Genomic DNA, 72,089 nt, shown 5'->3' on the forward strand with positions numbered 1-72,089 from the left:
AATATAAAGGTTTTTGAGCAAAATTTGGAGGTTTTTTTTTGGGCAAAATACGAAGGTCTTGGGGCAAAATATGAAGGGTTTGGGGTAAAAAAAAATCCACCAGGGGCAAAATCGAAAAACCGAAAAAATTTGCACTAAAAACTGAAAATACACTGTGCACGGGCGCCCCACCCTGCCCTTCTTTGGTCTGCCCTGTAAACACCTCATACGGATTGCATGAATCGCAAATTGATCAACGGCCTCTCATGGTCATCGAGGGTTTTTACCTACATCCGTGTAGGATTTTTCTCCCAACGCCCAGATCGACCCGCCTCGATCGGTCGACAACTAGCCTTTGACCACCTTTCCGATGTCATTTCAGTCAGAACCAGGTTATCACAGTTAATAATGGAGTGTTAAAACTGTTAAACCTAAAAATTATCCAACAAAATATTGCACTCAAGTGTATATTTTCCCTTAATGTAAAAATATGCTTGCAAAAAAATCTCAAAGTATTTATTATTGCCGATCTCCGTAAGTTTTTTGTTAATACTTTTATCAATTATCTTGATCGACTTAAATCTTAATAGTGACTTGCACATGTGTGAGATCTGAAGATATATTAAATTAAATATTAGATAAAAATGTATAACTTGGATGATGTGGTAAGATAACACGTGATCTCTTCTTTCCTTGCAATTACTTCTTACAATTATTGTTCTTAAAATCTATTGGCCATTGTTATTGTTTCCTTATAATTGAATAGTTAAAGATTTAAAAGAACTAACCGGTACCGTATCGTCAAGTTAATTTCACAAACTTGATTTCGATATTAAATTTTTTGTGCGAATACTATCTCAAAGCTTTTGGACATATCTCAACCACATGATAACTTTGAGAATGGGTCCATGGGACAGATGACATAAATTACATAATGTGCAGAGTTCCTATTCGGTTAAGGTTTGTATAGTATATGGTTTAAGAAAACAATACGCGCAGCCATGTGCGAAATGTTAGAAATAGGAGGTTATGTATATTATTTGTGGAAGAGAGGATTGATGATTTAGAAGTTTGATTGATCTTGAAAACTCTTCTTTTATTACTTATTGAATTGCTTTGTTGCTTGATTACAAATGAGAGGTGAATCCATCTATTTATACTACACCATGGACTAGTCTAGAATACTTCATCATCTAATATCTAGATATTTCCTAAGTATTCTCATGATAATTCTAGACTTAGATATTTTACAAGATTATTCTACACACATTCTACACACTTTCACTACTACATATTACAAGAAATTTCTACATAATGGGCTATAATCTTGATCCAAAATATTTGTATACTTGCAAGCCCAAATCCAAAACAAATAGCCCACAATCAAGTTTAGTTTCCAACAGCCCCCCTTAAACTTGATTTCGTCACTCCGAGCATATTCCGTAATCTCTGAAAAGTCTCGTGTTTTAGAGGCTTTGTGAAAATATCAGCAACTTGGTCGAATGACTTCGTGTACTTTATCTGCACCTCTTTATTTGTAACACACTCCCTGATGAAATGGTATTTCGTATCGATGTGCTTGCTTCGATCATGGAAGACTGGATTCTTTGCTAGAGCTATCGCAGACTTGTTATCCACATATATCTCCGTAGCTTCCTTTTGAAAAAACTTAAGCTCATTTAGTAACTTCCTGAGCCATATTGCATGACAGGTGCACGATGTTGCTGCTACAAACTCGGCTTCACACGTTGACAGAGTCACAATGGGTTGCTTCTTCGAGCTCCATGTGAACGCCGTATCTCCCATATAGAACACGAAACCACTCGTACTCTTACGATCATCTATGTCTCCAGCCCAATCACTATCACTGTATCCAACTAGCTTGAAGTGCTCAGAAGGCGAATAAAACAGGCCATAGTCAATCGTACCTTTGATGTAGCGAAGTATCCTCTTGGCCGCCTTCAAGTGATTTATTGTAGGTGCTTCCATGTATCGACTTACTAGTCCAACTCCGTAGAGAATATCTGGCCTCGTGCAGGTTAGGTACCTCAGACTTCCAACCAAACTCTTGTATTGTGTTGGGTCCACCAAGTATCCTTCATCATCTTTTGACAATTTGAGATTGCAATCCACCGGTGTATTCATTGACTTGCAGTCAGTCATCTTAAACTTCTTGAGCACCTCATTCGCATAACCTTCTTGGGATATGAATATTCCTTCTTTCTTTTGTTTTACCTCGATCCCAAGATAGTAAGCCATAAGTCCAATGTCGGTCATCTCGAACTCCCGAACCATTGCTTTCTTGAACTCCTCAAACATTTTGGGATTACTACCGGTGAATATCAAGTCATCCACGTATAGGCACACAATCATAACATCTCCATTATTGCTAACTTTGGTGTAGAGGGCATGCTCATGGGGGCATTTCGTAAAGTCATTCTGCTGGAAATACTTGTCTATCCTGCTATTCCATGCCCGAGGCGCTTGCTTCAACCCGTATAAGGCCTTTTTCAATTTTAGCACCTTATTCTCTTGGCCTTTCACGATGTATCCCAAAGGTTGTTCTATATAGACTTCTTCTTCTAAGTGGCCATTAAGGAACGCGGATTTGACATCCATTTGATAAATCTTCCAATTATGTTGAGCCGCAAGTGAGATTATCAATCTTATAGTTTCTAGACGAGCGACGGGAGCAAATACCTCGTCATAGTCTATGCCAGCTCGTTGACTATATCCCTTCGCCACCAACCTTGCCTTATATCTTTCAACTTCACCTTTGGAATTCTTCTTAGCCTTGTACACCCATTTTACACCAATAGCCTTATGTCCCTTTGGTAGTGTGGCAAGATCCCACGTATTATTCTTCTCGATTGCTTGAATCTCTTCGTCCATAGCACATTTCCACTTTTGGCTTTTTGTTGCGTCTTCATAGCTTATTGGCTCACAATCGGAAAGAAGGCAGAACAATGATAGATCCTCCATAGGCTGTGTTACCTCGTACAACTCCTCAATGCTCCTTGTGTGATGTTGTAGCCTACTTGATTCTCCTCCTGATGTTGGTGTCACTTCATTAGGTGTAGTGGTTGGAGTATGTGGAGAGTGCAGAGATGGTGTACTAGAAGGTTCTTGAACTTCTAGATATTCTTCGTTCTTTGCAGTACTCTCGAATGGATAAGGGAGAAAGTCGTAGTTCTCCTCTTCGGGAACATTCCAATCCCATGTTGCTTCTTCATCGAACACCACATCTCGACTTGAGATTACTTTACCATTCTTGGGATTATATAGCTTGTAACCCTTCGAACTTGAGTCATAACCCACGAATATGAGTTTCTCGCTTTTATCATCGAGCTTCGTCCTCTTTTGATCTGGCACATGAGCATATGCCACACTTCCGAACACTCGAAGGTGTGAGATGTCGGGCTTCCTTCCACTCCAAGCTTCAATGGTCGTTTTGTTCTTGACACTTCTAGTGGGCGAGCGATTTGATAGATAGATCGCACAGTCCACTGCCTCAGCCCAAAACTCCTTAGGCATCCTTTTGCTCTTTAACATACTCCGGGCCATATCAAGAATGGTCCTATTTTTTCTTTCCGCAACACCATTTTGTTGAGGTGAATACGGAAGAGTTAGAGGACGTCGTAACCCGTTGTTGTCGCAAAATTTCTTGAATTCCTTGGATGTGAACTCTCCTCCACGATCGGATCTCAACGCCTTTATGGTGAGACCACTTTGATTCTCCACAAATGCTTTAAACTTCTTGAACATTCCAAAAGCTTCCGACTTCTCTTTTAGAAAATAGACCCATGTCTTTCGACTAAAATCATCAATGAATAGAATAAAATATCTATTTTTACCAAAAGACGGTGGGCTGATGGGTCCACACACATCCGTGTGAATAAGTTCTAGAGGTTTCTTCGCTCTACTAGAAGCTTCTGTTGGAAAACTGTTTCGGAAGTGCTTTCCTAGAAGGCATCCCTCACATATTTGATCCGGATGATTAATTGGAGGCAAACCCTTCACCATTCCTTTACTTGATAATAATTTTAACCCTCCAAAATTTAAGTGCCCGTATCTCATGTGCCAAAGCCAAGAATTATCTTTGAAACATGCTTTTAAACATCTTGGAATGTCATGTTGAATATTTAGCATGAACATCCTATTCGTTGACATTGGCACCTTAGCAATCAAACCTCCTTTTTGGTCTCTTAAAGAAAGAGTACGATTTATCATGTGAATATCATAGCCATTCTCTAAGAGTTGTCCAATACTCAGTATATTCGTCTTCATATTAGGTACATAATACACGTTAGAGATAAATTGATGCCTTCCATTTTTCAAGCGGATGAGAATCTTACCTTTGTCTTTAACCGGGACTTTAGAGGAATCTCCGAAGGTGATATTTCCACTAATTACCTCGTCTAACTCCACAAACATGTTTTTGTCACCGCACATATGGTTGCTTGCACCCGTGTCGGGATACCACAAATTTGATTCTCCGTTATCTTCACCTTTGCATGCTAGTAACAAAGTGTTTTTCACGGCTTCGGTATCTTCTTGCACTAAATTTGCTCTTTCTTGCACGTAATTGTTTGACTTCTCGCATTCTGAAGCATAATGGCCAAATTTATGACAATTATAGCATTTGGTTTGAGAATTGTCATACCTTGGCCTTCTACTTGTGTAGCCTCTCCCGCGACCTCTTGTCGGGTGAAAATTTTGACTTCTTTCTTCATTTCTGTAAGAACTATAACCTCCATGTTTGATATATCCTTGTCCTCGTCCTCGGCCACGTACTTGACCACGACCTCGTTGACTCGTTTGATGAGTCTTTTCACTGCTCTCTTCCTTGAAAGACAGTTTTGCTTGTAAAGCTTGCTCCAATGGCTCCTTATTATTCTTATTGAACCTCTCTTCATGGGCTTGTAGTGAACCCATGAGTTCATCGATAGTCATTGATTCTAGATCTTTAGATTCTTCGATGGCTACGACTATATAGTCGAATTTTGAATCTAATGATCTAAGAATCTTCTCAATGACTCTTACATCACTTAGAGTTTCACCATTCCTCTTTAATTGATTGACAATAGCCAAGACTCTTGTAAAATAATCGGAAATTGATTCTGAGTCTTTCTTATTTAAGGATTCGAACTCACCTCGTAGTGTTTGTAGTCGAACCTTTTTCACCTTTTCAACTCCCTTGTGAGAATTCTCCAAGATCTCCCATGCTTTCTTGGCGGTGGTTGCACTTGCAATTTTCTCAAAAGCTCCATCATCTACACTTTGTTGGATGATGGAAAGAGCCTTTTGATCGTTCGTCTTCATTAATTTTTTCTCCTTGCCAAGAGGACCTTTTTCTGCAGATTCCTCATAGCCTTCCTCCACAATCTCCCATAAGTCTTGTCCACCTAGGAAGGTCTTCATTTGGATGCTCCATCGATCATAATTATCCTTTGTGAGGCGAGGAAATGTGATGACATTGTTGGCCATCATCTTGTCGAACCAAGCTCTTGATACCAATTTGTTAGAAATAGGAGGTTATGTATATTATTTGTGGAAGAGAGGATTGATGATTTAGAAGTTTGATTGATCTTGAAAACTCTTCTTTTATTACTTATTGAATTGCTTTGTTGCTTGATTACAAATGAGAGGTGAATCCATCTATTTATACTACACCATGGACTAGTCTAGAATACTTCATCATCTAATATCTAGATATTTCCTAAGTATTCTCATGATAATTCTAGACTTAGATATTTTACAAGATTATTCTACACACATTCTACACACTTTCACTACTACATATTACAAGAAATTTCTACATAATGGGCTATAATCTTGATCCAAAATATTTGTATACTTGCAAGCCCAAATCCAAAACAAATAGCCCACAATCAAGTTTAGTTTCCAACACGAAATTGGTTTTTCGCACAGCTTTACGTGTCACGCAGCTTCAGTAGGAATTGGAATTCCGCACAGCTCTCTGTGCAACTGCCCGAAATAATTTCGCACAACTTCACGCGAAATTGGTTTTCCGCACAGCTCTCCCATATTTGTTTCGCACACCTATTCTTTCTGTAATGCAATGGAGAGTTCGATACAATACTTAACAAAAGATATCATACCGAACTTGAGGACTTAATCGGGTCTGATTCATTTGGGTTACGATTGGGCTTGGCCCATAACCTCTAAACCTTAAATTTTCCCAAATCCTAGTCTTTCCCTATAAATATAGGGTTCTCACCCTACACAAAAGACACCTCATCTCTTGCTAAACTCCTCATACGGATTGATCAACGACCTCTCATGGTCATCTAGGGTTTTTACGTAGATCCGAGAAGGGTTTTTCTCCCAACGCCCCAACCGACCCCATCTCAATCGATTAACGACTAGACTTTGACCACCCTTCCGATGTCTCTTTAGTCGCAACCGGGTTATCACGGTTAATACCGGAGTGTTAAAGCCGCTAAACCTAAATAAACCTCAATTAATATTGCACTCAAGTGCCAATGAAGCATTGCTTCAACGGCATCCCCTTCACCTTGAATGTTGGGGCTGAGGGTTAGGTCATGGGTTCGAGCCTTGCTCTGCCCATCCTATTAATTAATCTGCCTGAAATATGGATATCCAGATTGACCTCGGGGGGTTTTCTCCCGGATCCATTCAGGATTCAAACCCGGTCCGCCTACCCCTCGGGATGGTTAAAGGATCGGGTTCCTGTAATGCGATTCGGGTTTCCTCCCGAACGCGTGTGTGTGTGTGTGCAAATGATGAGTGTCGTTGAAATAAATGATACACTGATGCAAGCTTGCCGTTCAAAAAAAAAATATTGCACTAAAGTGTATTTTTGCCCTTAGTGTAAAAATATGCTTGAACAATGCTAGACAGCTTCGGCCAACAAATTTGATCAGTTCTCGCAAACGGGCACACTATCTCGCGACCCGTGAGCATTCTTGTTGTTTTCTTCGATCAATTCTTCACACCTCTCATTTGTGCTTACACCCTTCACACTCTTTGAAGTTTTCCACCCTTCTGTTGGCTGTTGCTTGAGCAGAAGAGATCTAATCAGTATATTCACCTGATACGTCTTTATAAGCTAATATTCTAGAAACAAGAAAAATTCCAGTCACATTTTCTGATTGCAATAAAAATCCAGTCACATCTAATCAGTTTTATTACTATATTAAATTTACAGATGATCATTAACAATTGTTATGTACATAATTAGCATACACCTGCATTCCACCATGCATAATTGTGTACTTGATTAATGAAGTATTGGTACCAAAAAGATAACATACACCCGCATTCCACCCTATTTGATTGGGTAAAATGCAAATTGGTACCAAAAAACAAAAGACAGAAAAAAAAAAGTTTACAAAAATTAGGCATAATTGTGTACATAAATACCAAAAAACAAAAGACAAAAAAAAAAAAAAAAAAAAAAAAAAAAAAAAAAAAAAAAAAAAAAAAGATTAAAAGAAAGGCATACATTCCAAAATACACAAAAATATAGTTCATGATCTAATAGAAATTGCTATGTAATATTGTTACAATACCAAAAAGTCTACAACATTTGACCAATCTTCTGTGAATTAACTCATAGATATAATCATGAATTGGTCATAGATTTAGATTAAAAACTAGACAACAAGTGTAATTTAAGTAATAGTTTTGACATATTATCTAACACATGATAACATACAGAAATATAGATACTGCAAATCCGATGATTTAACCACCAAAAACATCACATTCTAGAGCTTCTTTAAAAAGAGGGACATTTTCTTTTTCCAAAAAGACGTACGCGTCAACTCCCTTACCTGTCACATCGTCCATCAAAACTGTGGTATTTTTGACTGGGATGGTTCCAGGGGACGCCCATATGGGCTTTCCAAAACCAAAGTCAGTTTCATAAAAAGGGAACTTACACCAACTACTAATCCCAACAATATAAGTTGATTCATTGAAGTTGCCCTTATGTAACAAGGAATTTAAAACTAATGTTTGCCCTTCTTTACTATCATGAGATACCTTTGAAAAATTATTCAATGTTTTCTTGACCGAAGAAGTTAAGAGATCTGCCAATTCTTCGGTTGTTTCATGATTCCTAGATCTTGTGTATGTCAAAACCCAAAGATTCCCACAAGAGTCTTTGGGTATTAAGGTTGCCATTCTTTCCCTTAGGCTTATGGGTTGTACGAGTACAGATTCTCTTCGATAATAGTTCGTTATCTCATCAACACGACGAAAAGCATTCCAAATGATGGCTGATACCAATTGTACCTTTGACCATTTGCAATTGCTATATTTACCACTCGCGATGGCCTTTGTTTTAATGTTTGATATTTCACTCTCGCTGAACGAAAATTTCTTTCTTGTATAATTGATTAACATATCATTGGTGACAGCTCTAAAGGGCATGGCACTTAAACCACGGGGAGGAAACAAAGAAGATGAATTGAAAACAAGCCCTGTGAATTCAGCTGCATGACTTTCTTCACGGTTCATAAAAGCCCATTCGTTTAAAAATGTGCATAGAGTGGATGCATCAACGATCCTATGTGAAGCCCTTACACCAACTGCTACACCTCCACATTCGAAGGTTGTCACTTGAATTGTTAGTAACGGGTTAGTAAAATGATCGATTTGCTGTTGAGTTTCAAATGAAATGAATTCATCAACCAAAACAACACTAAATTCAGAATCTAAAAATTCTTGAAGTTTAATGTTAACTTTGGCGTGTATAAACTCAACACCTTCATCATTGCATTCAATAATTTTTTTGTCTTCAACATATCTGCCGGCAAGAGGGTAGAGTCGTATTAAGGTTTTCTCAAGGGATTTTTCTAACTCGACAAAGATATTTGAGTTGATTTTGTTAATTTGGGGGAAGAAAAGAACAATAGTTACATTTGAAGCTGGAACAAACTCATCTATGAAGCCGATCCTATAGTGACGATAGGATTGAGGGGTTGAAATAGAGGGTTTTAAGAATTTGGTTGATTGCTTTTCAACATTCATTGTCATTAATGCTTTTAAGCTTGTTCAATAGTTAAACTAGAATAATAAGATAGCAATGGTTTTATTGAAAACTGGACTTACTATTTATATCAAGTAAGGATTCACTTCCTTTAATAGAAGTCCAGATAAAGATTCCGATTATAATATTATAATAAAGGATTTGTAGGCATTTGACTTAGTATATTGTACATATAGATATAGATATAAATATGAATATATCTAATTTAAAAACTTAACTTTTTTTCAGCTATCTGCAAGTCGAATCTGTTAGAAAAGAAAATAAATACCATTTGGGCACGAGGACTTGGGTTACCAAATTCCAACCATATCACCGCTTCTTCTATTCGCCCATCGTAAGACCACCACTTAAAACGCTTACAGAAGTTTTGTGACATTTTACGAACATGAGCAAATTTCATTGTCTTTGCACGCTTGTACTTAACAACTCTAACCCTGTTTACCGTTTCTTGATCAATACGATACGACTTTCTCGGAAACTGCGGTTCTAACACAGACCAACCATACTTAAACACTTTTCTTATCTTGAACTGCATCCACTGACCCCATCCATTAGACTCATGATAAGGCAGCGGCAGTCTAGCTAGTTCCATCATCTCAAAGTAAGGGAGCGATTTCATGTCAGCAGCATGTTTGAAATAATCAACTCCAATCTCCATTCTCACAGTAAAACAGTTTAAATCTTTCAAATACGCCCAACTGAGAATCTTTCCACCTGTAACCTTGGCCGTTCTATCATAATATAACTTGTATTTCGGTTCCAACGGTATCCTCTTAAACCAAGACTTCGTACAAGATTTCTGATACTCCCTCCATTCATGATTTTTCTGTTTATTCACCGTTACAAGATTCTCACCATCTTTATTCACACCGGAAGACTTACCCTCCTCAGCAGTTTGCTTCTCATCAACCTTACGATTCAAAACCTCATCATTTTGTTGTCTGAATAGATCATCAAACTCTAGCAAGTCTTCCTCATCAACACTATCGACATTTTCTTCATCATTAGAAGCATCTTCAATGATAACTTCTTCAGCACTGTCATCACCAGTATGTTTATGTTCTCGCGTACCCGCAGTATTTGGTGTTTTCTCTGCAGCAATCAACTGCTCGACTTCTATACCAAACATCCTAGCTTCCTCCTCTTCACTCATCGTATGTACAATTTCTCTCTCTTCAACATCATAGTTCAGCGAGCTAATCACTGTACCTAGATTGTCCAAAAAATATGTTAACTTATGAATATCAACACATAGAGGTTTAGGGAAATGTACCTCCTGGATTTGACTTACGTTCTCAATCCCATCAGATGACGAGTCCGAGGAGAATTCGCTTTCGGTAGATAACAAATCATCATCAATATGCTCCATTTTCAAAGTAATAGTCCCATCTTGGGAATCTGCTTCCAATTTCTCCTTAAACTTACGATCTCGACGATCCAAGCTTCTGATCCTTTTAGTTTGTTTCTCAGTAAGTTTCTTAAGATCAGCAGCCTCCTTCTTTGATTTCTCAAGTTCACTGGTCAACGAGTTCACTTTAACTTCCAAATTAAGAACCACCTTATTTTTCTCTTTGTTCTTAGCTTTCATCTCGTCATACTTATTCATCAAACCTAACACAGAAGCCTGAAGACTCAAAATGACAGGATCGGGAACCGAAACAGCCAATGATCCGCTAGCCTATGGATTAACAACCGGTGGTGGTGGAACTTGTTGAGTTGGTGGCAAAGGAGGCGCCTGAGCAGGTTGAGTTGGTGGGACTTCAGGTCTCGGTGTGGCAGTTTGAGTATTACCAGCGGCAGCAGCACCTGATGAAGACACATAAGTCCTTTTTACATTCATTCTCTTCCTCTTCAGCCTCCTTAACGATTCATTCTCCGGAACCTCTTTCTGTTTCAAAGATAACAAAATATCACCACTTTCAGTTGCTTCTACCTCATCCTCCAGACTGTAGTTATCCAAATTCTCACCGATCTGAGCTGACTGAGAACCAGCCTCTTGAACTTCTTCCTCATCTTTCGACTCAGTAAGAACTGGAGAATATCTTCCTTATCCGAATCACTGTCCTTGTTTCTCCACATTCTTGGATTACGAGCCACGTAATAAACCTTCTTCAAATGTCCAAACAATGTACGGTTCGGAGGAGCAGTCTTACCCTTATAAAACATCATACGTCTCACAACCTCATCGGTCATGATATTCATCCTGATACGATCAGAATCCTCCTTGAAAAGCTCATTATGCTGTGAATCAATGACGAGGTGAAGAAATCGTGGATATATCAGATAAGGATCGGATTTGAATTTGTTGTTTTCAATCATGTAGTCAAAAATCACCCAGAGAAATTGAACGGCAAATTAAGAATCAAAGCAATCATCATGGATTGCATAGCTGAGTTTAACTCATCATGTCCTTCCCTCCTCGAGCTTTTCCAATGAAAGATAACGTGAGCCAAGTAAGGAAAAGTCGGATAGAAACCAGATTTCAGAACCTTTGACTTGGTCAAATCCCCAGTATACTTGCACATCTAGAGACAACCTTTGACCAGTCCCATATTTAGTCTAGTTTTCATTTCAGCTGAATCACCAAAATTCCACAACCTTCGGATATGCCCTTCAATAACAACAATGGGCCTCCCTTGAACAGTAATATTCAGAACATCAACACGACGATCACCATCCATCATCTTTAACAGAGTAACATTCATCCAGAACTCACATTGATGTGAGATATAAGATGACACATCATGAGAGATATCCTTAAAGATGCGAGACCGCTCAAGAAATTCCATAATCCCCTTATAATCACCCAGATAATCACACTTGTTCAGATTAGCGAGCATGTTGTTGTTGGGGCCAACCTGAAGCTCATTATTGTGCTCTGTGGCCTTCTTTGATCGTGATTTAGTAACATGTCGAGGTTTAGACCTCTTATCAGCACGAGGACGACCGGAACCAGAGCCGGCACCCTCAGTAGGAACATTAACAGCATGAGTTCCAGACATATCTAATTCTGAAATAAAACATGCAAAATATTGCAAACACAAGCGTTAATAAACAAAAATTCAAAATTAGGGTTTCTGATGTGCATCCGTACGGTTGCATGATAATATAACATGGTTGCAAGTGTAACCGTACGGGTGCATGGCCAATCCACATAGATACACAATTGAAATTTAAAATTTGAGTCTGCGGTGTAACCGTGCGGTTGCCTAAAATTAACCAGGATGCATGTTCAACCGTGCGGTTGCAGGATGCAACCGTTTGATTGTGTTCATCGAGTCTGATAGGGTTTTCAAAACCCAAATCCACTCAAATGAGTGTTGATCATCTAGAAACCAATTGCAATAGGTCCACTGACCTCCGACTAACATGTTTTAATCAGCAATTTCAGTGTAAAACACCTAGATCTAAGTGTATTGATTCGAGTTTTAAATAAAACTAAAAACAATCATAACTTGAGATTTAGGGCTTGTAATCGATACCTGATATGATGAGTAAGTTCACAAACGAAAGTAGAATATGCAAAACAATAGTAAAAACTCCTTTTAACACTTCTTGAATTTTGATGAAATTTACACTATGATATAATGAAAGCATAAACTTTTCACGGTTCAAGTTTTGGGTATTTATACCCACTCTGCAACCGTGCGGTTGCAGAAGTGTAACCGGCTGCAAACTATGCAACCATGCGGGTGCAAGGTCTACCCGTACGGATGCACTTTAAATCCAACAAACCTTCATTCATCTGTATCCGGGCGGTTACATGGTGTAACCGTGCGGTTGCATTTTGTAACCGTCCGGGTGCATGTTCCAGACTAAAAAATTTAACTTTTAAGTCCCGTCTTTCTAGCTTTCGTTTCTTGCCAAATTCAACTTATCGTACAAAATCAAAATAACTTTTACACAAGAATTTTCAAACTTATCAATTTCACAAGATCCCGTTCCAATTTTGAATAAGTCAAGTAACCTAATACCTGACCTTTAACCTTTTCAATTATATCGGATCTTTCACACTTGCTTACTCCCCCTGGTCCACACATACGGAGTTTATGAAGTAACCACCAAATGTTATGCAATAATTCACAGTATGAAACATGCAAAAATGCTAAAAACACACTAAATCTTGTTGTCTTTTTCATATTAAGATGCAATATGTTTAAAAGTAAATGCAAACATATACAGTATGGTATATTAACACGAACTAACCGCATAGCGAATATCACAAGCATGAATTTGAGAACTAATCAACTCGCTATTTATCTTACATAATCAAGAACAGATATTACACTATCAATGCATAAACACATTTTTTGTGAGAAGATGAATTAATCAATTTTTCTAGGATTAGAACTGAACTATATTTTGCAGTTTTAACATCGTTAATTCCTGAACTTTTGTTCTGATTTTTAATTTCAAGTACCTACACTTTTAGTCTTTGAAAATCAATAAACTTATCAGATTTTCCTTCCAGACTTTTTGAAGATCACTTTAGCATTTAATTACTTGAAACTATTTCTATGTCTGCTTAAATCTTAGACTCAGTCATCATTTGAGATCGCACAAATTTTTTAGGTAGTCAATTGAGCACAATATATTGAAGCTATACGCTATCACCTTGATGTGCTTTTGATTTAATCGAACAGGAAGGTTCTCACGGTGTTTCTAGCAACCCTGTCAGCCATGAGCTTATACCTTAAACTTATACCTTTCGATTCAGAAGGCTTTGTTTGTCTCAATTTTATTGCATACTCCGAAAGAACACAATTACCAGTCGCTATAAACCCCATGCTTGAGCGAAAAGCTGATATGATGGAATGATATGATGTATTTGGGGGTGATGAATTTCTAAGTCAGAATACCCTCCAGAAGATGTCCCCAACTATCTAGATCAATCGGCACAACCCATATCACAGACAATAGAAGCAAAGTTCTGCTAAGTGATGACTTCAAGGACAGAATGATTTGAGTTCTCTAGATCTGAAACTCAGCCACTTCTCCCCCTCGGATATAGATAACTTAAGTCGTTCTGATCAGCACATTGTTTGATCACCTTTCTCTTTCAAATATAGAATACATTGGATGAATAGACACTGAATTCAAAATTGATATTCCCGATTCTTTGTTGTAGATGTGGTGCATCATCTTTATTTAGATACATAATGACCTATATACATGAATCAAATATAATGTAATCCAACAATTTTTTTTATTTTTATTTTCTGATGCCGCTCTTTAGCTTTTGCAAACATATATGAAGATAAACACAAAATGAAATAAAAATTACAACTTTGATGATGATGCACCACTTATTTTGTTGAAGATGAATCACTGATGTGCGGAAAGTGGTATATGAATTTATCGTATGGAAAGTACCGGTTTTAAAGATTACACACACTAACGGGCAGTGTACCCGATCGTGTAGTAGTATAGATAATGGTAAAATCCGTGTATCGTTCCAAGGACAGTTATATGTGCAAATTAAGATTGTATGAACTAAATTGTGATTAAGCTAAAATAAAAGGAATCACACAAGTACAAGATATTGGGTTGCCCTTTAACGATGGGCAAATCAATAAAGGAATAAGTTTAAAGACAATAATTTTTGGTATTTTAGGTTTATGAAGATGAAAGATAGTTTTTATAACAAATAAAAGGAATATGCTCATCTAGACTTTTTACCCTCGATATTGAATGTAAGTTTTGATATTAAGGCCTGATTGAATAATTATGTGTGTAAGTTATCTAATAGGTTTACTAAGAGTTCTCTCGGATAAACACGCAAACACAATAACAAGATCAAGGGTTCCCTTTTCACTATGGTTCTTGTATTTGTAATCAAACAACTATTATAAGCATGCTAATCGCCTAAATCGACCCGCCAAGAGTTCTCTTTAGCGAGTACTCAAACTAGAATTACTAAGTGAGGGTTCCCTATTACTTAAACCTTTTCGTTTGTGACTAGTTGATTAGCTAGATTAAAGACTTGAATAACAATTGTCTTTGCGTTCGCTCTACACAATTCATTCCTATTTTGTTTAACCTTTTTAATCTAGTTTACCCCCTTGGTCCGGTTTAGCAAACAATCAATCTAAGACAAGTTGATTGTAAATCAATATGATACATCAACAAGAGTTCTCTTTATCAACAACATATCAATTAACTAGATACAAATGATTTTTAACAGCAATAAGCATGGTTCTTAATTCAAGCTTTAATCTATCACGCATAATACATTCAATCAATAAGATTACATTCAACACCTTGGTTATTAATCTAGACAAGCATAAAAGAGCTAGCTAACAATCATATTTAAAGACAATAACAAACTGGAAATAAAGATAGAATTCAATGAACTGAAAGAATCGACCTCTTGAAGCAATCTTGGATGATGATCCTGATGATTCTTGAATTTGGATTGGAATGATGGATTAGGTGATCCTGGATTACTCCAAGGATCACCTTGAATCGTCACCTAAGCCTCTGAAAATTCTGTTTCTGTACTCCCTGGTTCGTCCCTCTCTAACTGATCTTCAATAATGAGGTTTTAAAGTGGAGAAAGTAGGTAAAAAGCACAAAAGTCGGCTGAAACCTACTACGGGACGGCGTCCTAAAAGGATGGACGGCGTCCCGTTTCATGGAGCAAGACGGCGTCCCATTTTCCCAGACGGCGTCCCAGTTTAAAGTTCAGGACGACGTCCCAAAACACTAGACGGCGTCCCGGTTAAAAGGGCTGGACGGCGTCCCGAAGCCCTGAACGGCGTCCCATTGTGCTGGAAGTTACTGTTTCGATTTCTCTTGCAAATATCTTCCATACTTCTTCCATATTTCTTAATATCTTCCATATTTCTTCAGTTACACAATGATTCTAAAGTTAACTACAATACAATGAATTATACAAGGAGACTATACAAATACAAATGGAAAAACAATGAAAAAGACTTGATATTGCGACTAATGATATATCTATTTTGAGCAATATCAATCACACCGCAGCCTGAATCTGTGGTGTTGAAGTAGTCTCCTCCATTGTTGACATGTAACATCCTCAATCAGGCCTAGATGTAAGATTACTAGATTGCCCTTAAGTTTGTATTGTGTTACTATATGCTTTTATTTTTATTTAATATTTATTATTAAATAATGATGTGGTTAGGACCAGTTTGTGACAAGGGTCACAGAACAGGTTTGTTTATTTAATTTGGACTCCGTTTGGGTTGCCAAACGACGTACAAAAGATATCAGATAACTGATAAATACCCGTGTGTTGCACAGTGTGGGAAATTAACCTAAATTAAGTGACTAGTGCTGTCTCTCTCTTGCATTTTCCAGAACCATCTCGCACACACATCGTACCTTCCCTTCCACCTACAATCAAACCCTAATCCTTAATCTTTACTTAGAGCTCAAATTGTTCATATCTTTGTGTTCCTTGTGATTCACTGATTCGTTTAAGTTAGGATCACAAGCTTCCATGCTCTAATCTTTGAAAAATTTAAGGTTTTGTGTTAGTTTTCATAAAAGTGTAAATTTGTGTCAAAACAAGTGATTTAAGTGTTGTTATGGTCAAATTGCTGTGGGTTTTGAGTCTATAACAAGTAGTGAATAAGTTGTGGTCGATTTTGGTGTTTAAAACGAGCTCTAGATCGAGATTTGAGGATTTCATCGTGAAGTCCGTAGCCTTTGTTCAGTTTCTGATGAAGATGAACACAGTCGACCGACTGTCGGTCGACAGTCGACCGACTGAGGGTTGAACCGGTCGATTGACGAAGACAACTGACCGACTGTTGAGTGAACCAACCGACTGAGATTTACCTTCGGCCGATTGATGTAATACCAAATGAATCGACCGACTGGGAAGGTCAGTCGACCGGTTGTGTCGACAGTCGACCGACTGTAAGAGTCAGTCGACCGACTGAGTGTCCAGGGCATAATATTTTACCTAAGTGTTGATTTTTAGCCGTTATGCTGCCCGTTTGTATTTTGATGATTTGATGTAAATTTTGAAAGTGCACAAGTGTTAAGCAAAAAATTTTAGCGGACACTTTTTCTGACAAAAATTTTTATATTGTGTTATTTAATGTTAACGAACAGAAACTAACTTGTGGATATGTTTTTCTCAGGAGAAAAGGAGAAAGAGAAGGTTCAGTGATTAGATAGCTGAATACCTTCTCGTTTGCTGGTAATCGGTGAGTGGGACTAACTGGAGAATATAGTATATAGAAGCATGTTATATTATGATTGCCATGCTTGTTAGATATACTTATTGTTGTGGTTAGTTAGTTCTTGTGATGACTGCATGTTAGTTGATGCTTGTCTGCTGGAGCCCAGTGCGTCCCTATTGTGTGGTAACCTCGGTATGAGAGATCAACCTGCGGGTTGGGTTCCTCTGTGGTAGCCTAGACAGCCGTGGTGTATATATATGTGAATGACGTGTCCGTCGCGTGTGGATTATGTATATACATACGGTGGTGGAGGAACTTCTGGTAAGCCCAGTCCGATCAGCTGGTGGTTAATGGTTTGGCCGAGCCGCCAGAGTCTCTGTAGACGGCACTTGGGTGATGTTTGTATGTTAGACTATGTGACATGATTAGTATAACACTTGTGTATGCTATGACCTGTAGTTAGTCATACTCACTTAGCTTCGTGCTAATTCCCCTCCATCTCCTCCCTGCAGGTTATTAGCTTTTGTAAATGTCGCCTTTTGGGGAGAAGACGGGCATGGCGATGTTATGTTTGACAGGGTTAACTCTGATGTGGTCTTTTGGAATATGAACCGTGTACTTTTGATAACAGAATGTATTTACGTCTTTTCCTGTTAATATGTAATTTGTTTTAATGACACGTGACATCGGTTTGTACAATTGTTGATATTGTATTTAATTAATATTATGCTTCCGCCACGTATTAAAAAAAAAATTAACGGTGTCACATGACACATTCTCAAACCGATGATTGTATGTGATACAGAATTGCACTTTTCGACCAATTCATAGTGAGAACACCCCCCTTTGGATACCTGACTGACCTACTGATGCGTTTCGGCCCAAGCAATAAAGGTAAATAGAAACTGGTATAGTTTCTAACAGAGTAAACTTACCTTGTGGACTTACATGGCAATTCTTCACTAGAGCATAAATCGTAGTAGGGGAGACCTCAACCGTCTGTTGAGTTCCTGAACGATTGTTTCTCAGTACATTCTCAGTGATAGTTAGGTGACTACCATCAACCGCTGTAAATCTTTCCTTGATTTTCTTGTCAAGATTATTTACTTTATGTTTGTGTGATCATCTCATTCCAAAATTCAATCGTCAAAATTTATCAACATTCATTAACTAATCATGCATTACTTACGCAAAACGATTTACATGCAAGTTCAGTAATACAATCATTTCCCATTTTCACATAACAATTTCTCATTATGCATCCGTGAGGTTGCATTCCAACAGTAAAAGTTAAACATTAAAGCACAATAACTTGATCTTAATGAACTCGGGGACTATAATGCACCAACAATGGGTTATAATAATTTGTGGTTAGCCGAATAAATTGATAAATAGGCGGTAAGACCGGATCCAACGCGGCGTCACCCGTCATCGTCACCACCAGAAATGCTGCTAACGCCGCTAATGTGGCATTTCCGGTGACATTGAGCCAGCTTACTCATGTTAGAAACGATCAGAAAAGTGCCGTCTAGACCACCTGCCAAGCTGTTAGTGAACAACGAATTTGATCATTTTTCAAACGTTAACCTTTTTTTAAAAAAATTCCAAAAATGATTAATATTTTGTATGTATATATATAGAGCATATATTCACTCATTCTACAACTTCACAACACTCCATTCTTTTATCATCTAATCACATTCAAATATTTTACAGCTACTCAATACTCCATTCACCATGAATCAGTTGTTAATTGTTGTCGAGGCATATTCCGGGGGTCAATTTGATGACGAATTGAAGGTTTATTATGGCGGCTACAAAACATCGTTCATTTTATAGAATACTGTGTCCATTTAACTCTTAACCTTATCATATATGGGATTAAAGTGTAATATTTAAGAGTTGAGTACAATGATTCATAGTGTACCCCACCTCCGGGATACAAATAATGGCTTCGTAATTAGAACAGACACGAAGAAAACAACGAATGAAAGGCTCCAAAACCGGACATATACGAAACGGTGGCCTTCAAATAAAGTGCACCAAAACCTCGATTAAACAAAGTCAACGTCTATGGAAGAAGGCTAGCTCAGTCACCGCCATGTTCACTTAAGGGAGGACACAACTCCCCTTTCCTTGAAAGACCCATTTATGGAAAGACCAAGAATATTTTCATAATGCCTAGAAAACCCACAACACCTCAAAAAGTGTAATCGGCCTCCTAGAAATGGAGGTTCCATGTTCAACTGGAGAAGACACATTTCTACTCACAGTATAGTGCTAAAAAAATCATGCTCTCAATCCCTCTCTCGGTGGCGTAAAGCTTTCAACGTGTTTGCTACCTTCAGGGAACCACCAACGAAGAGGAGATTACCCACATACTCATACTTCACATCCTCGTGACCTGTATATCAGAGTCCTATCACTCTAATTGGACTCGCCGAAAAGTTTACAAACAATTGGCGCCATCCGTGGGATACTCATAAAAACATACACTCTGTTTGAAAAAGTACAAGACCGACGCCATGGAGTATTCCAGTCATGCACCACCTGGGTTCACACCACCCAGGGAAACACCAACCTCAAATCAATCTCAAATAGAATTTGCAACGGTGGGAACCATCACACAGTCACCACTCACTCCCACCGCTTTCATTTCCACCAATTGTCATGGTTCACGATCAGCGGAACCACAACCACTATTAGACAAGACCTTTATCTTGAACAACTATGACCATATCAGATCCGTCATGAAAGATCTACATGCGATAGGCATCCTCCAGAGTCGATGAAAACTCGCATACGATAGTGGGGAGTATGATGAAGAAAGAGAGATGGAAGAACTGCCCAATCGGAGCGTTCATCCAGAATCCACATCAGTAGACTCATCTGCTCAAACTACAACACAAAATATGGTGGTCACAAACATGACACAATCACAGGTAACCCTAGAAATTCATAGAACACAATTCTACGCCCATAATACAGTAACTACGGCTGCCTCCACAATGCCCCAAGCACCCAATGACTATGTAGCACCGCCGCACCCAAGCTTGGGCGGACCGACATACTTAAATCAGTGCACGTGGTCTCAAGGAACAATACCCGTAGTGACTCCACCGAACCTCCCTTTACCTTCGAGAACGAATCCATGTTATTATTAAGCTTGAAACATACCTCGGAATACCGTGCCAATTGTTTGGGCATAGACGACTAGCCAAGGAGGAAAATTCCAAGCCCTAGGAACGTTGCACGAAGGGAACTTTTTGGGAAAACTCCTTTTGTCGCAAGTATCCAAGGTTGCCCATAGACGACTAGCCAAGGAGGAAAACTCCTTTTGTCGCAAGTATCCAAGGTTGCCCTTTCCGAGACCGTATGAAAATACCGGCTCACTTAGCATATTACTAAGGGAAGGATGGTCCAGATGATTTTTTGAATGTATTTGAAGAGGCAACAAGAATGTCAAAATGGGCCATACCAGTAGCCTGCCATGCATTCTATTACATACTAAAAGGGGATGCAAGGGCTTGGTTCGATTCCCTACCTAAAGACTCGGTATCTAGCTTCGATGATTAAAAGCGCCAGTTTAGGTCCAAGTTTAGTCAACATAAACGTCACACAAAAAAAACGATGTGGCAGTACATAGAATAAGATATAGGGACAATGAGGGTACAAAGGCATTCCTTAGCAGATATACTAATGAAACTCAGCAAATCCCGGACATGCCAGAATCACAAAGGATATCAGGGTTATTGTATGGGTCAAAGGTCCGTCTCCTCATCAAAAACCTAAGTCATGACCTCCCCACAACCTACGAAGCTCTCCTAAATAAGGCTTATGTATGACTAGACGCAAAGGAAAACGGCTGGTACATTTGTTCAAGATGACCCCTCTTTGAACAAACGGAGAGACAAACCAGACTGAAGAGAAGAAAGGAATAGGAGAGATGACAGGAAGAGTTTTGCTCCCTACAAAAGAGAATCCGGAGCCAGAATCCTCGAGACTCCAATAAAATCCCCAAAGGAAATCCTGGCCATAAAGAAAATAGGTCATAACTTCAAAGCCCCAAACAAATTGTCTGCTAGAGGTAGACAAAGAGATATGAGCAGGTTTTGTGACTTTCACAATGATTACGGGCATGAGACAAGCGAATGTTACAATCTCAAAATAGCTATTGAAGAGGCAGTCCGGTCAAGAGTTTAACCCGATGAAAGAAATGGCATGTGAATTGGGACCCGAAGATAAAAGGCAAAATGCCTAGAGGGCGATCCTCATGATTGACTTGTACTGGCCCTATAAAAAGAGAGAAAGAGCTTACAGAGCCATGGAATGGGAAGAAATTTCTTTCCCTTCCATAGACACAATCATTTCGTCTGACTTACCTGTCACCATAAACGGAGTGATATCCAAAAGGCATGTACAAAAGATATATTTAGATGGAGGGAGCGCCTGTGACGTGATGTATGAACACTGCTTCGCTCAGCTCATCCAGCGATATGAGCCCGCATGACGCCTCCTTTAGTGCCATTGGTAGGGTTTCCCGGAGAAAGATGCTGGCTAGTGGGAGAAATCGACCTTGATTTCACTATCGGAGAACCACCTTTAACCAGAAAAGAAACCATTGACTTTGTTGTGGTACGATCCACCTCTCCACATAATATCCTACTTGGAAGGGTAGCCAAGAGAAATATGGGGATAATGGTATCTATTGTGCATCAACTTGTCAAGTTTCATACCTCTGAAGGAATAGGGACCCTCACGTCAACATATGATAGAACAAAGTGATACTGGTAATCAAGAAGACACGGGAGAAACTAATGGAGTGTATTATGGAAACTTCTAAGGAGGTACTACAAGAAGAAAAGATATCCATCAATCTATTGTTTCCTGATTAGCAAGTTAGTATATGAAGTAGTCTATCAAAGGAAATGAAGAAAAAGCTTCGAAGACTGCTACAAACAAACTTGGATCTATTTGCATGGGAATAGAGTAATATGAAGGGAATACCATGCTCAATTAATATTTAAGGGTCACCTTTTACAACGAAACATCGACTCAATGAGCAGAAACATCTTGAACCAGTGCATCAAAAGAAAAGGAGCTTGGCAACAGAAAGGGACAAAGCAACTTGTAGGGAAGTGGACAAGCTGCTCAAAGCAGAAATAACCAGGGAAGCTAAGTACCAGACTTGGGTAGCAAATCCGGTGATGGTTACAAAGTCGGATGGAGGATGGAGAATGTGTGTAAAATTCACGAATATCAATAAAACATGCCTGAAGGACTGTTACACCTTACCAGAGATAGATCGGAAGGTTGAATCTCTGAACGGATACAAATTCAAATGCTTCCTGGACGCACGAAAAGGCTATCACCAAATTCAAATAGCCGAAGAGGATGAAGAGGAAACATCGTTCTTTACAAGTAAGGGAATCTTCTGTTACAAAAAGATGCCATTCGGACTCAAAAACGCCGTCTGGTGGATAAAGCCTTTCACATGCAACTAGGTAGGAACCCTTGAAGCCTATGTGGATGATATGGTCACCAAGAGCCATGAAGAAAAAGATCTCTTAGGGGATACTGATGTGTAAAATCGAGTATATACATTATGCAACTCTCATCTGAAAATTTTATTCTAGGTTAACGGCCGCAACAAAAATTATGTTTCTAAGCATCACAACGTTCTCGGCACAACGCACGCGAGCCACCTTCACCCTAAAAAAACAAACCTTAAGATAACAATGTTAAATGTTTCCCGAGTTCTCATAAAATTGTTCCTTTGACTCCACTTCATGTCTTCTTATTTAATTACTTAATAAATAATGATGTATAAAGTGTCGGCAATGGGAACACAAAAATACATGCGAGTATTTTTTATATATCTTACTTATTCATATTCATACTGAATTGATTATAAAATTCTTAATCATGGAGCATGATCGAGATGTCTATATCAGCACACCACCCGAGTTCAATTCATGGATATGCCAAATTGTTCAAAAAAGGAGTGTGACTAGAGGGTGCGCATAATGCGCAATTCAGCCGGTACCAGGTTTCGCGCTCGGGGGGCTTGATTATCCGACGTTTTACCTTCTATGGTGAAGCCAATGTGCTCGTTCATAAGAGGGTTTCCTCGCTTACCCAAAAAAACGGGTTAATTATTAATTAATGAGTTGCAATATTTTAATGAAAAACTTACGCAGTCGTTCGATTTACCCTAGATTATGCTGCGGTCCTTGTACTTTATATTTTACGTCGTTGGTCACTATGTTTTGTACAAGTTGCCACAATAGTCCTGTCAATAACAACCGTTATAACGTCCGTTAAATCATGATACACGATGCTATGTACGTGAAGGGTTTACTATGTAATTTTACTTTACCCCTCTCTTATGATATGCTTTTCTTCCGCCTGTAACTCTAAACAGTAAACACTCAAATCTTTCAAACAATTTCACAGTAGCTCGTTATAGTTAAAACAAATTAACACATCCCACAAACACAAACAAAATCGAAGAACTAGAGGTATAATTGTCGTCACCAGAAAAACAGCAAAACGGAGCAGAAAGGTTCTCGATCCAAAACTCTCTGTTAGAACCGCTGTCGAGTTTTGCCTGTAGGTTCTGGATTCAAAACCCTACTGGCGGCAGCCCCAAATCACACTACCGGCGGATGCCTCAAATCACACCACCGGAGGCTGGGATTTGTACTGATACAAGAGATTTGTATTTGCCGGTAGTTTCTCGATCCAAAACCCTCACGTACTGATTTTGTATTGGATCCGCTTGTATTTGAAGAGGAAACGATTATAAGATGGAGAGACCAGGAATTGAAATTTATGCTTATGCTTATGTGATTACTGCTTCGATGATTTAGTAGAGTCATGTGATTTAAGGTTTCTGAACTTTAGGATAGGAGTGAGGAAATAATTTTAATAGGGACCGAGGGACGAAGGGTAAGTGAAATGACGAATTACGCTCTCACGTGTCAGGTACACTAGTTTTAACTGAAAATGTTAACGACTGTTAATTATAGGGATCACCGGCGTAAATTGTGTAAATCATGCTGACATCTTATGGTAAACCACAGGGACCAATCACGTAGTTTTTTCTAATTTAATATTATGACAAAATGTCAACGCCTAATAGTGTGAAATATACATGGGAATTAGTCCTAGATGTAGATAATTGAATTTATAGATCCGGAATATCAAAACAAGGAAAAAAACAAACCTTTTGTTCAATGCCATCTAACTAAACTAATGCATTTGATCTTCAAATTGTTTCAGACTTTATACTTTTCCCCATCTTCATCAAATCCTTAGAAATTTAGCTTTACTAAGGTACACTCAATAATCACTATCCTCTTCAGTTCCTGTAATCTCACCTCCTTAATTAGTTGTTGTTAGTCTTTACTTGATCAGTCCCCTAAACATCATGTCTTCATCTTCCACTAACAGTTCGATCAAAGGGCTTTTGGCCTAGCTGTATCGAGTTAACTCATTTGTCAATTTGAGTCTCGTTGTGGACAAAATTGGGTGTGTGTGTGTGTGTGTGTGTCGTTCAAAAAATAAAATAAAAAGAAGTTCGATGATGACATACGATGAATACGTTGCTAGCACAATGATTCCATTTGTGGAAATAGAAGCGGCCACTAATGACTCTGCTGCTGAAAATATGATCTCACAAGGAATATGCAAAGGACAACTTTCTGTATCAGGAGATGTAATTAATATCGTGGCAAGAATATGTCCACCGTCATGCGTTGCAATAGAGATGCTCATTTCTTATGGTAGTAATCATAAAAACATTTGCTCTGCTTTTAAGCACTCTCAGACGGTTGTTATCATTCCTATTGCTATACTTATAAGCAAGTATGTAGCCAACGGAAGTCTGAACAAATATTTAAGTGACTCTCAAACACTCACATGGATGCAAAGACTGCGCATATGTGTTGGTGTTGCACATGCCTTGAGTCACCTACATAATGATATCCTTAGGGATGATTGTATAATACATGGTTCTATTAAAAGCTCGAAAATTTTACTAGATGATCACTGGGAACCCAAGTTATGTGATTTTAAATATTCCATGGTTGTTAAAAAGGGTGATGTTCACCGACCTAGAGAATACTGGGACCAATCGGGGTATAGGGACCCTGAATATAATGAAACCAAGAGTTTGAGTCATAAGTCAGATGTGTTCTCGTTTGGAGTTGTTCTATTTGAGGTCTTGTTTGGGTCGGAAGCATCAACATATTTTCAACCAAACGAGGATCAGGATGCTTATTGGTATCTCGCTCGATTGGCAAGACAACATTATGAAGAGAAAAGATTGGATGATATGATCGATTCAGATCTACAAAAACAAATGAGCCTACAATCAATGACCATCTTCTCAGAAACAGCATACTTTTGCTTAAAGGAGGTGCGAGCAGAACGTCCAGATATAAATCAGGTGGTTAGGAAACTTGAGAAAGCATTGCAACTTCAACAAAAACATGATCAAAATCAAGTAAGCCCAATATCAGTCCGTTTTTATTTATTTCTATACTACCTTTCAGTTGACTTTTTTTTTTTTTTGTCATACATAAATAATTAATCCACACGTTGGTTTAAAGGAACATCTTACAGATACTGCAGTTGAGAGCAGAATATCCAGACACTTGAAGGTATAACTATTTTTCAATATATGCTACACAAATACATTTTGATTATATCAGATAAAATGATTTAAAACCGGCCATTTATATTTGTTTCAATTAAAAATCAGGCTGGTGCGCGTTTGTAAGATAAAACATGAAAAATAATTATTTTGCTTAGTATATGTATTTGTCATGTGAAGTAACAGAACAAATTAATCGTTCATGTCAATTCACATATTATAAAATGGACGACATACAAATCTGGTGCAGCTTCAACTACAAAATGTCCAAAAGCTAGCTGTGCAAATTTGTACTATGTTAAATACAAATACATTTTCTTTATCACTGAAATAAATTTCTGGAAGTACATTTAGAATTGGCGCATACCTAATTATATAAATGAACCATAAATTTGATGAGCGTTGTATTAGTTTATAATACAGCTTAGATACTCTAATAGAATACAAAATCATAATGAGGTTCCAAAAAGTTATCACAAATTAACAGAATGTGACACTGAAATTTTTCTATTTTCTTGTTAAAACAATGGGAAAAAAGATCTCATTTAGAATTACCTTATTCAGTTTTGGGGTTTCATAATGTACGTGTATTTATAAAAGGCATGGGTTTGTTGCAGGGGAAAAATATTGATCACTTGAAAATTGGATTGGGTGATATACTATTGGCCACCCAAAATTTTTCAGAACTATGTAAAATTGGGTCAGGTGGATATGGTGCCGTATACAAAGCAGAGCTATATCATTTTGATGAAACACATTCATCCGCAATCGAAGCTAAGAACGAAGGTGAATTTCCTAAAAAACGTAGCACGGTAGCTATTAAACGCATCTTTAAGAGAGATGACACACAAGGAGAACAAGGGTTCGTAAGAGAGATTGAAATGCTTAGTAATTGTAAGCATCCAAATGTAGTCTCTCTTGTTGGTTATTGTGACGAAGATCCTGAAATGATCCTCATTTACGAGTATGCTTCAAAGGGCAGCCTTGAAAGTTATTTGGGAAACCTGGATAACTTAACGAACCTTACATGGGGTCAACGCATACAAATATGTCTTGATATTGCACATGGACTGAGCTACCTACATTCAAAGACGGAGGAAAAAGAAATGATAATTCACCGTGATATGAAGAGTGCAAACGTTCTATTGGATAGCAGTTGGGGTGCAAAGATTGCGGACTTTGGGCTTTCCAAGTTACGTGATGCAAATCAACAAGGTAGTACCCTCGTCACCGGACACATTGCTGGGACGGATTTGTACTTGGATCCAGAATATAATAAAACCGGTAGGTTGAAAAAAGCATCAGATATCTACTCTTTTGTAGTAGTCCTATTTGAAATGCTATGTGGGAGATTGGCATATGATCCAATTTACTATACCAACCATCAGAGTGGGCTTCCATCAATAGTAGTAGGACATTCGTTCGATATGGAAAGGTTGAAGAAAATGGTAGATCCTAAAATAATGGAAGCGGATGCAAATATACTAAAAATAGCAAGAGGGGTCAATCAAGTTTCTATGGAGACGTTTATAACAATTGCTTACAAGTGTTTGGCAGAAAATCAAGCCCAACGTCCATCAATGGAAGCCGTAATCAAAGAACTTGAGAAATCACTCGATGCTCAAGTAAGTAACTATGATCAATATCTAACTTTCACTCGTTTCCATTGTCTGTTCCTTTCAATAACTTCTAATAACTATAGTATATCGGTAGGGTAATGTTGGACAAATGATATATTAGTTTGTAGTCTATAGGTAGGAATGTCAAGAAAACCACCGACCTGACCCGAACGCTTATTGGGAGTAATATAAAAGTGGAGGGATATTTCATTATCATTTCTAGCAAGTTCACCATGGCATATATTAACTCAAACATGATACATATTAACTTTGTATGAATTTTTTTAACATTGATAATAATAAGTTACTTAATATTTATATTTATCATGATTATAATGTATAACTAGTTAAAGACCCGCAATTTCGCGGAATTTTTGAATGGTTAAATCATTTATTAATATCACATTATATTGTATTTGTTATTTTGCTTTGAATTTAGTTATCCAAACAATCTAACAATAGAAGATGATCAATATAAAGTTGATGTTTCTATAAGGATACTATCTGTAATATATTTATATTGACAATTTTTTTAATATACAGAAAAATAAGATTATACAAACATAAGATCATACATTTTAGCTGTTTAGTTGCAACTTATGTTTAATGATAAGATCTCTAGCATATCAAAATTACTACCATTCATCAATCGGCATATCATAAAGTTCAATTACATATCAAACTATTCAATGGTTACTAAGCTACCATAAGTTATATCTTAAAGTGTTTAATAATTACATGCCTAAGCATCAAAATAGAAAGACACTAAATCCATATTCATTAACACTTCTGCACAAACTAACGGACAACTTGTAGAAGCAAAAGACTTTGATACCGAAACAAACTGTTGCACCGGGTGAGTTCCATCTAGAACCATGATGAACCTGCGTTCGTCACGCAAGAACGCAATCAAACACTTGTCGTCCTGAACATACCCATTTACAGTTAAGAACTTTAGTCACCATTTAGAAACATACTTTTTCTTTGATATGTTTTCTTGCTTCAAACCCATTATATGATTTTTGTTGTTCAGATCGAGACACTCATAGTCACAATACTTTGTAGTTCAAAAATCTAAACTCTAAACCCTAACCTGTAAACAATAAAACCTTAAACACTAAATCATTAATCCTACACACTAAACTCTAAACCCTAAACCCTATATCTAAACTCTAAACTCTAAAACCTAAACTAACCCTGAACCCCAAACCACCGACGTTATACCTTACACACTAAACCCTAAACCCTATACTCTAAACCTTATACCCTAAACCTTAAACCTTAAACCTTAAATTCTAAAATTTAAACCCTAAACCCTATAAACCCTAAACGCTAAACCCTAAACCCTAAACCATATACCCTAAACCCTATACATTAAACCATAAACTCTAAACCTAAACCCTATATCCTATACCCTAAACCCTATATCTATATTCTAAACCATAAATTGTAAAAACTAAACCCTAAGCCCTAAACCCTAAACCCTAAATTGTAGCTCCAACAATAGCCCTTGAATAAGGGTTCTAGAAGTTACAAAACTGGATTAAAAAACCCATGTCAAATTAAATGAGTACACGTTCTGATTCGATATATTAACAAGAAATTATGATTAAGATAGTGGCTAACAGATAAAAGAAATGCACAAATTAGTGTTACAATACAGATTAAAAAATATGAATAATTAGGTCTCGTTGATGAAAGGAAGATTGAAAATGGACACACATTCACATACAAGGTAACCTAGTAAACTTTACACACACACCCTTTAAAGTTTTAACATTCAACAAGAAGATGACAAGACCCGATCGATGGCAGCAACATAGAACTCTTTGGGCATGGTCCCAACCACTGACTCACATTTCTCACCATTCTTGAACAAAAGCACAACAGGCACAGCCTTAATATCATATTCTTCTGTGATTAGTGGGTCTTTGTCAGCATTAAGCACAAAACACTTGATCTTTCCTGCATACTCGGCTGCAATCTCATCAATCACACGGTGCACCATTTGGCATGGTCCACACCAACTGGCATAGAACTCGACCAGCACAGGGACTTTGTTGTCGAGAACTGATGTGTTCCATGACCCTCCAGTCACTACTGCAGCTGCAATCATAGACGTTAAACATGTTTCAGTACACAGTTGGCTTGAAACATGCATCTAGCCAATGTTTGACTATTTGCTAAAGGTATAAAGCAGTCTTTACTATATAAATGATGTAAAGCATAAACATCTTGTGAAAGGATACGAATCACACACAGACCAAGTTATTGTTTCAATATAATTTTTTAGTTTTGAATCAATGTCAAACTCAGATTACAAGAAAAAGAAAGGATACAAATCACACACACCAAGTTATATAAAATTTTAAATGTATAAAAACCTCAAACTACTTATATAAAACTTTCAAACGGGTTGCAAGTAACACAAAATCTATTTTAAATGTATAAAAACCTCAAACTACTTATATAAAATTTTCAAGATTTCATACAATATTCTCTATGTAATCGTAAAGGATACAGTCATAATAGATTATAAATAAGTTAGTTATATAATAACGGAAAACGAAGTGTTTGAAGTCAACTCATTCCAGCCTGTGGGCTTCAACTCATAATAAAGAAAACGTGTTTAAACCCAAACCTATTGTGAAATATATTACCCAGCCCGACCATTTAGCCACCTAGCCCACCCTAATATTAAGTACTATAAGTGAAATATGCTTACAAGGTGCTGTTTATGAGGGCCATGTCACGTGTAGAACGACACTGGTCAACAAGATCAACTATCAATTCATCCTTTAAACCATGGCACAAGATAACAATATATCAAGAACATATAAATCGTAAAACACTCAACAAATTCACAATTCATCGATTTAGGGTTTTCATTTTACCTCAGAATTTTTAGGAGTTAAAGCACGAAGCATCTTCATCCCTATTCCTTCTGCATTCACAATTTCTGACATGCTACATACAGCAAACATATGTACATAGTAAATATACACGAAACACAAACCATCAGTGTATTATTCTCTAATAGTAATAGCTATAGATAACATATGAAGTAATAACAGCAATTGATTGATACAACACAATAAAATTTTCAATACCACCTAACCCGCCCATATTGCCACCACTTAGGTCTATGAACATATGAACTAAATAAGAGTTCGGAGATGAATTAGTACCTGAGTCCAGATGCATCAGTCTCTAGTGAGGCCTCCACCGCAGCTTCCTTGTACGCGGAAATCGGATAGGCAATCGGGTAAGTTTGCGGTGGTGTAAATAAGGGTACACTGTTTTCTTCCCGAGGTGGAACTTCGACTCCAGCAGACTGTCAAATATTTAGCAAAAAAGATATTTGAAAATTATTTACAAACCTGAAAAGAGAAAACCTTATCCGTTTACCTGTCTTTTGAAAAATACAAACTTAAAAAACAAAGCAGGGACCAAATATAACAGTCTCGTTCTAGATAGTGTTAACAAAGAGTTTCTGGTTCTATTATCACAACAGGATTTCAAACAATAATGTTTCGGTTTGTTCCGCAATAGCTTTTACGTTTACAGTATTCAATTTCCATTGTAGTCTATCTGTTTAGATTTATATTTTTATTCTAATTGAACAAGTTGCAACTACAAAAAGTTGATATTCTGATTCAGGTTAACAACAATATTAGTTTAATGCACCTTTCACTCCTAGTATGCATATTTCCTTGCAGCAAATTCAACCATTTCACAATCTGATTCCTGACAATATATTTCACAATAGATCATCTCAGTACAAACTTCACTAATTAGATAATGAAGTCATCACAAACAAACGAAATGAAGTCATCACAAATTTCCATTCATGTTAATCTGAATTAAGAACCCTAATAACAAATAACATGAATTTGATAGTTGTTAAGTGTATCAGCATAGTTGTTAACATCAGAATTAAGAACCCTAATTATTGAAATTGAAATTAACAACAAAACATAAATTAGATGTATTAAAAGAGTTGTGATAAACAAAAATTAAGAAAGTTACGTTACTTACAGATTTAAATATATGAAATCGATCGATGAGAAATCTGATTAAATCAGAGACAGATATCAACAGTTTCTTTGGTCACGACAGTTTTATTTTTGATCGGAAGTTATTCATCGTTGTTACTCGAATGATGGAAGATGGAGAGACAATCGTAGGAGATGATAGGGTTTTGTTCATTTTTGCATATGAATGTGGTGAATGAAAACCCCTATTTTTGTTAAATTGTCCCTTGTTTAATACTCCGTATTACAGATTGGGGGTAATTAAGGGATATTAATGTTAAAGAATGTATTTATTACCTAATAGTGTTACAGAATGATTTTTAGTCATTGGATCAAAGGGTATTGAGAGGTAATTTTTTAATCTAAGGGTATTGAAAGAGGTTTTAAAAATATTTATTAGTTAATAAAAACTCTTTTTTAAGGTATAGAGTAATATTTATCATGATTAATGTTTGATCTCAATTTAGTTCATATTTATAAGAGTGAATAATAACATTCTTACCGAGAAAAAAGCATCAAAATGACAAAAATACCCCCTTCCCATTTTAGGGGAAGCTGCCTAGGATTTAGGAGGTGAATGAATGCTGAAATCAGGTGAATGAATGCTGAAATCATTACTTCTTCCTTTCCTCCTCCAAGATGACTCATTTCTTTTGTATCATGTGTGTGAATATATATATATATATATATATATATATATATATATATATATATATATATATATATATATATATATATATATATATATATATAAAGATGCTAATTTATTTAAGAAACACTATATACAGAAAAACGGTAAGGACGAGTACCAAATGTCCCTAAATGAAATAAATTTAGCCACAAATAACTTTAGTGAGTACAATTGCCTTGGAGCTGGAAGATTTTGGAAGTTGTACCGAGGAGAAGATCCTAGATGTAACACAATTATAGTAAAGCGATGGGATATCAAATCCGATCCAAAGCATAATCAAGAGTTTCTGAGAGAGCTTCAACTTCTTTTCAAGTTAAGACACAAATGTATCATCGGCATAGCAGGATATTGTAACGAAATGGATGAAAAAATCATCATTTATGAGCATGGATATAATGGAAGACTCGACAAGCATTTGGACGATGTTAGTCTTACATGGATGAAACGCCTCAAGATTGGCATTGATGTTGCAACTGGATTGGATTTTCTACATACCGGTAATGCGGATCAAGAAAATCTAATGATGCATAGAGGACTTAAAAGTGACTGTGTTCTATTAAATAGTGAGTTTAAGGCTAAAATTGCTAACTTGGAGTTGTGTATCCAAAATTGGGAACAAGAAATGTATAAAATATCCAGCCTTGATGATCCTGTTTACGATGATCTTTTTTACAGCTCAATAGATGATAATAACCCAGAATCCGATCTTATCTTAGGGAAAGATTCGGATATCTATTCGTTAGGTGCGGTTCTAATTGAGATGTTGTGCGGGAGATTAGCATTCCCAGAGGAGGGCTGTTACGGTCATTGGTGGTCTTTAGGCCTGTTGTCAAAACGTCACTACGATAAAGAAGGAAACCTCAATGAGATGATCTTCGAGGGTATAAAGGAACAAATTGTTCCAGAATCACTGACCACTTTTCAGATGATTGCCATTCAGTGCTTAAATTTTGATAGACACAACCGTCCATCAGCAAACGAAGTGGCGACACAACTTAAAATGGCACTCGAATTCCAAGTAAGTTTTCATGTATTTCAAATAACAAAACCAAAATCCAGTTTATTGTTCGTATTGTATTCTGATTATCTAATTCAACACTTTATATAGGAGGAGATTGAAATATGGGATGCAAAACTGCCCAAAGATTATAAGGAAATAATAAAAATGTCAACAACCCCTAATATATACTCTACCGAAACTAGGAAGGAACTTTATCAGATTTTCCATAGAGGAATTCTTCTTCAAGAAGGAAAACTGGTAATTAACCTCATTATTCATATTATTGTATATAATTTTTGTTTCCTATCATTTTCCCCTTTCTCAATCAAATCAAACTATACCTATAAAGTGTCTATACATCCTATTGAAGTTTAACTTGTTAATTTTGTATGTAACAACAGTGGTTCTCTTTAAGCAACAACGGAGACATAAATGAAATCATACATGCGAGAATGTTTTCGTATGGAAACAATAAATCGCATAAGTGGAGATCTGTTCCAAAATCAAGGTCCGTCTCTCGCTCCTTGCGTATACAATGGGGGAGGAGATTCGTTCATCACCATATTTAGCCATACAGTACTTTTGAGTGTTGTATAATGCTAAACACATCTAGTGATTTATGGCTAAAAATGCGTAGTAGTGGTGTAACACTGAAAAATCAGTGTGTCCATGTGTTTTACCTTTATATAAATATATTAAAAAATATTATATATTAGTATTAATAGATTAATAGATATTTAGATGTTAAAGTATGTAACCAATAGACATATACAAAATGACATAAAAAAACAAGGGTGAGAATCTTTGACGTTATGCAATTGATTAATACCCTTCGGTTCTCTTTCTCTTCACCCCAAAAAAAAAAAAAATGTAGTTTAAGAAATATCATTATTACTTTTCGTAAAGATTACATTTTTATCCCTTACTTTCCACCTAATTTTTTGTTTTACGAACATACATAAAATGTATGACATTACTTTATTGCAGTATTATTAATTAACACGTGTTTTTTTCTTCGAAAAGTAATAGGTTGATTCACATATTACCCCTTCCCTTGATTCTGTTGACCACGAACAATTCTCAACGATTCTCTTGACCACGAAGGATTCTCAACCAATCGCTTTAGTCCCCCTACAGACTATCAATGACAATAGCCTTTTTAATATTTTTTAAACAACAGACACGTTGAAATCTCTCCCTTAGCCTATCACTGCCACCCAATTATCATCCCAAAACAAAGTGTATGATCCATCACCTACACTTCATTACGAATGTAACTATGAAGCTAATCTTAGTTTTTTTTACTCTAACCCACAATGTATTTGGTGTTAATATAATTGGAGTTGGTGGATTGGTGGATGGTTGAATAATATTTGGAGTTGGTGGCCGACTAACAAAATGATTATTGGATGCCAGCTGCAATCACCCACCATGTTTGACAATATGCTCACCTACTCTCATTCTTCATCAATATAAATAGAGAGAACAGAAGCACATTGAGATCATCCCAGCACATTCTTTCTTTCTTATTCTTGTGTTTCTAGTAGTCTAATAGAGAATTAGTAAGTGATATATCTCCTAATTATAAGAGATATAAAGCTTGGTATTTATCCTTATAATTAGAGAGAAGTGTAATTCCTATTATTCTTATTAGTGAAGCGTTTCTTTCCTTGCCCGTGGTTTTTACCCTTTTGGGGTTTTCCACGTTAAATCTCGGTATCCTATTATTGTCGTTATTTCAATTATAGCGGTTTGCTATAATTCGGTGTCACTTTTCTTAACAAGTGGTATCAAGAGCTAAGGTCTAATATCTAGTGTGTATTAATCTACTTATCGTATGCTTTGTGGTTGCCACGGGAGTGGATCGTCCACATCAGAAAATAAGTAAGATTATTTTCACTCGGTAAAAGTCCTTGGGTGAGAAAAAATAGTATTGTCGAAAAGAAGATTGTAATTATAGCAATGTCTACGAAATTTGAAATTGAAAAGTTCAACGGGAGTAACTTCTCGTTATGGAAACTAAAGATAAAAGCTATCCTGAGAAAGGATAAGTGTTTGGCGGCCATCAGTGGACGTTCCGCTGAAGTCACTGATGAAAAATGGGAAGAGATGGACGGCCAGGCTATCGCAAATCTTCATCTGGCACTAGCAGATGGCGTTTTGTCTAGCATTGAAGAAAAGAAGATGGCGAAAGAGATTTGGGATCACCTCGTAAAATTGTACGAGACCAAATCACTCCACAACAAGATATTCCTTAAGAGGAAACTTTATGCGCTACGCATGAATGAATCTACTTCAGTTAATGAGCACATTAATTCTTTGAATACTCTATTTTCTCAACTCGCTTCATTAAGCTGCAATATAGAGCCAAAAGAACGTGCTGAACTTTTACTTCAGAGTCTTCCTGATTCGTATGATCAACTCATTATTAACTTAACCAATAATGTTCTCTCGGAGTATCTAGTCTATGATGAAGTTGCGGCTGCTATTCTAGAAGAAGAAAATCGGCGCAATAACAAGGAGGACAAACAGGCCGGTTCATGACAAGTGGAGGCCTTATTGGAAGTCACAATCATGGTAAACCGAAGTCTAAAAAGAAGAAGACCTATACATGCTACAATTGTGGCAAGAAAGGTCACCTGAAGAAGGATTGTCGGAGTTTAAATAAATCAAATCCTCAAGGAAATATTGCAAGCACTTCAGATGATGGGACTGCTTTGGTTAGTGAGGCAGTGGTAGCAAATGAAGGAAGAAAGACATTTGTTGATGTCTGGTTATTTGACTCGGGAGCTGCTTTTCACATGACCTCTAGAAGAGAATGGTTCAAACAATATGAACGTATCTCAGGAGGATCTGTATAAAGTTTCAATGATCATGAACTAAAGATCATTGGAATCGGAGATATCATACTGAAGATGCACGATGGTACAGTTCGTACTATTCAAGGTGTATGACACGTAGAGGGTTTGAAGAAGAACTTATTGTATTTAGAACAATTAGATGATCTTGGTTGTAAGATGGAGATACAAGACAAGATCATGAAAATCATGAAAGGCGCAGTTGTACTTATGAAAGAAGAAAATGTGGGTGCTAATCTATACATTCTGAAAGGCGAGACGGTACGGGAAGCGGAAGCATCCATTGCTTCGAATAGTTCAAGTGATAAAGTTGCTATGACATGGCATTAAAAGCTTGGACACATGTCTGAGCAAGGTATAAAGATTCTTGTTGAAAGAAATCTTATTCCTAGTCTTACAAAGGTATCGCTACCTTTCTGTGAGCATTGTGTAATCAGCAAGCAGCATCGCCTGAAGTTTAACACATCAAATTCTAGGAGTAAATTGATTCTAGAATTGGTTCACTCTGATGTGTGGCAAGCACCAGTTCAATCCCTAGGAGGAGCAAAGTATTTTGTATCATTTATTGATGATTATACTAGGAGATGTTGGGTGTACCCAATCAAGAGAAAGGCGGATGTGTTTGAAGTTTTCAAAGTTTACAAAGCGCGGGTTGAACTTGAATCTGGTAAAAAGATCAAGTGTTTGAGGACAAATAATGGAGGAGAATACACTGGTGATGAATTTGATAAGTTCTGCAAACAAGAAGGTATCAAAAGGCAGCTCACGACGGCATACACTCCTCAACAAAATGGAGTGGCAGAGCGGATGAACAGAACCTTGTTAGATAGAACGAGGGCGATGTTGGCAACTGCAAGCTTGGAAAAATCATCGTGGGCAGAAGCAGTAAGTACTGCCTGTTACGTGATAAATCGGTCACCATCAACTGCAATTGAGTTGAAATCGTCGACGGAAATGTGGACTGGAAAACCAGTTGATTATTCTGACCTTCATGTATTTGGAAGTCCTGTGTACGCAATGTACAATTCTCAAGAAACGACAAAGTTGGATCCAAAGTCCAGAAAGTGTTTGTTCTTGGGGTATGTTGATGGAGTTAAGGGGTATCGTTTGTGGGACCCCACAGCCCACAAAGTAGTCATCAGCAGAGATGTTGTCTTTACGGAAGACAAAGATCTTGAAGATGTTAGCACTTCAAAAGAAACTACACCGATACAGGTTGGAAATGAATTTCATAAATATTCTTCTGAAGCAGTACCAGAGCACGATGAAAATCAAGTAGTCGTTGATGAAGCTCCAGCGACTCGTATTTCTAATCGGGAACGAAAACATCCAGGGTGGCACTCGGATTATATTATGGAAAGCAATGTTGCATATTGTCTTCTAACAGATGAAGGAGAGCCAACAACTCTTCGCGAGGCACTGAATCATTCAGATGCATCTCATTGGATGACGGCTATGCAGGAAGAAATTGAAGCTCTTCATAAAAATAAAACATGGGAACTTGTGCCATTGCCAAAAGGTAGAAAACCTATTCGAAATAAATGGGTGTATAAGATCAAGTGAAATGGCGATGATCAAGTGGAGCGGTATCGTGCAAGACTGGTGGTTAAAGGATATGCTCAGAAAGAAGGTACAGACTTTAATGAAATATTTTCTCCTGTGGTTCGACTTACGACAATTCGAGTAGTTCTAGCGATGTGTGCTACATTTGATTTACATCTAGAGCAGCTAGATGTGAAAACTGCATTTCTTCATGGAAATCTTGAAGAAGAAACTTATATGCTTCAACCAGAAGGTTTTGAACTACAAGAAAAAAAGAACTTGGTTTGCAGGTTAAAGAAATCTCTGTATGATCTCAAACAGGCGCCGAGATGCTGGTACAAGAGATTTGATTCTTTCATAATGAGCCTTGAATATAACAGACTTTATGCAGACCCTTATGCGTATTTCAAGAGGTTTGGGGACAATAATTTTGTCATTTTGCTATTATATGTAGACGACATGTTGGTTGCAGGACCCAACAAAGACCGTATTAATAAGCTGAAGGCTCAATTGGCTAGGGAGTTTGAAATGAAAGACTTGGGTGCTGCAAACAAGATTTTAGGGATGCAAATTCACCGAGACAGAGATAATAGGAAGATTTGGCTTTCTCAAAAGAATTATTTGAGGAAAATCTTGGAGCATTTCAATATGCAAGATAGTAAGCCAATCTCAACCCCACTTCCTACTAATCTCAAGTTATCCTCCGTTATGTGTCCTAGCAGTGAATACGAGAGGAAGGAGATGTCTCGAGTACCGTATGCATCAGCAGTGGGAAGTTTAATGTTCGCAATGATATGTACAAGACCAGACATTGCACATGCAGTGGGAGTAGTTAGTCGGTACATGGCGAATCCTGGTAAAGAGCATTGGAATGCAGTAAAGAGGATCATAAGATACATTAAAGGTACCTTAGATATTGCATTATGTTATGGGGAACCGGAATTTATTGTCAAAGGGTATGTTGATTCCGATTAGATTATGCAGGGGATATCGACAAAAGTAAATCTACCACTGCATATGTTTTCAAACTTTGTGGTGGAACAGTAAGCTGGGTTTCAAAACTGCAGTCAGTTGTGGCGACGTCAACAACAGAGGCAGAATATGTCGCAGCTACTCAAGCTACTAAAGAGGCAATATGGTTGAAGATGTTGTTGGAGGAACTCGGGCACAAACAAAAGAATATCATTCTATTTTGTGACAACCAGAGTGCCTTGCATCTTGCAAGGAATCCAGCATTTCATTCAAAGACAAAGCATATACGAGTTCAGTATCACTTCGTTCGTGAGAAAGTGGAAGAAGGAACCGTGGATGTGCATAAAATTCATACTGACGACAATGTGGCCGATTTTCTAACAAAGTCAATCAACCATGACAAGTTTATTTGGAGCCGTTCCTCATGCGGCCTAGCGGAAACGTAAGCAACATCATTGGCAAGGAAGGATTATCGTGTGAAGATTTTATTGAACTTCAATCAAATCTTCAAGTGGGAGATTGTTAATATAATTGGAGTTGGTGGATGGTTGAATAATATTTGGAGTTGGTGGTTGACTAACAAAATGATTATTGGATGCCAGCTGCAATCACCCACCATGTTTGACAATATGCTCACCTACTCTCATTCTTCATCAATATAAATAGAGAGAACGGAAGCACATTAAGATCATCCCAACACATTCATTCTTTCTTATTCTTGTGTTTCTAGTAGTCTAATAGAGAATTAGTAAGTGATATATATCCTAATTATAAGAGATATAAAGTTTGGTATTTATCCTTATAATTAGAGAGGAGTGTAATTCCTATTATTCTTATTAGTGAAGCGTTTCTTTCCTTGCCCGTGGTTTTTTACCATTTTGGGGTTTTCCACGTTAAATCTCGGTGTCCTATTATTGTCGTTATTTCAATTATTACTAGCGGTTTGCTATAATTCGGTGTCACTTTTCTCAACATTTGGTTCATTTCTAAACCTCTGCCACCATTTATCCACCGAGGCCCCCCCTTTTTTTTCTTTTTTTTCTTTTTAAGGACCTAATGTTTAACCCTTCTTCACCACATTCTCCCATTTAACCACACCATTACCTGACCCATCCAATAGAATATCTTCCTCAAGCTCAAGTCGTTTGACCACACACATACTTTTTATTAGAACATCCTGTACTCGCACCTTTTAAGCCATCAGCAATGTAAATATTTCGTGTAATTCTTTTCCTATCAATGTAAATATTTTATGTTATTAAGTCCATTAAGTCGTAAACATAGTTAGGCATCACATCATATTTATAGTTTAAAGAGAGATCGAGTTTCCTACCCTTAAAGTTAGTTTGGCTTTTTAATATTTAAAGCTTTGTAATTTTTATATTGCCAAAAACGCGCATCAATAAAATATTTATGTAGTATGCTGCAGGTTTCCAAGAGTCGTTAGGATGTTAGATAATTCAAATCTGAAAATCCAAATCAAGATAAAACCTCAATTTTTATCTCAAAATGTTAATTATGGAGCTTATCTAGTATTCAAATTTTGTAATCCAAGAAAAATATCAAATCAACCAATGTATGTAAACCTCAAGTACAAAATGGGGGGTGAAACAGTGCAAGCGTACTTTGCAACATGGAGAGAGGATAAATGGATGCGGATAGAACTGTGTCGATTCTTATATGACGAGAAATATACTGATTTTGAAGTTCAGTTGGAGAGTTTTTCCCGATACTATTGCGGAACTGGATCATATATTGAAGGCATTGAGTTTCGAGTCATCAGTGATGCTGGTATAAAGGTACTCTTTCTTTCATCGTCTTGATTCTATTGTTTATACTTATCAATACCAATAAAGAAATAATAATATATCGTTTAGTCCATCCTGACTAAAGTAAAGAGAAACCACCAATCACGAATGAAATAATCAAGATTATCTGATCTCTCCATGCTTACAAGTTTCTCTAATTTACCTCTTTTTGTTAAATCTATGAATTTGATATGTATGAACTTGATCTTTGTATTGATGAATTATTGATACAAATTGTATTGTATTTTTTTACAATTGCTAAGTGTTGTTTTTATACCTAAGCAACTCTAACAGCTATTTCTAGTTTTGGTTAGGCTCCATCTGTATTTTTAAAACCACCATTACAAATAAAGAAAATCTGTTTGATAGCAGCCTGACTTTTAACCGTTACTAGTTGTAGACATGTGATTTATCTCAAAACGGAAAGGATGAAGTTTGACTTCTGATCCCAAAAGTCAAGTTACCCAAAAGTGGTAACTTGTCTTGTTTGCTGTATTCTAACACTTTTTGTCTCGAATTAATATTTTAGTACGGAGTAATTAATTTGTTTAGAGTTTCACAAAAATAATCTAGGATTGTCATCTTCTGCGTTTTAGATTTTTTATTTATATTTTTTTTTCATTTAATTTGGTAACTAAACAGGTAAAACCTGAAGGATATGAAAAATTCGTAGAGCAAAGTGATCAGTTGCTTTCACAAACCAAAGTGAATTTGAAAAAAGTGCACATTCTTCCAGCTAAGATGGTTTTACTCGACTCTTCTAATGCAGATTGTTTCATTTGGAAATCTCTTCTGCATACAAGGTATGCTTTATTAAATTAATGTTAAATTATTCCTTATAGACAAAGCTCTTTATGGACAATATACTTGGCGGTGTGTTCTTTAATCGTTAAATTATTCTTTATAGACAAAGTTCCTTCTTACTAAAGAAAATTTTCACTTTATGGAGCGAATTTTTATTTTCACAAAAGAAAAAGAAATTTATTTATAATTCGGGACGAAATGTCGTCCATAAATCTAACCCATGAAAATTCACTTTTTGGAGGCAATTATATTTTAGCAAGAAAAGGAAAATAAAATAAATATATCTTTCCGGATGAGGACCAAAAAGTAAAATAGGTATGTCAAAAAAGCAAAAATTTTGTTGTCTAGCAGGTGTATTCCGGACAACCCTTTGTCGTCCGGAAAACTCTAATTTCTAGCAGTGATGCAATATACATATTTAGTTAGTACATATGCAACTGATCATGTATATAGATTTGTAGAGGTAGCCGAGCTTTTATCAGACCAAGTATTCCGAATCAAATGCCATATTGAAACTCAAATGTTAACACCAAACACAAATTATGCGTGTTATCTCATATTTACACTTGCCCAAAAATGTCAAGGCCTAAAGTGTCCAGTGAAAGTACGGGATGTACTCCTTCGGAAAAACAAAGAGGGCAGTTTCGTTTATTTCAGAACCCCAAGCACAATAAATTTACACGATAGTAAAAGAGTTCCAAAGGTGAGACGAGATGGATTGCTAGAAGTTCTTGTGTGGGAACTCAACTCAAATAAGGTCAGTGGTGACCCTGTGCCTATGCATTTGAAACTGAGATGTTATGAAGGAACTATGCGTGGCCTTATTGTATATACCATTGAGTTTCGACCCATATGAGCTATAGGCTAAAAAGTCAGATTGTAGTGTGTTATAAATATTCAACAATTTACTTTGGAAGTTTATATATATGTTTACTTCATTTGTAATCTTGTTACTCTTTGGTATTCCATGCTTTAGTTCACCAGATATCCAAACTGCAGCTATGAAATCATGCACATGTACATCTGCCAAAAATAAATATATAAATAAATAAATAAATAGATAGATAAATAAACAATAAAAAATCCTTGAAGAGTTGCCTATATTCGGTGGTGATGCTTGATGAGTTTTGGTGGTGATGCTCTTTAAACTGTATGCATCTCTACAATCCATGTACATTTGTATATGTATTACATAGTATGGTAATACAACATCTTTGCTTTTAAATAAAAAAATAAAAATCCTAGAAGAGTTGCCTATATTAGGTAAATTGAATGTGTTCCCTTAATAAGTGTTTTTAAAAAATGTCTTAAATGTCGCGGAAAGAAACACTTGTTACGCACTTAAATTTTTACGCCTCCATGGCGTTAGTCACAATTCCGACAAGCTTCAACTATATTTGACGGGAGTTGATATTTCCAAACTTGTTTTTAATAGATCCACCAATATTTAGGGCTATCTTTCTAAACTATCCGCAAATAAAGTCTAACATAAATTCTTTTAAGAGATCATTTAAGTGAAAATTGTTTTAAAATGCAGTGAACTTTCACCAAATTTCTATTGTATGCATTCGACTTTCAAATTTCCTATTGTACGTATTCAACTTTTAAATATGTACTATTGTATGCAAGTCGTTACTAACGTTAATTTTTTGACGCAGTTGGTCCCTCAACATAACGACTGTTAGTTTTTGTCATTTTAGTTTATTTCTTCTCCAATTCTGACATAATCTTCTTCCCTAATTCTAAATCATCTAAAAATAAGATCCCTAGAATTTCATATTCAAAATTAGATCTAAACATTAACAAAATCAAATTCAGAATTAGATCAAATTAGATGGTGATGATTTAGATCTAATTTTGAATTTAAGCTAACTGGATTTCACATCTTCATTTCCCTTAAATATGGATCTAGATCAAAAACCCAAATTATCCACATACGTACACCGAAGATTTGGATCTTATTCATCAACGATCGAAAACTCAAATTAGACATTTCTTCATTTCTCTTAAATCTTGATTTTGTTCATCGGTGATTTGGAGCCACCGTCGCTGTACACCGACGCCGATAGAGTGTTGATGGTGGTCATATTTGTCCCCATCTCAGGCGTAACTTCGTCATAATCATGCTAGATTCATATTCAATGTGTAAGTTGAGGTTTTGATAATCATGTTTGTATGTATTCTTTTTAATATTTATGGTAATGGTAATGATAATTTTTGAATTGGGTTTCTTTAAGTCCCCTGGTAACCGGAAGTTCATTTCAAAATGCGCTCGCCGGTGATGAGATCGCCTGAACGGAAATGACGCTGCATTATTCCGTTTTGAAAGATCTTGCATATTAATTACAGTTATGTCACTTGATGATGGCACTGTTGTAGGTAAACTGATTTGTTTTGTACTTTATGAACAAAGTTTTATTGAGGTAATCAATTAATTAAGTTTTGTTTAGTTTATATGACTTTGATGGACCTGAAAAGTGACAGTATGAGACTTTCTCAAATTAAGTACGTGTTTCTAAGATGTTTTGAAAATCATATATGTTTTTCTTCTTCAGTTTCTTACTCTATAAAATCGTGTATGATTTTGATTTTGTTAATGTTTAGATCTAATTTTGAATATGGAATTTCAGGGTTCTTATTTTTAGATGATTTAGAATTGGGGACGAAGAAGAAGAAGAAGAAGATGTTTAGAATTGGGGAAGAAATAAATTGAATTCACGAAAACTAACGATCGTTATGTTGAAGGATCAACTGCGTCAAAAAATTAACGTTAGTTACCTGATACATGTTGTATAAGTCATGACTTGCATACAATAGTACATATTTAAAAGTCTAATGCATAGAATAGGAGATCTGAAAATTGAATTTATACAATTAGGGGTGTAAATGAACCGAGCTACTCGTGAGCTATTCTAGCTCGCCTCGTTAAAAACTCGAATCGAGTCGAGCCTAAACGAGCTCGAGCCCAAGCTCGAGCTTAGATTAATGATCGTTTATTAAACGAGCTCGAGCCCGAGCTTCAAAAGTCGAGCTTGAACTAGCTCGCGAGCCTAAACTAGCTTTTATACATATTATTATATAGGGAGTATAAAAACGAATATATATGTATACATATATATATTATTATTTTTGTGATGTAAATTTAAACTTAACTCTATATATATTACTCCAATATGAAAGGATTTATATACAAAGTATTTAAATTCCATTCACTAATATCTGTACCAAATATATATTCTCTCACTACTAGAAAAACGATTATTTGCGACGACACCTTTCCGAACGACATATGTCGTCCGGGAAAGTCGGCAACACGACAAAAAAATCTGCTTTTCTGTCTCCCTTTTTCTAGAATTGTTGACCATATTTCCCGGACGACCACATGTCGTCCGGAAAAGTGACTGTCAGAAAAAATGGCTCCAAAAAAATTTGGCTCCAAAAATTTGGCGAGGTTTTTCTTTCCGGACGACATGTCGTCCGGGAAAGCTTTTCGGACGACATTGCGAGCAGATTTTTTTTGTATATTTATACATGTACAAACAATTACTAAACTCATCAACTAAAAATTTATTAAACTTCTCAACTTAAAAATGATAACGATTTCACCGATTATCGTCTCATTTGACGTGTATTACGGTAGTAAATTCCGTAATGAAAATAAAGAGTACGATTATACGTGTGTATCTAAAGCTTCGTCCAAAATTTTTTTAACATTTATTTAAATAATTAGCCACAAAGTAAGCATTATTTTATTATTATACATTTCCGGACGACCGGTCGTCCGGGAACATTTTTCATTTTATTATATATTATTAACAAAAATAAGCATTATTTTATTATTTTTTATTTCCAGACGACTAGTCGTCCCCAAGTGTCATTCGGAAATGTCGTCCACGATCGTCAGGTTTGAAAGTCAAAGTAGGGCCCATGATAGTCCGAGAAAAAAGAACAAGTCGTTCGGGAAAACATCTAGGACGAAGTTTTCCGGACGACTTTTTGGGGACGACTTGTCGTCCACGAATACCATTCGGGACGACTGGGCGTCCGAAAATAACCAAAAAAATCGTCCGGAAAAGGTGGTTTTGTAGTAGTATCTATATACCTTTTTCTGTTTGACAATCATGTCAGTTTTCATTCTCGACATCACCACTCGACTTACCATTGATATATGTATTTTAACAGACTGGATCTAGAATTCTGTATAATTTTCTTTTTATTTGATACTCGTACATAAAAGGTATATTATTTTTGTTTGTATATTCGCAAATCACAAGTGACCCTTAAAGTTATTGTATATGGTTACACTAATTTGGATGTATACTATTTTCTTATTCAAATGTACAACTCCAACTCGAAGGGCCTCTTTACCGTTTTATTTCATTAAGCTCTATATGGATATAGATGGCAATATGTGTGACAATCCGAAAATTTTTGACCAAATTTAAACTTTATCTTTATATTATTCCGACATGATAAGCAAAGTTTGTTAAGATGAACCTCAAGATTTTTAAACTGTGTTCATACATTCATTTAACCTTGACCAAGTTTCGACGATTCATGAACCATTATATAAATGAATATGATTATATATATATACATATATATATACATACATACATACATACATATATATATATATATATATATATATATATTATAACTTGAAAACATTAACAAAGTATTAAACGTATAATACTTTACATGAACGTATTTGTTTCAATATGTTTATCGGTGAAATTAGAAGATAATATCGAATGATTGATTTATCAGATACATTGTATGATTACGAGTCTCTGTTGAGAGGTCCACTTTGATTTAGGAAACATTTTCTTTTTAACGGTATTCGGAATAATTGGTAAAGTGAATTACAAGTAAAAACAAATGTATCAATTGACGGGAACTAGACAAGAGTTAGTGGAGATTCCTATTTGATTTTCGAATTCATGTTGTACAACATTTTCCTCGTTATTTTAATAAGATAACTATTTTAACTTTCATCTTAAAGTTGGAACGTGGAATGTAAATAACTTAGACGTTAGATATCAACATTTTACATTAAGATGATTTCATACGTTTATTTAATCTTTGGACTTTATATCACGTTTCACAAAAAATGTTAATTTAAAAACTTAAAACCTATTAAGAATATATTTAATCTTACTTTTCTAAAACGTTTTACGATATAACAACTTCTACTATTATAACCTTTTTAGTAAAATAATTCTTAAATATATTTAGATTTGGAAAACAAAGTTTTCATATTTATTTAATATTGTTTCAAACGTACAAAAATATTTTTGGTTTAAAAACAACTTTATTATTAAAACGTTTTATAAGATAGTTTGTTCATAAGTTTTAAAGAACTTAATTAAAGCTTTGTATTATAAATTTCATACATACACACACACACACACACACACACACACACACACACACACACACACACACACACATATATATATATATATATATATATATATATATATATATATATATATATATATATATATATATATAGTTTCAAAAACGTTAAACGTGATACGACATAATATTTTCTATTACTTAAATGATTTTAATGAACTTTGAAATATAATTAGTTTTGGAAAACTAAACGTTATATTATTAAATAGAGATTTCAATTATATGTAAGATGTACAAAATTACAATTTTTTTAGAATATATATATATATATATATATATATATATATATATATATATATATATATATATATATATATATATATATATATATATATATATATATATATATATATTACAACGAGACATTCACTTATAGAAGCAAATGACCACAACACTCAAATGAAAAGATTATACTTTGGGTAATATAGATTATAGATGATTAAGTCTAATTATTGATAATAGGTACACGTCGCGTAACGTAAAATGCAAATTTTCTAAGCGTACGAAAATCCGTTCGAGAAACCGAAACCGGGACATTAGTCGAGTGACAACGTACTAGTCATTGGAACAAAAGTTATGAGTTAACTATGCACATAAATATAATATAATATTTAACTAATTATATAAATTAAATATATTATATATTAAAATATAATATAACCGTCGGCAGCCCACGTTTTAAATCCTTTGTGAGCTGTACTTGGCAAAACCGCGATCGCGGTACTCTTTACACTAAACCCTCCGCGATTGCGGAGGTATCGAATTCTGAAAAGCCTATAAAGCTCGATCAACTCTGCCGACACTCTCATTCTCAATCTCTCATCTCTATATACTCCGTATAATTTATTTTATTTATTTATTATTATTATTATTATTATTATTATTATTATTATTATTGTAGCGACCCGACCAAATCGTCATTGACGGCGCCGTCTACTTAGGTCCCGTTACGTGGTCATAAGTCTTTAAAACAACGTTTGACCAAAAGATATGTCGCATTCATTTCAAATGTAAAGGTTGTTCAAGTTTTACAAGAATAGTTCCACCACAAGTTACGATACCAAGTTTTAAGTACAAATGAAACTTATGTGACACAATTTAAAAGTATCCAAAAGACGCTCCATGTATGCATGTATACTCGACATCCAATGCAAGTATCAAAATAATGAGCGGAAGCATGTATCATGTATCGTTCAAGGACCTGAGAAAAACATAGAAATCTGTCAACGAAAACGTTGGTGAAATCATAGGTTTAAGTAAGTAAGTACAAGTGAACCACAAGATTTGCATCAATGAAATAATAGTAATACATTCCAAAAGTTTGTTTCACGAGCACCCAATTATCAATGCTTAACATTTCCTTCCATTGAACCCCATCACTTAGTGCTAGAACATACACTGTTTCTCGAAAATATATTTCATTCGTAAACGGTAGCGAACCGTTTGAATGAGGGTTTGTCAAACTCATATGGATCCATACAACATAAGTTCTCACTTACACCCGGCAAGTGTAACTAATGATAATCGAATTGAGGATTTTGTTCTAAACTCGTATGTAGAATGTTTGTTTTTCCTGTACTTGTGTTCACTTAGTAAAGAAATGTTTATGTTTTCTCATCCCAAATGTAAGTTCAAAAAGAGTAAAAGTGGGACTATGATCTCACCTTGAGTGCACGAGTAGTAAAGTACTTCGACAAGTAAACGTGTGCAAAGAACAATGCTAGTCTTGACCTAAACAAATAGGTCGTATCAATAACGGTAAACACGATAGGTCAAAGATGTTCAATTAGTCCTATGGCTCGTTACGACTCGATTATTTAGCATGTGAAATCAAATTGTCAATTTTCATGCAAGATACAAGTATATAAACAAGTTAGGAAGGTTGCAAAATCATTTGGTTAAGTTTGACAAAAAGTCAAACTTTGGTCGGTCAAAGTCAACGAAAAAGTCAACACGTTCGGGTCGTGTCCCGAACTATTTTTCTGAGGTTTTTAATCATGTATGAACATGCTAGGACAGGTTACATGTGAATCGGAGGTGCGTAGCATAGCAAACATTATTCGAAAATTGACCAAGTTGGACAGACCCAAACGGCGCGCCGCGCGGGTATATGGCGCGCCGCGCGGGTACCTGTGCAGAGAATTCTGGCAGTTTTTAAGTTTTATGCACGAACCTAACTTCAAACAATCACCATTTATGATCCGCAAACAATCAAGACAAGTATCTTATACCGTTGGGAAGGTAATTTGACGAGGAAAACAACTAAACACATTTCATCAATCAATCTACCTATTACAACAACCAAAACCGCATCTAATGCTTAACATTAACCGCATACAAGTTCATAAATGCAATTCAATGATTCGGGCAACCAATTTACATGAATGATATGCCGTTTCGAAGGTAATCAAGCATACAATCCAACTAAACACTTACCAATAATAATCCATGGCATTCAATGCATCAAAAGTCCATTTCAAGTTCATCAAACCCTAACCCAAATTCACCAAAATCACTAATCAAGTTCATGAAGTTTTCTAAGGCAACCTACACATCAAATTGAAGCTAGTGATGCTAGTAACACAATTAAAACATCAACTTTTAACATCTAACAACATATGATCATCCAAAATTCAAGAACAACACACCAAAATTCAAGTTCATGCTAGTTACACTAAAACAACGAGATCGAGCATATAAATCATATATTCGTGTTAGACTTGAGCCATAGACACTAATTAACACTTTTATAAGTTAAAAACATCAAGAACACAAAATCTAGTGATTTTAGAAAGTTACCCAAATGAGATGAAGTTGGTACCAAAATGAAGAGGATGAAGAGAGGATCACAAATATGTAGTTTATTTTGTTGTAAGCCTCCTAGATCGAATTTAGAGGATGGTTGAATGAATTTGGTTTTGAGTGTATGTTCTTGCTAGAGAGAAAGAGAGAGAGATGGAGGTGGAAATGAATGGGTGAAAGGGGTTTGACCCTTTGACCTAGTCAAGGGTTTGATCCCTTGTCAAGTTTAGTCCCTCAACTTTCGTTCGGGTGCGGGAATTACCTAAACGAGATAATTTAAAACGCGTATCAACGGGAGATGTTATAAACATATAACGGACTTTATATTAGTATAACGGAAAAGTAAATGGAAAAAGGCGGGATGTTACATTACCTACTCCTTAAAAGAAATTTCGTCCCGAAATTTAAGTAGGCGTAGTAGTCGTTGTTTCTTCCTCGAGATCTTGCGTTTCCGAATTCACGAATAGATGAGGATACTTCCTTTGCATTTGATCTTGTCTTTCCCAAGTAAACTCGGGTCCTCTTTTGGCATTCCAATGAACCTTGACAATCGGAATTCGGCTTTGTTTCAATGTCTTGACGGAGGTGTCCACAATTTCAACCGGTTCCTCCACAAAATGAAGTTTGTCATCAATAGTAAGTTCTTCGAGAGGGATGACGATATCGGGTTCGGCAAGACACTCTTTCAAGTTAGATACATGGAAGGTAGGATGAACGGAGTTCAATTGAGGCGGAAGATCTAAACGATAAGCAACGGTTCCAATACGCTCCAAGATTTCGAAAGGACCAATATACCGCGGATTTAGCTTCCCGCGTTTCCCAAAACGGATTACACCCTTCCAAGGTGCGACTTTTAACATTACTCGGTCACCGACTTGAAATTCAAGATCGTTGCGTCGTTTGTCGGTATAGCTCTTTTGACGACTTCGGGCCGTCCTAAGCCTATCTCGGATTTGAACGATTTTCTCGGTGGTTTCGTGAATGAGTTCGGGTCCGGTGATTTGCACGTCGCCTACCTCGGCCCAACAAAGAGGTGAACGACATTTGCGGCCATATAGCGCTTCAAAAGGTGCGGCTTTAATACTCGCGTGATAACTATTGTTGTAAGAGAACTCGGCGAGAGGTAAGTGCTTGTCCCAAGCTTTTCTGAAATCAACCACGCAAGCTCGTAACATGTCCTCTAAGGTTTGAATTGTACGTTCGCTTTGTCCATCGGTTTGAGGATGATATGCGGTGCTCATGTCTAAACGCGTTCCCAACGCTTCTTGCAATGTACGCCAAAATCTAGAAACGAAACGGCCATCTCGGTCGGAGATAATCGATAAAGGTACACCGTGTCGGGCTACGATCTCCTTAATGTAAAGTTGTGCAAGTTTTTCCATTTTGTCCGTTTCTTTCATGGCAAGGAAGTGTGCGGATTTGGTGAGACAGTCAACAATAACCCAAATGGTATCATAACCGCCCGTCGTTTTTGGTAGCTTGGTGATAAAATCCATCGTTATCCTTTCCCACTTCCATTGCGGGATCTCGGGTTGTTGAAGTAGTCCGGACGGTCTTTGGTGTTCGGATTTGACTTTGGAACATGTCAAACACTTGGAAACATAAGTAGCTACGTCCCTTTTGATGTTCGGCCACCAATATAGTTGTTTAAGGTCGTGGTACATCTTATTGGCACCGGGGTGAATCGAGTATCGTGACTTATGGGCTTCATCTAAAATAAGGCTTCGTAGATCCCCATAACTAGGCACCCAAATTCTTCCGGCGAAATATCGGAGTCCGGTTTCTTTAACTTCGAATCGAGAGGTGAGGACGTTCAAGTGTTCGAGAGAGATGTTTTCATCCTTGAGAGCCTCATCTTGGGCTACCCGAATTTGGCTATTAAGGTTGGTGTGAATGGTGATGTTTAAAGCTCGGACACGGAGAGGCACCGCTCTTTCTTTTCGACTTAAGGCATCGGCTACTACATTTGCCTTCCCGGGATGGTAACGAAGCTCGCAATCGTAATCGTTTAAGGTTTCAATCCACCTTCGTTGTCTCATGTTTAGTTGCTTTTGATCGAAAATGTGTTGAAGGCTTTTGTGATCGGTGAAGATAGTACTCTTGGTTCCATAAAGATAGTGTCTCCACATTTTAAGTGCAAAGACAACGGCTCCGAGTTCGAGATCATGTGTCGTATAGTTTCGTTCATGAATTTTGAGTTGTCGAGAAGCATAAGCAATGACTTTCGTTCGTTGCATCAATACACACCCAAAACCATGTTTTGAGGCATCGCAATATACAACAAAGTCATCATTGCCTTCGGGAAGTGACAAGATAGGAGCGGTGGTTAGCTTCGTTTTCAAGATTTGGAATGCGGATTCATGTTCGGTCGCCCAAATGAATTTCTTTCCCTTGTGAGTCAATGCGGTCAGAGGACGTGCAACCAAAGAGAAATTTTCGATGAATCTACGATAGTACCCGGCGAGACCCAAAAATTGACGAATGTGAGTAGGAGTAGTAGGAGTCTCCCATTTACTAATGGCTTCGATCTTTGTGGGATCGACTTTAATGCCTTGATCACTTACAACATGACCAAAAAATTGAACTTCCTTCAACCAAAATTCACACTTGGAGAATTTGGCATAAAGTCGTTCTTGTCTCAAGAGTTCAAGCACAAGTCGGAGATGTTGTTCGTGCTCTTCTTCATTTTTAGAATAGATCAATATATCATCGATGAACACAATAACGAATTTATCGAGATACGGTTTGCACACGCGGTTCATAAGATCCATGAACACCGCCGGTGCGTTAGTGAGACCAAATGGCATGACGAGGAATTCATAACTACCATAGCGAGTCCGGAAAGCGGTTTTGGAGACATCTTCCCCCTTAACCCTTAATTGATGATAACCCGAGCGGAGATCGATTTTCGAATATACACAAGACCCTTGTAGTTGATCAAAGAGGTCATCGATGCGAGGAAGAGGATATCGGTTCTTAACCGTCAATTTATTTAGTTCACGATAATCAATGCACATTCGTAGGGATCCGTCTTTCTTTTTAACAAACAAAATCGGAGCGCCCCAAGGTGAATGGCTAGGTTGGATAAAACCACGATCAAGTAGTTCTTGGATTTGACTTTGCAATTCTTGCATTTCGGATGGGGCGAGTCTATATGGTGCACGTGCTACGGGTGCGGCCCCCGGAATAAGATCGATTTGGAATTTAACCGGTCGATGAGGTGGAAGACCCGGCAATTCTTCGGGAAATACATCGGAAAAGTCACTAACAATTGGCACATCATCGATATGCTTCTCATCGGACTCGACTTTCTTAACGTGGGCAAGGATCGCAAAACAACCCTTACGGAGTAGTTTTCTAACTTTAAGGCACGAAACGAGATTGAGTCTGGTGCAACTCTTATCGCCATAAACAATCAAAGGTTCACCATTCTCGATAGGAATTCGGATTGCGTTAAGATCACAAAGGATGTGAGATTTCGTTTTGACTAACCAATTCATACCGATTATTACATCAAAGCTTCCTAGTTCCATGGGTATCAAGTCAATTTCAAATTCCTTACCCAAAATGTTTAACGCACACCCCCGGTAATATGTGTCGGCACTTAATAGTTTCCCGTTAGCCACTTCAATGGTATAAGGGGTATCTAATGGAAGAGGTGGAGTGCTAAAAGAATGAGTCAAAGTCTTGGATACAAAGCATTTATCGGCACCTGAATCGAATAAGCAAGAGACATAAGAATTGTTGAGGAGAAACGTACCCGTGACTAGTTCAGTGTCATCCCGGGCTTCCTCGGTGTTGATGTTAAAAGCTCGGCCGCGCGTGTTGGGGTTATCTTTCTTCTTTGGGCATGCATTTCTATAATGACCCGTTTGGCCACATTCGTAACAAGTGCCTGTCTTTGGTGCATTGGGCCACTTTCGAGCGACGGGAGTGGCACTTTTACAATCGTTGGCCTTATGACCAATTCCTTGGCACCGATGGCAAATTAGCTTACTACATTCGCCAAAGTGATGTTTGTTGCATTTGTTGCAAAAAGGTAGATTCCCGGCATAACCCTTCTTGCCGTCGAAAGTGAAAGATTTCTTGGCAAAGTTGTTGTTGCTTGATTGGGAGGGTTCCCACTTTCTTTTGTTGCCGCCCGATTTATCCTCGGCCTTAGGTGCCGGAACTACGATTTCGTCAACCGTTTCAATTAGTTGGCGAGCCATGTTCATAGCGGCTTGATGAGTAGTGGGTTTGGATGACATCACCCCTTGTTTGATGCTTTTTGGAAGACCGAGCATGTAGAGCTCAATCCTTTGAGATTCGGGGTTAACAAGATTAGGACACATCAAGGATAGTTCGGCGAAGCGTTGATTATAAGCTTTAAGATCGTTTCCGACCGCTTTCAAAGCTCTTAGTTCTTCCTCAAGCTTTCGGGTTTCTTCGCGCGGAAAATATTCAACAATCATCTTTTCCTTTAGATCGGCCCAAGAGAGGGCATGAGCTTCATCGGTACCCACCGATTGAACATAGGTGTTCCACCATGTTAGAGCAATTCCGGAGAAAGTGTGAGTGGAGTATTTGACCTTGTCTTGGTCCCGACAACCGCTTATGCTAAAGACGGCTTCCGTTTGCTCAAACCATCGGGTGAGCACGACCGGTCCCCCGGTTCCATCAAAAGTGTGAGGTTTGCACCCCATGAAAGCTTTATAGGAGCATCCCTCGTTTGAGTTTCCGGCTCCATTGTTGTTGTTGTTGTTGTTGTTGTTGTTGTTGTGGTTGTTATTATTATTGTTGTTGGATGAGTGACCGGCCATGGCCGCATCTACGGCGGTAGCTATCATCCGTTCGAGAGCTTGTTCGGGAGTTTCATTGCGGCGTACACGACGAGGAGCCATTGTTCCTTCAAGACACAAGAATATCATTGATTAGTATTCTCAATAATACTAACCGTGATATAGAATAAAGATAAAGAGAAGTTTTTCCTCGACTCGCCTTAAATTCTTTATGTCATAATGTCAGAACGTTCATATGAGTCACCGTAATATAATCCCGGAAATTATATTACCCTGATTCATATGTGCATTCGACATCATTTCATATAGTCAAGGTGGCGTGTCAATCAAATTAAACAACGTGAGATTAAGATGAACTAAGAGTAGATATGAGTAGAAGCGTTCGAGTATAAATGCACAAGTAGTCAAGTAATTCCTACTTCAAGTCTATATGCCGGTTGTAGTCTAGACTCACCAATGTACCCTATGACTCGGGGTTGACGCTAATGAACTCTAAATCCCTACAACCAACGCTCTGATACCATCTGTAGCGACCCGACCAAATCTTCATTGACGGCGCCGTCTACTTAGGTCCCGTTACGTGGTCATAAGTCTTTAAAACAACGTTTGACCAAAAGATATGTCGCATTCATTTCAAATGTAAAGGTTGTTCAAGTTTTACAAGAATAGTTCCACCACAAGTTACGATACCAAGTTTTAAGTACAAATGAAACTTATGTGACACAATTTAAAAGTATCCAAAAGACGCTCCATGTATGCATGTATACTCGACATCCAATGCAAGTATCAAAATAATGAGCGGAAGCATGTATCATGTATCGTTCAAGGACCTGAGAAAAACATAGAAATCTGTCAACGAAAACGTTGGTGAAATCATAGGTTTAAGTAAGTAAGTACAAGTGAACCACAAGATTTGCATCAATGAAATAATAGTAATACATTCCAAAAGTTTGTTTCACGAGCACCCAATTATCAATGCTTAACATTTCCTTCCATTGAACCCCATCACTTAGTGCTAGAACATACACTGTTTCTCGAAAATATATTTCATTCGTAAACGGTAGCGAACCGTTTGAATGAGGGTTTGTCAAACCCATATGGATCCATACAACATAAGTTCTCGCTTACACCCGGCAAGTGTAACTAATGATAATCGAATTGAGGATTTTGTTCTAAACTCGTATGTAGAATGTTTGTTTTTCCTGTACTTGTGTTCACTTAGTAAAGAAATGTTTATGTTTTCTCATCCCAAATGTAAGTTCAAAAAGAGTAAAAGTGGGACTATGATCTCACCTTGAGTGCACGAGTAGTAAAGTACTTCGACAAGTAAACGTGTGCAAAGAACAATGCTAGTCTTGACCTAAACAAATAGGTCGTATCAATAACGGTAAACACGATAGGTCAAAGATGTTCAATTAGTCCTATGGCTCGTTACGACTCGATTATTTAGCATGTGAAATCAAATTGTCAATTTTCATGCAAGATACAAGTATATAAACAAGTTAGGAAGGTTGCAAAATCATTTGGTTAAGTTTGACAAAAAGTCAAACTTTAGTCGGTCAAAGTCAACGAAAAAGTCAACACGTTCGGGTCGTGTCCCGAACTATTTTTCTGAGGTTTTTAATCATGTATGAACATGCTAGGACAGGTTACATGTGAATCGGAGGTGCGTAGCATAGCAAACATTATTCGAAAATTGACCAAGTTGGACAGACCCAAACGGCGCGCCGCGCGGGTATATGGCGCGCCGCGCGGGTACCTGTGCAGAGAATTCTGGCAGTTTTTAAGTTTTATGCACGAACCTAACTTCAAACAATCACCATTTATGATCCGCAAACAATCAAGACAAGTATCTTATACCGTTGGGAAGGTAATTTGACGAGGAAAACAACTAAACACATTTCATCAATCAATCTACCTATTACAACAACCAAAACCGCATCTAATGCTTAACATTAACCGCATACAAGTTCATAAATGCAATTCAATGATTCGGGCAACCAATTTACATGAATGATATGCCGTTTCGAAGGTAATCAAGCATACAATCCAACTAAACACTTACCAATAATAATCCATGGCATTCAATGCATCAAAAGTCCATTTCAAGTTCATCAAACCCTAACCCAAATTCACCAAAATCACTAATCAAGTTCATGAAGTTTTCTAAGGCAACCTACACATCAAATTGAAGCTAGTGATGCTAGTAACACAATTAAAACATCAACTTTTAACATCTAACAACATATGATCATCCAAAATTCAAGAACAACACACCAAAATTCAAGTTCATGCTAGTTACACTAAAACAACGAGATCGAGCATATAAATCATATATTCGTGTTAGACTTGAGCCATAGACACTAATTAACACTTTTATAAGTTAAAAACATCAAGAACACAAAATCTAGTGATTTTAGAAAGTTACCCAAATGAGATGAAGTTGGTACCAAAATGAAGAGGATGAAGAGAGGATCACAAATATGTAGTTTATTTTGTTGTAAGCCTCCTAGATCGAATTTAGATGATGGTTGAATGAATTTGGTTTTGAGTGTGTGTTCTTGCTAGAGAGAAAGAGAGAGAGATGGAGGTGGAAATGAATGGGTGAAAGGGGTTTGACCCTTTGACCTATTCAAGGGTTTGATCCCTTGTCAAGTTTAGTCCCTCAACTTTCGTTCGGGTGCGGGAATTACCTAAACGAGATAATTTAAAACGCGTATCAACGGGAGATGTTATAAACATATAACGGACTTTATATTAGTATAACGGAAAAGTAAATGGAAAAAGGCGGGATGTTACAATTATTATTATTATTATTATTATTATTATTATTATTATTATTACTAGGAGTATTAGTATTATTATTATTATTATTAGTATTATACATAAAATATTACGACGAGGTTCTGCTCGCATGTTTCAAAATGGTTTTTCGAGAGGGATAGAGCTAAGGAAATTATGAGTTATAGCTATGGAGGTTATGGGTATGGATCATGGGTATGCTCGTGAGGTCAATCTAGTGTTTATCATCTCCGTTGCGTCTACGTACTTTCCTGCAATATTGAATCTCAATATTGATACGTGAGCCCCCATAACTTAACTTTTATATATTAATAGTGTATCCTTGACTAGTGCTCGAGTAGATATGATTATGCATGCATGTATTGTGATGGCCCCGTCAAAACACTTAACGGCTCCGTCACTTGGTCCCACAGCTTGATCGAACTTAAATGAATTTAAATAAACAACGTTGCATTCTTTTATTCAAAAAGTTCCCAAAAAGGAAATTTAACAAAATATGTAGTTTAAATAACCCAACATATTAAATAATCAAAGTTGACATAAAACATTGTCAACAAACCCACAAGTTTAAATTATTCCGAAAACAGAATGCAAGTTCAAAGTTTCATAATTGTTTCATAAAATCTGCCCAAATGCATGCAGACTCTTCTAACACAGAGGAAGCATCAATTAAACTCAAGTACCTGTGAAAACATGCGAGTAAACTGTCAACAAAAATGTTGAGTGAATTATAGGTTTAAATAATTGAATAAACTTTAGACCACAAGATTTAAAATGTTAGAAAACATTAAACATTATTCCATTATCAATGAGCCACCTGGTAACCACTTAACCTTTTATTTACCCTTGCCAAACACAATAAATAATATACACTGAACAGTGTATCTACAAAAAAATACAAAGTACTAAACATTCCGATTATAAATTGCTAGCACGACTAGCTCGAAATGGGGTTGTCAAACCCGATAGATCTATCCGTAGGATTCGCGTTCACCAGTAGAAACCAGTGATTACAGTTACCAGACTAGGGAATATTTTTGTTCAACTCATAACGAATAATTTAAATTTAATTATCACTTGTGTCTAAACGTAAAATAAATTGCATGAAATCACATCCCAAAAATATACTTTGAAAAGTATGTAAAAACGGGACTATAACTCACCTTAATAGAAAATGAAGAAACCACACAAATAAGCGAACATCAAATGAAGTAAAGTGATCAGGATTGATCACAACGCCGACCTATAAATAAAGCAGGTCGATATAAATAACTAACTTATGTCAAGTCTTAGTATGATAGCTATTGTACATGTTGCAAGTAGACATAGAACAATACTCAACATGCATCGGTTTGATCGGAACAGCGTACGGACATACACTTTCTATTTTTAGAAAGTTTCTATTTTTAGCAGGTTTTCATTTTTGGAAAGTTTCTATTTTTGAAAAGTTTCTATTTTAGGAAAGTTTCTATTTTAGGAAAGTTTCTATTTTTGGAAAGTTTCCAAATTTAGAAAGTTTCCATTTTTAGAAAGTTATTAAGTTAGGAAAGTTTCCTTAATTAGAAAGTCAACAAAAGTCAACTGAAAGTCAAAGTCAATCGAAAGTCAACTCAAAGTCAATCTTGGTCAAACATAGTCAACGTTAATTTTTAAAAGTATAAGTTATAATATTAATATAGGTTATAATGTTAATTAGAGTCATATATGTATAATTATGTCATAACATAAGTCTAATTAAATTAAATTGAATTATTAAAGTTAACATAAGTTTAAATGATATAATTAATATAACATAAGTATTTAATTAATTAATTAAATATTAGTCATATTATAAGTATTATTAATTAATAATAAATTTTAAATCATATCATAAGTATTATTAATTAATAATGAATTATTAATCATATCATAAGTTTTTAATTATAATTATTAAATCATAAGTATTTAATAATTAAATTATAATTAAATAATAACTAAGTCTTATAATAATTAAATAATTAATTACTCCTTATTATAAGTCTTATGATAATAATCTCATAATATAAGTTTAATACTTATCATAAGTATTTTTCATTAATAATAAAAGTATTATTAATCATAAGTTTAATTAAAAGTTTAATTAAATCCTAAGTAATTAATAAATGATATAATAAATATATATCATAAGTCTTAAATTATAATAATTACTTTTTATATCATAAGTAATTTAATAATAATGAAAATCATTATTTATATCATAAGTTTTAATAATTAACCATAAGTTTTAATTAAAAGTTCATCGGGTCATATCTTGAGCCCGGGTGTCGGTTTTCGGCGAGCCTTATATATATCTCCGCCTAATCAAATCACCTGACACTTTGGTGCACTCAATAACACTCCAAGAACAGTAACCAAGTCATGATGATCAGCCATTACACCACTTGGAACTTTAATCCGTTCAAAATCATGTTTTAATCATAACGGGTGATCCGTGGCTCGAATTTCGATGACCCGAACATGAAAGTTCATCCCATCATCAATCCTAACTCACTAGTACATCCTAAAGACACCAAAGATGGTCACAAAGTCGGACGCAACCTGGTTCATTTCGTTTTAACATTTTAATCTTAACAAAATACCATTTTAATCATATCTAGAGCTCTGGGAATCGAAATGACATGAATCCGGAGTCTAAAATTAATGTATTGATGAGAGGAACTCATCTAGACTCTTTATTTTCACTTTCATAACAGTTATATAACCAAAAATGAACGAAAATGCTGCTGTCCCAAATTAATCGAACCGAAAACATATATAATCGAGCAATTCTACGCATACAATCATCAATACAATAACATGTAATCATCATACTATCAATATAACATCAAAATACAGAAAAATAAAGAAAAATTAAAAATCTAGGGTTAGGGTTTTTACCCTAATCAAGAATCAAGTGATGTAGATGTGTAGAGGAGATCGTGTAGAAAGCATTTATGTAAATAATTAGAGGATCCAAGCTTGAAATCAATTGATGGTGATGATGATGATGGTTGATATGGGTGACGGCCACAAAGAAAGAAAGGGAGGAAGAGAGTAACTTGCTAGGTTTAGAAAATGTGAAGTGTTAAAATGAATTATGAAAGTAAAATGGAAAATCAAGAGGGGTATACCCCCTCCCCATTGCTTCGGCTGATTGGTGGGGTGTGGGGTGGGCCCCACTAGCCCAACATGCTAAATGATTAAATCCCTGTGGCCCGAATGCCCGAACGAAACCCAAAATGTCACACCCTCCAAAATGGACCAGGGGTAATTGTGACCAATCATATCATAACACAGTTGTATAAACGAGAACGACTCTATATGGGACTTTTTAAATAAAACCTTTGTTAATAAAACAGCGGAAGCAGTAATACATGTTTACATTATTATTAAAACATAAACTAAATGTTTATGAACTAAAATATAATATGCGATATGGACTCCATGCAAGCATTAAATCTATCATCACAAAGTTGCAAACAGCTAGCTCAATCATTGTAGTGACCCGAACTTTTCCATGTTTATATATATTAATTGAGATTGATATTTACATGATTAAATGTTTCCAACATGTTAAGCAATCAAACTTGTTAAGACTTGATTAATTGAAATATGTTTCATATAGACAATTGACCACCCAAGTTGACCGGTGATTCACGAACGTTAAAACTTGTAAAAACTATATGATGACATATATATGGATATAAATATAGTTAAAATGATACTATGATAAGTAAACATATCATTAAGTATATTAACAATGAACTACATATGTAAAAAACAAGACTACAAACTTAATGATTTTTAAACGAGACATATATGTAACGATTATCGTTGTAAAGACATTTAATGTATATATATCATATTAAGAGATATTCATACATGATAATATCATGATAATATAATAATTTAAAATCTTATTTGATATTATAAACATTGGGTTAACAACATTTAACAAGATCGTTAACCTAAAGGTTTCAAAACAACACTTACATGTAACGACTAACGATGACTTAACGACTCAGTTAAAATGTATATACATGTAGTATTTTAATATGTATTTATACACTTTTGAAAGACTTCAATACACTTATCAAAATACTTCTACTTAACAAAAATGCTTACAATTACATCCTCGTTCAGTTTCATCAACAATTCGTACTCGTACAATACACAGCTTTTAGATGTATGTACTATTGGTATATACACTCCAATGATCAGCTCTTAGCAGCCCATGTGAGTCACCTAACACATGTAGGAACCATCATTTGGCAACTAGCATGAAATATCTCATAAAATTACAAAAATATGAGTAATCATTCTGACTTATTTACATGAAAACAAAATTACATATCCTTTATATCTAATCCATACACCAACGACCAAAAACACCTACAAACACTTTCATTCTTCAATTTTCTTCATCTAATTGATCTCTCTCAAGTTCTATCTTCAAGTTCTAAGTGTTCTTCATATATTCTACAAGTTCTAGTTACATAAAATCAAGAATACTTTCAAGTTTGCTAGCTCACATCCAATCTTGTAAGGTGATCATCCAACCTCAAGAAATCTTTATTTCTTACAGTAGGTTATCATTCTAATACAAGGTAATAATCATATTCAAACTTTAGTTCAATTTCTATAACTATAACAATCTTATTTCAAGTGATGATCTTACTTGAACTTGTTTTCGTGTCATGATTCTGCTTCAAGAAATTCGAGCCATCCAAGGATCCGTTGAAGCTAGATCCATTTTTCTCTTTTCCAGTAGGTTTATCCAAGGAACTTAAGGTAGTAATGATGTTCATAACATCATTCGATTCATACATATAAAGCTATCTTATTCGAAGGTTTAAACTTGTAATCACTAGAACATAGTTTAGTTAATTCTAAACTTGTTCGCAAACAAAAGTTAATCCTTCTAACTTGACTTTTAAAATCAACTAAAAACATGTTCTATATCTATATGATATGCTAACTTAATGATTTAAAACCTGGAAACACGAAAAACACCGTAAAATCGGATTTACGGCGTCGTAGTAACACCGCGGGCTGTTTTGGGTTAGTTAATTAAAAACTATGATAAACTTTGATTTAAAAGTTGTTATTCTGAGAAAATGATTTTTATTATGAACATGAAACTATATTTAAAAATTATGGTTAAACTCAAAGTGGAAGTATGTTTTCTAAAATGGTCATCTAGACGTCGTTCTTTCGACTGAAATGACTACCTTTACAAAAACGACTTGTAACTTATTTTTCCGACTAAAAACCTATACTTTTTCTGTTTAGATTCATAAAATAGAGTTCAATATGAAACCATAGCAATTTGATTCACTCAAAACGGATTTAAAATGAAGAAGTTATGGGTAAAACAAGATTGGATAATTTTTTCTCATTTTAGCTACGTGAAAATTAGTAACAAATCTATTCCAACCATAACTTAATCAACTTGTATTGTATATTATGTAATCTTGAGATACCATAGACACGTATACAATGTTTCGACCTATCATGTCGACACATCTATATATATTTCGAAACAACCATAGACACTCTATATGTGAATGTTGGAGTTAGCTATACAGGGTTGAGGTTGATTCCAAAATATATATAGTTTGAGTTGTGATCAATACTGAGATACGTATATACTGGGTCGTGGATTGATTCAAGATAATATTTATCGATTTATTTCTGTACATCTAACTGTGGACAACTAGTTGTAGGTTACTAACGAGGACAGCTGACTTAATAAACTTAAAACATCAAAATATATTAAAAGTGTTGTAAATATATTTTGAACATACTTTGATATATATGTATATATTGTTATAGGTGCGTGAATCAACCAGTGGCCAAGTCTTACTTCCCGACGAAGTAAAAATCTGTGAAAGTGAGTTATAGTCCCACTTTTAAAATTTAATATTTTTGGGATGAGAATACATGCAGGTTTTATAAATGATTTACAAAATAGACACAAGTACGTGAAACTACATTCTATGGTTGAATTATCGAAATCGAATATGCCCCTTTTTATTACGTCTGGTAATCTAAGAATTAGGGAACAGACACCCTAATTGACGCGAATCCTAAAGATAGATCTATTGGGCCTAACAAACCCCATCCAAAGTACCGGATGCTTTAGTACTTCGAAATTTATATCATATCTGAAGGGTGTCCCGGAATGATGGGGATATTCTTATATATGCATCTTGTTAATGTCGGTTACCAGGTGTTCACCATATGAATGATTTTTATCTCTATGTATGGGATGTGTATTGAAATATGAAATCTTGTGGTCTATTGTTACGATTTGATATATATAGGTTAAACCTATAACTCACCAACATTTTTGTTGACGTTTAAAGCATGTTTATTCTCAGGTGAATACTAAGAGCTTCAGCTGTCGCATATTTAAATAAGGACGAGATTTGGAGTCCATGCTTGTATGATATTGTGTAAAAACTGCATTCAAGAAACTTATTTTGTTGTAACATATTTGTATTGTAAACCATTATGTAATGGTCGTGTGTAAACAGGATATTTTAGATTATCATTATTGATAATCTACGTAAAGCTTTTTAAACCTTTATTGATGAAATAAAGGTTATGGTTTGTTTTAAAATGAATGCAGTCTTTGAAAAACGTCTCATATAGAGGTCAAAACCTCGTAACGAAATCAATTAATATGGAACGTTTTTAATCAATAAGAACGGGACATTTCAATCATCACCTGAGACAAAACATGCTTAAAATGTCAACCAAAAAGGTTGAGTGAAATTCACAGGTTTATAAATAATATCCAAAGTTTTAGACCACAAGATTTAGTTTAAAGTTGATTGATATAGAAATATCAATCTAAAGGTGTTGCTGCATTTTGTAATATCGCTACTAAACAAGTTTACCCTATGACACCTTGTACTGTCAGTGTCGTGGAATCATTATTATGTAACCAAAGACCAACGGTCGAATGGTTAGAGACGTTACTCTCAATAGGCCTACTCACAATAATTAAGTTTGCATTTAAACGTAGCAATTGACGATATTACGGTAGGGATTTAGCATGAATCAAAACATGATAGCATAGTTAACAATTTAGTACTTGTGTCTAAGTGTAAAACAGTTATAAAGCAAGCATGTGTCTCACCCCAAAAGTTATAAATAGTTAAGTAAACAGTAAAAGTGAGGCTATGAAAATCACCTTAGTAGCACAAAAGAGTATTCCACGAAAGAATTGAATGGAAGGACGTGATCGAGATCTCAACCTAGAGATAGAACGTATGATCAGACATTGCCTAACAGACAATAGTATATAGTACTATGTTGATAGTAATGGTTCACTAAAGACTTTCCATTTTCGGAAGGTTACTATTTATGGAAAGTTTCCACTTATAGTAATTTTCCAATTTTAGAAAGTTCGGGTTAATCTTTAGCAAGACGTTGTATAACTTTACTCAAACTTCATTGCTATTAAATAAGTCAGGAATGACCAGATGTAACCGAGGGCCCAGGACTCTTGACCAGAATCTAAGTCATGGCATTCGAGATCCACAAGCTTACCCATAAATGGCAACCTAGACATCATTCACTTACGACCGTGAGTAGCGATGAAGTTCACATGAATTGTACATTATCTTTGATTAACCTTCACTTTAGGTTTATATATTATTATATATGTTATATTATATTTATTAATGTATTAACAATTTGATTATCTTATATTATATACTATAAGTTATTATTATTAAATTAGTATAGTTATAAAATAAGTGTTTATTAATAATGTATTGTTATTAACTTACATTATAAGCATTATACTTTATTATATAGTATACTTAGTTATTAACCGTAAGTTATAATAATAATATTAATTTAGTATATGTAATATACTTATGTTAATCGAAAATCATACTAATATATGTTAATTCGAATATTAATTTATTAAATATTATATTTATAATTTTTATAAACTTAGTTAATTATACAATTCAGTAGGATATTTTATAAAAATAATTTTATCAAGTTTTTGTATTTATTTCCCACTTTTCTTTATATATATACTCGGTTTATATTAATCAAATTTAATTAGGTAATAAATATTAAATCAACCTAAATAAATAATTATATATTTTTTATAGGTTCTATATTATGTAAAAAAATTTTAAAAATTATTAAATCAAATTTTATATCAAAATATTATTTATTTAATGTTTTCTAATTATTTAACCATTGTAATCGGCTTATAATTAAATAAATAGGAAAAATAATTTAAAAATAATTTTTATATTTTTTTTAAAGTATCTAGTGATGCTACTAATCATATAAAAATTTTAAAAAAATATTTAATACACGTTTGTATTTATTTTGTATTTTCTTTATTATTTCTCTCGGTTTAGAATAATGCAAAAGTAAATTCTTTTTAAATACTAATCATCCCATTTATTTAATTTTTATAATTTTTGCTTGTTTATAAATTTATAATAATCTCAAAAAAAATTTATAATTAATTCAATTACTAATTAATATTTTATTACCAATTTTATATTGTTTTTATGTTTAAATACTACATAATTCGTATTTAATTATAAATAATATTCCATAAATTATTAAAATTATTTTTATACATCATAATACTTATAATATTAATTATAACATGTAAAAATAATTTATATTTAATAAATTTGAATTTTTAAAGAATATACAAAAAAATAAAAGCAATTCGATAAAAAATATAGAAAATACCTCAAGTACTTTTCCAAGTTTGTGAGAGAGTTTTTCCAAAGATTTGATACAAGTTTTTATGAAATGAAAGTGAATAATTATAGAAAAAAAATGGTTGGTGAAAAGAAAAAATATAAATAAAATAAAGGTGCCAATTTTGACAAAAAATAAAAACATGTTAAAAATGTTTTTAATAAGTTTTTGTTTTTGAAAATATTTAGTCAAAATTCATGGGCTCATTATTTAATTTATAAAAAAAATCTCTTTTTTTATAAGCTAAAAATATATATATAATGATTAAAATAACTTATCATTTAATTAATAATTATGTTTCATATAGTTTTAAATATAATACGCATTAATATTAATATTAACTAAAGTTATTTTATATAATTAGTGTAAACTTTAGTTAACAAAAAGTGTCGACTAAAAATAAATATTTGATCAATGTCAAATTTAATTATATATTACGTATGGATAACAACTCTGTAGTCAAATTAGTCAATTCAGGTATGAAAATATGAGGGTTGTTATAGTACCTACCCGTTAAAAGAAATTTCGTCCCGAAATTTAGTTGTTGCCATTAATCGGTGTTGTTCGTACATAGACGAGGATATTTACGTTTTATTTGGTTTTCACGTTCCCAGGTATGCTCGGGGCCTTGCGTGAATTCCAACAGATAGAATATTGTTCTGTTTCAAGAATTAAAATCATACAAACCATAATTTCTACAAGTTCTTCTACGAAGTGCATTTTATTATTAATGCGAAGATCATTCAAAATGATGATGTTATACAAGTCATTCCAGTAAATTGGATATATAAAATGTGTTATGAATAATATCGAGCTCATTTAAACCTTGAGCGTTTATGCCACCACGCTAGGGTAGACAAAATAGAGAGGAGTTCATGAAAATCATAGTCGTGAAATTTGATAGAGATTGTCATTCTTTACAACAAGAATGATGAATATGAGTTGAAAATATTGTTTTATCAACATTGGGTAATATGGATAAAACGATTCGATTATAGAAAGAGTATAAATGAAGTTATCTTAAAAGTTTGAAATAAGGAAATATTAGTTTGCCTTAACTTTTGTCATAATTAAAGGTGATTTTCGGAATTCAAGGGATTTAAAAGAAATCTTTATAATCTGTATAAGATTTGATTCTCCAGTAATTAAGAAAATTAAAATTGCCTTGATTGTTGTGTCTAGAATTTTGCTATAAATTATCTTCACCACTTCTATACTTTCTTTCTCAATTCATACTTCCAAAGATTGTGAAAATGCTCCATTCAGTTCTTATCCTGGATATTTTTCTGACTATCGTTTCTGTCATTCTTCTTTTTCATTTACCCCTAGAGGAATCTGTTTACTTCTACAATTACCTTGGGGTTATAGTGTTTTTAATTCTCCCGTGTCTTTATGTTGCTATACGCATTGATATACACGGTTTGTAATATTCGTGTTGTTATCGAGCTTTATATTTTCCCTTATATGTCGGAGCTCTATGCTCTTGTTTTTCCTTCCCGACTTCAAGTCAAGCGAATAATGGTCTAGAATTCGTAGGTATGGAGTTTCGAATGATCATAACATACAAAGCAGAAGGAAAGGTAATAGCACAATTTGATTTGTCAAATTACTAGAATTACTAAGGATAGAACTATCAAGAATATATGTTCTTGATATGTTTAGAGGTTAAGTAGAATGTAAAAGTCATGTAACATGGTAAATGATGATTATAAAGTCTATGAATCATCATCTTCCATTAAAAATTTAGCATGACTTACTGTAATATAATCACGTTGGCCTGACGTCATTATATTATACTAACTCATGCTTCAATTCCCAACACTACCTCAAATCATTCAAAATTTAAACTTGTATGTTATAGAAATATAGAAACTAAAACAGTTTCCTTTATTATGTAACACAGATAGTGCGAAGTGATAAATAATTTCGGACAAGAATAGTTATGAAGGTATCTTCAGAAATATAGAGGATATTTATAACGAAAGATACGATGATATCTTAGAATTTTCTAAGATCCAATGATAATGAGGAAAATTCTTCTGTAAGGATTTAGACTGCGTAAGGAGATCTTTTGTGGTTTTCATCAGAATTCGAATCATCTAGATTCTTTGATTACAGGTTTAGTCCTTGTGATTTATCCATGGTCTCCTTCATGGTTAGCTCAATCCGTTTTTCAGTTCTAAATCTGAGCTTTTTCAATATGTCATTCTTTATCATCAAACGTTTGGCCATTAAGACCACCTATAGCTTTTGCTGCTTCGTCAGCATTCTCAAGGTTAACGAATCTGAATCATTGATTATCAATCCGAGGTATTTTCAAGAATTTTGAATTTGAAGTGTTTAAGCGTAGGATGTAACCATCAATGGTTCTAATTTTGGTGGTTTGACGTGATAATTCATCACAAAATACGAGTGAATATATATATCAATTTAGTAATATTTAGGAAGATAACACCTGCTAAAGCTTTACTTGGATTTTGATATGTCAAAATTATAATATGTAATTGAATTTGTACGAAAATGGTTGTTCTTTAGTGAACGGTGTAGTGACCCGAACTTTTCCATGTTTATATATATTAATTGAGATTGATATTTACATGACTAAATATTTCCAACGTGTTAAGAAATCAAACTTGTTAAGACTTGATTAAATGAAATAAGTTTCATATAGACAATTGATCACCCAAGTTGACCGGCGATTCACGAACGTTACAAATTTATAAAAACTACATGTTGTGGTATATATAGACATATATATATATATATATGGTTGACATGAAAGTATGATGAGTAAGTATCTCACTAAGTATATTAACAATGTGTGATATACATAAGAAATGAGATTACTAAGTTAAGAAACTCGAAATGATATATATAACGATTATCGTTATGATAACGTCTACTTAATACATATGTATCATATTAAGATATTGATACACTATATTTAACATGATAAAATGATATTTAAATATATCATTAAGTGTGTTAACAATGAACTACATATGTTAAAACAAGACTACTAACTTAATGATTTCGAAACGAGACATATATGTAACGATTATCGTTGTAACGATATTTAAATGTATATATATCATACTAAGATATATTAATATATCATAATATCATGATAATGTAATAATTTAACATCTCTTTAGATATAATAAACAATGAGTTAACAACATTTAACAAGATCGTTAACCTAAAGGTTTCAAAACAACATTTACATCTAACGACTAACGATGACTTAACGACTCAGTTAAAATGTATATACATGTAGTGTTTTAATATGTATTCATACACTTTTGAAACACTTCAAGACACTTATCAAAATACTTCTACTTAACAAAAATACTTACAATTACATCCTCGTTCAGTTTCATCAACAATTCTACTCGTATGCACCCGTATTCGTACTCGTACAATACACAGCTTTTAGATGTATGTACTATTGGTATATACACTCCAAGGATCAGCTCTTAGCAGCCCATGTGAGTCACCTAATACATGTGGGAACCATCATTTGGCAACTAGCATGAAATATCTCATAAAATTACAAAAATATGAGTAATCATTCATGACTTATTTACATGAAAACAAAATTACATATCCTTTATATCTAATCCATACACCAACGACCAAAAACACCTACAAACACTTTAATTCTTCAATTTTCTTCATCTAATTGATCTCTCTCAAGTTCTATCTTCAAGTTCAAAGTGTTCTTCATAAATTCTACAAGTTCTAGTTTCATAAAATCAAGAATACTTCCAAGTTTGCTAGCTTACTTCCAATCTTGTAGAGTGATCATCCAACCTCAAGAAGTCTTTCTTATTTACAGTAAGATATCTTTCTAGTACAAGGTAATACTCATATTCAAACTTTGATTCAATTTCTATAACTATAACAATCTTATTTCGAGTGGAAATCTTACTTGAACTTGTTTTCGTGTCATGATTCTACTTCAAGAACTTTCAAGCCATCCAAGATCCTTTGAAGCTAGATCCATTTGTATCTTTTCCAGTAGGTTTATCCACAAAACTTGAGGTAGTAATGATGTTCATAACATCATTCGATTCATACATATAAAGCTATCTTATTCGAAGGTTTAAACTTGAAATCACTAGAACATAGTTTAGTTAATTCTAAACTTGTTCGCAAACAAAAGTTAATCCTTCTAACTTGACTTTTAAAATCAACTAAACACATGTTATATATCTATATGATATACTAACTTAATGATTTAAAACCTGGAAACACGAAAAACACCGTAAAATCGAACATACGCCGTCGTAGTAACACCGCGGGCTGTTTTGGGTTTGATAATTAAAAACTATGATAAACTTTGATTTAAAAGTTGTTCTTCTGGGAAAATAATTTTTCTTATGAACATGAAACTATATCCAAAAATCATGGTTAAACTCAAAGTGGAAGTATGTTTTTCAAAATGGCCATCAAGACGTCGTTCTTTCGACTGAAATGACTACCTCTTACAAAAACGACTTGTAACTTATATTTCCAACTATAAACCTATACTTTTTCTGTTTATATTCATAAAATATAGTTCAATATTAAACCATAGCAATTTGATTCACTCAAAACGGATTTAAAATAAAGAAGTTATGGGTAAAACAAGATTGGATATTTTTTGATTTTTGTAGCTACGGGAAATATTAACAATTCTATACAAATCATATCCTAGCTAACTTATATTGTATTATACATGTATTCTAATATATTATGTAATCTTGAGATACCATAGACACGTATGCAAATGTTTTGACATATCATATCGACCCATGTATATATATTATTTGGAACAACCATAGACACTCTATATGCAGTAATGTTAGAGTTAGCTATACAGGGTTGAGGTTGATTCCAAAAATATATATACTTTGAGTTGTGATCTAGCCTGAGACGTGTATACACTGGGTCGTGGATTGATTCAAGATAATATATATCGATTTATTTCTGTACATCTAACTGTGGACAACTAGTTGTAGGTTACTAACGAGGACATCTGACTTAATAAACTTAAAATATCAAAATGTATTAAAAGTGTTGTAAATATATTTTGAACATAATTTGATATATATGTACATATTTGTTATAGGTTCGTGAATCGACCAGTGGCCAAGTCTTACTTCCCGACGAAGTAAAAATATGTGAAAGTGAGTTATAGTCCCACTTTTAAAATCTAATATTTTGGGATGAGAATACATGCAGTTTTATAAATGTTTTATGAAATAGACACAAGTAATTGAAACTACATTATATGGGTGAATGATCGAAGCCGAATATGCCCCTTTTGCTTGGTAGCCTAAGAATTAGTAAACCGATCTACTAATTGACTTTAATCCTAAAGATAGATCTATTGGGCCTAACGAACCCCATCCAAAGTACCGGATGCTTTAGTACTTCGAATTCGTTTTTATCATGTCCGAAGGATTTCCCGGAATGATAGGGGATATTCTTATATGCATCTTGTTAATGTCAGTTACTAGTTGTTCACCATATGAATGATTTTTATCTCTATGTATGGGATGTATATTGAAATATGAAATCTTGTGGTCTATTATTATGATTTGATAATATATAGGTTAAACCTATAACTCACCAACATTTTTGTTGACGTTTTAAGCATGTTTATTCTCAGGTGATTATTAAGAGCTTCCGTTGTTTCATACTAAAATAAGGACAAGATTTGGAGTCCATGCTTGTATGATATTATGTAAAAACTGCATTCAAGAAACTTATTTTTGATGTAATATATTCTTAATGTAAACCATTATGTAATGGTCGTGTGTAAACAGTATATTTTAGATTATCATTATTTGATAATATACGTAATGCTTTTAAACTTTTATCGATAAAATAAAGGTTATGGTTGTTTTAAAAATGAATGCAGTTTTTGAAAAACATTTCATATAGAGGTCAAAACCTCGCGACGAAATCAATTAATATGGAACATTTATAATCAATATGAACGGGACATTTTAAACGGATACATATATCTTGTGAACGTAAGTAGTATAGTTACTGATTATTGAATCAGAATTGAAGAATGTACAATGCAACATATTAATGTGAGATATAAATATTTCTCGGGTATTACCTACCCGTTAAAATATTTTCACAATTAACAGTTTGTACAAAAGAACTTTAATTACAATATTTATGGAGATATACGTTCATATATGTATTCTTCAAATATAATATAGATTTAATGAGTTAATATAATATTAAAATCAGTTGATTTGCGGTTGGAACAAGAATAAATGATCTTCAAAACTTGAGAGATTACATAATCATCGCGGAATATTTCTTTAATGGAGTTATGCAT

At 35.1% G+C, this 72,089-nt stretch overlaps 3 protein-coding genes across 3 annotated transcripts; 2 read left to right on the forward strand and 1 right to left on the reverse strand.

Annotated features, from left to right (window-relative positions):
- Positions 1–7,710: 7,710 nt before the first annotated feature.
- Positions 7,711–9,000, reverse strand: LOC139890385 (pelargonidin 3-O-(6-caffeoylglucoside) 5-O-(6-O-malonylglucoside) 4'''-malonyltransferase-like). Its single transcript, XM_071873271.1, has one exon. It carries the CDS (start codon positions 8,998–9,000, stop codon positions 7,711–7,713), a length of 1,290 nt encoding a protein of 429 aa, XP_071729372.1.
- Positions 9,001–24,769: 15,769 nt separating this feature from the next.
- On the forward strand, positions 24,770–25,966 carry LOC139890386 (probable receptor-like protein kinase At2g23200). The gene is made up of 3 exons (XM_071873272.1): positions 24,770–25,690; positions 25,797–25,847; positions 25,949–25,966. The coding sequence occupies exons 1-3, from the start codon at positions 24,770–24,772 to the stop codon at positions 25,964–25,966; spliced, it is 990 nt and encodes a 329-aa protein (XP_071729373.1).
- LOC139890387 (uncharacterized) lies at positions 25,694–33,753 on the forward strand. Its single transcript, XM_071873273.1, has 5 exons — positions 25,694–25,847; positions 26,458–27,465; positions 32,282–33,202; positions 33,293–33,442; positions 33,586–33,753. Exons 2-5 carry the CDS (start codon positions 26,722–26,724, stop codon positions 33,751–33,753), a joined length of 1,983 nt encoding a protein of 660 aa, XP_071729374.1. The 5' UTR covers positions 25,694–25,847; positions 26,458–26,721.
- The last annotated feature ends 38,336 nt before the right edge of the window (positions 33,754–72,089 follow it).

This window comes from Rutidosis leptorrhynchoides, chromosome 2 (assembly GCF_046630445.1).
Source record: "Rutidosis leptorrhynchoides isolate AG116_Rl617_1_P2 chromosome 2, CSIRO_AGI_Rlap_v1, whole genome shotgun sequence".
In the NCBI taxonomy this organism is placed as follows: domain Eukaryota; kingdom Viridiplantae; phylum Streptophyta; class Magnoliopsida; order Asterales; family Asteraceae; genus Rutidosis; species Rutidosis leptorrhynchoides.

Coding starts and splice junctions, on each gene's coding strand:
- LOC139890385 (XM_071873271.1), bottom strand. CDS start 9,000: ATGAATGTTGAAAAGCAATCAACCAAATTCTTAAAACCCTCTATTTCA.
- LOC139890386 (XM_071873272.1), top strand. CDS start 24,770: ATGACATACGATGAATACGTTGCTAGCACAATGATTCCATTTGTGGAA. Junction 25,691..25,796: donor AAAAACATGATCAAAATCAA/GTAAGCCCAATA, acceptor GTTGGTTTAAAG/GAACATCTTACAGATACTGC.
- LOC139890387 (XM_071873273.1), top strand. CDS start 26,722: ATGCTTAGTAATTGTAAGCATCCAAATGTAGTCTCTCTTGTTGGTTAT. Junction 27,466..32,281: donor AGAAATCACTCGATGCTCAA/GTAAGTAACTAT, acceptor CACTATATACAG/AAAAACGGTAAGGACGAGTA. Junction 33,443..33,585: donor TTCTTCAAGAAGGAAAACTG/GTAATTAACCTC, acceptor ATGTAACAACAG/TGGTTCTCTTTAAGCAACAA.